Source organism: Sciurus vulgaris (assembly GCF_902686455.1).
Source record: "Sciurus vulgaris genome assembly, contig: HiC_scaffold_181_arrow_ctg1, whole genome shotgun sequence".
Lineage (NCBI taxonomy): Eukaryota > Metazoa > Chordata > Mammalia > Rodentia > Sciuridae > Sciurus > Sciurus vulgaris.
The window spans coordinates 1,867,026-1,926,873 of record NW_027632872.1 but is presented as its reverse complement, the minus strand read 5'-3'; the positions used below and the strand labels follow the sequence as shown (position 1 = coordinate 1,926,873).

General features: G+C 45.3%; 3 protein-coding genes across 3 annotated transcripts; 2 read left to right on the top strand and 1 right to left on the bottom strand.

Moving 5' to 3' along the window:
• Positions 1-4,358: 4,358 nt before the first annotated feature.
• Positions 4,359-6,393, bottom strand: LOC306652366 (spindlin interactor and repressor of chromatin-binding protein-like). Its single transcript, XM_079125304.1, has one exon. The coding sequence runs from the start codon at positions 6,228-6,230 to the stop codon at positions 5,169-5,171; it is 1,062 nt and encodes a 353-aa protein (XP_078981430.1). The 5' UTR covers positions 6,231-6,393; the 3' UTR covers positions 4,359-5,168.
• A 21,178-nt stretch (positions 6,394-27,571) lies between these two features.
• On the top strand, positions 27,572-30,661 carry LOC306652370 (dual specificity protein phosphatase 7-like). The gene has a single exon (XM_079125305.1). The coding sequence runs from the start codon at positions 27,699-27,701 to the stop codon at positions 28,956-28,958; it is 1,260 nt and encodes a 419-aa protein (XP_078981431.1). The 5' UTR covers positions 27,572-27,698; the 3' UTR covers positions 28,959-30,661.
• Positions 30,662-42,444: 11,783 nt separating this feature from the next.
• Positions 42,445-43,100, top strand: LOC306652385 (polyubiquitin-like; the record flags this gene model as incomplete). The annotated part of the gene is made up of 4 exons (XM_079125309.1): positions 42,445-42,583; positions 42,630-42,751; positions 42,850-42,966; positions 43,032-43,100. The coding sequence occupies 4 exons, from the start codon at positions 42,445-42,447 to the stop codon at positions 43,098-43,100; spliced, it is 447 nt and encodes a 148-aa protein (XP_078981435.1).
• Positions 43,101-59,848: the final 16,748 nt, after the last annotated feature.

The following is a 59,848-nucleotide window of genomic DNA, read 5'->3' as shown; positions in this document are numbered from 1 at the left end:
CCACTTGGCCACTAATAAGCTGTAAGTCTTAGGAAACTTTCAGAACTTTCTGTTACAGATCTAATTTATAATGGTTGAACTCACAATGTTTCTACTTAACAGTGATGTGAGAGCAACGTGTATTCAGTAGAAAACATACTTGGGATTATGAATTTTGAACTTTCTGGGTCATAATTTGTGGTGCGATATTCCTGTGATGCTGAGCAGCAGTGGCGAGGGGTAACTCCCAGTCAGCTATTCCATGGGGGGGAAGCCAACACACCGTACCATGTGTTGTGTTGCCAGTGGTTTTGACATTGTGTTATTGTGTTCTGTGTGTTTGCATCTCATCATGTCCACAAAATGCCCACCCATGTGTGTATAAATAAGGTATTCAACACTTGATTATAAAATAGGCTTTGTGTTGGTTGATTTTGCCCAATAGTAGCTAATCTCAGTGTTCTGAGCATGTTTGAGGTAGACTAGGCTGAGCTGTGATGTTCAGTAGATTAGTCATGTTAAAAAATTGCCAACTTAAAATTTTCAACTTATGATGACTTTATTATTTATTACTCTTTCTGTTCCCCTGCTAGTTCCCACTATTGTGAGTAGTGGAACACCAGTATTCTTTTAATCATCTAAGTGCTAAAGGTTCCCCACCAAGGACTCATTCTGACTGACATGGACACCAGTCCACAGGTAAAAGTCTCTGTAGATTTATGTGATATTCCTAACTATGTAAAGCCAAAGAAATGTAAGCCTCTGGCAGCAATCTCTATCAAATCTGTGCATGCATCTACAAATCCACTCCAGGAAATTTATCATACAAACAAACCTGCTCCCATAACCAAAGTTATTCATTACAACATGAATTTGTTTGTTATGTCCAGAGACTGGAAACAACTTGAAAGTTTGTTAATAGGAGTCTAGTTAAATATAATGTGTTACTGTGAGGCTATACAAAAGAATGAAGTGGCTTTTTAAGTATCCATATAGAAAGCTATCCAATATTACATAATTAAGAAAAAGAGTGAAGAGTAGTATGTAGCACATGCTGTCTTCTTTGCAAGGAAGAAGAAAACATGAAAACACATCAATATTTGCCTGTCTTTGCACAAATAAATTCTAAGAAACATGAACAAGGAATTGGAGTTTGGGGGGTCATGTGATGGGAAGGGGATAGGAAGAGGGCAGGTTCAAAGCTGAGGAAGGGAAAGACTTTATTTTTTCCTTACCACATAATTCATTGTTCATCTTTTGAATACTATGAATGTACTACCTGCTCAGGATTAAGGAATTCATGTAAAACTGCAGCCACCAAAACAAGGATAATGATGATGGTGGAGAACTGGCTCTTGGGGAAACTCTTACATGAGACAACCTCTCATGGTCTTGTTGGCTAAATACCTCCCCATTCCAATGTCACATCTTGGATATCTTCCAACACACACACACATACACACACATATACATACATACACACATGCACAGATGCACACATATACACAGACTCAAAGACACACACAAGCACACATATACACATACATACACATATACACATACACAGAGACACATACATATACGCACATGCACACACATTCACACTTCCATATACCCACACATACACACACATACACACACATGCACGCACATACACATACACAGAGAGATGCAGATGCACACATGTACACACATACACACACAAATACCCACACACATACACATACACACATACATGCACAGACATATACACACATACACACATGCACACACATACACACTTACATATACACATATACACATACATATACCTACAAACATACACATACACAGACACATATATACAGACACACTTACATATACATGTGTTCACACATACATATACCCACACACATACACATGCATGCACACATGCACGTGCACACACACACACACACACATGCACACATAGGTAACCATGCCCATCTACTTCTGGTTTCCTGATCACTCTTGTTCTCTCTGGTCCCCTTGCTTCTCTTTCCGAAATGTCCATCTGTCCCTCCCCACCCAACCCTGCAGATGTCACTCCCTCCAGGGTGTCTCCCAGATCATGAGGATGATGAGTGCTATTTGTGACTCTAATAGAGCCCTAAGCTCTGTGTTTATTTCTATCTCTCACACAGAACCAAGACCTAGTAGGGGACAGATTCTGAATTCTGTTCATCTCTGTGTCTGTTGTCAGCACCTAGCCTATAACTTGAGATAGAGAAATATTTGTTGAATGAACAAGGAAGACTCAACTGGCATGTGTGCTTTTTATGTTGTCCATTTCACTTGAAATTTCTACACCACCAGACTGCATAGCCACTGACTACATGCAAGATCCTACACAAAGTGTTTACTTCTCTGAAGGGCAGTATTTTCAAAGAGGAGCATAATATTGACAGCTCCATTGCCAAAAATATGTTGGCAAATGTTTAGCCCTCTTTACTATGTATTAATTTTGTGGGAGTTATAATTACAAGAACTGGAAGAAGACAACTGAATTTTAGACCCTCAATATAATACTGCATCAAAAGCTTGAGCTTCTCTTAGAGAATTTGATTCTGCATAGAACTGAATTCTACATGGTGGAGAAGCGAGTTTGAATCCATCCATTTCCCTGACACCTACATCTATTTCCCTATCTCTTCAAAGATCTCCACCCAAAAATCTGTTCTTGGAAATTATTGCAACCTTCTCCAGACATACATGCTAAAGACATCTCTCTCTCTCTTCAAAAACTTTAAGGTTATAATATGTAGTAATATATTTTTAATAAATGATTTAGGTCACCAAATTCACCATTAGCATTAACATGGTTTTATTTCCCAAAGATGAACAAAAAATAGAATAAAGGCAGGACTTTGCTCTTCAGTCTTCATTACAGATAGCCACAACTGCTGTTCTGAGTTTGCATTAGCATGTAATTCAAAGCCAGGCAAGTAGTTCTGTAGAAATATTTATCAGTTGAGCAATGTTTTGTCCCTACAGAAATGCTCATTAAATACTAAAAAAAAAAAAAAAAAAAAAAAAAAAAAAAACTTGGTCCAAAGTTAAAAATGATTTTCATTTTCTTTTGGAAGGATGCCAAGAGAATCCAGTGGTGGCCTACTTTCTGGACTTTAACCTGGGCTCACAGAAGACTTGGACTAGTGCAAAGCATTTGCTAATGCATGGAATAAGTTAAACAATCAATTCTACCTGCCTCCTGGCCCAGTATTGATTCCCCACCCAGTACTTTCTTTGGCTCCAGGGCATGAAGATTGAGAAGACAAAAAAAACCTCAAAGTGATCAACAGGGAGAGCTTTCAAACTGAAGTTCTGCCAGATGCATTTCAGACAGATGTTGGGGGATCTCCAGGGAGTTTGCTCTGAAAGCCACAGGTGTGTCTTTGAGAGGGTTTTGGCTAAAGCAGGCTGCTGTTAGTTTTGTGACCAATGCCAAGATACATAGATAGATATGGTATTTGTTGAAACCAGGACGGGACAGCTCAGCATCCTTGGGTCCTTCAGGCAGCACTGACAGGCTTACTTCCTGGCAGGGAGGAAGCTACTTCTCTATGCAGCACATGCCACAGGTTCAGATTGCACAGGTATAGACTCACTGAGCAAAATATGCATCTTTCCTTTTACTACTTCTCACGGGTATCCCCAGGCTGTGTTCCCAGTCCCTGGGAGAACAAGCTTAACTCTTGCCAGCTCATGGAAACCATTAGTATGGAATTTTTTTTTTTTTCATTACCCTATGTAAATGTATGATTACACATATGGTATGCTGTTACTCCATGTACAAACAAACAACATGTATCCCATTTGTTTACAATAAAAAAACAAACAAACAAAAAAATAGGACTGGAGATACAGTTCAGTGGTTGAGTGCCCCAAGTTCAATTCACAGTACCCTCCCGCCCCATGCCCCTGCAAAAAAAGATTGTTCTGGATGACCTTGGGGTAGGGCCTACATAATCATAAGGGTCCTTAAACAGGGAAGAGAGGCAGATGATTCAGAACCAAGACCTGTGCTGGGAGCCTCTATGGACTACTGCTAGCTTTGAGGCTGTTTTGAGGCCAAAAGCCAAGCAATGTTTGTGAGTAGCTTTCAGAAGCCATGCAAGGATTTCCCCTAGGGCTTCCGGAAAAGAACACAGCCCTGCCAACACCTTGAATTTAGCTCAGGGAGACCCATTTGGGACCTCTGACTTCTAGAACTGTAAAATAATAAACCACAACGTTTGTGGCAATTTGTTACAGGAGCAAATAGGAAATTCATATAAGGACTGAGAAGAAGGAATCATCTCTTTGAGACTCAGTTTCTTCATCTGAAAAAAGGGGATGGGTACCTGCCCTTTAACTATGACATACTTTTGTAAGCTTTAATGAACTGTATAAAGTTGTTTTTTTTTTTCCTTTCTTTTTTTGGTACTGGCAATTGAACCAAGGGGTGATCTACCACTAAGCTATAGCCCCAGCCATTTAATTTTGTATTTTATTTTTATTTTTTTGGTACCAGGGAGTAAACTCAGGGGCACTCGGCCACTGAGCCACATCCCAGCCCTATTTTGTAATTCATTTAGAGGCAGGGTCTCACTGAGTTGCTTATTAGCCCTTCGCTTTTGCTGAGGCTGGCTTTGAACTTGAAATCTTCCTATCTCAGCCTCCCTAGCTGCTAGGATTACAGCACCACCACAGGCATATGCAACACCACGCCTAAGCAGCTTTTCTTTTAAGACAAGGCCTTGCTAAATTGTCTAGCCTGGCCTTGAACTTGTGATCAGCCTGCCTCAGGCTCCCAAGTAGCTGGGATTATTGGTGTGTACCACCACGCCCGGCTATAAGTTTCTTAAAATCAGTGGGACATAATACAAACATGAGCACTTACTCACTTGCTGCCATTATCAAGAATTTACTGAGCTGGTGTCCCCATGGAGGTGTCTGTTCGCGGCTCATCGCCTGCCTATTCTCTTGACCCCTGTTCGAACTGATAGCCCCCATCTGGGCTCCTCCTCTGTCAGGGAAAGGTGGGTACCTCAGGTTCCAGCTCAAGTCAGTTTCGTGTGGAGATGGGTGAGGCTTTTGGAGAACACTGGCGTAGCCCAACCTGATGACCAATTCCAGGAATTTCCTAAGGAGCACTCAGGAGTGCTCAGCTTTCTGACCGGTCTCCCTGGTCATTCAAATCCTGTTGCCCTTATCCTGTCTCCTAGGCACCCGAGCACCAGCCTCTTTTCTGGGCTCCAGGGCCGCACAGCCTCAGAGACCAGATGACCAACTTCCCCGTCCCTCCCACAGGAGGGCTCACCTGGAGTGGGGCTTTCTGGCTGGAGAAGGCCTTCTGCTGCTCTGCCCTCCTTGGGCGAGTCCTTACTGTCGGTGGCCCTGAGCTGGGTATGGGAGAAGAGCTGGAGGACAAAGCCAGGGGGAAAGCTGCCATCGGTGAAGTGTCGGACTTCAGCTGGTGCTGCAAAGGTCTCTGTGGGCGAGTCAGGGGATGGCGGGTCTGGGTCAGGGTCCAAGTTTTTGGTCATAGGTCTGCCTCTCTTCTTCCTGACAGGCTCTTCCCCAGGGGGCTCCTTCCATCTCTGACCCCGGGGCTTCTTACTTCCAGGTTCTGGGGCAGGGGGAACAGGCAGCTCGAGGGGGCGGAGTCCCCTGGGCCGGCTCCTTTTCGGGAGGGACGCGTTGTCCTCAGAGTCTAGGAGGACCACAATCTCTGCTGGCATCCCGGCAGAGTCTGCATTGGCGTTGGGGTCTGGTTTGGCATCCCGGCTTGACTCTGAGCTGGGTGGGGATGGTTGCTCAGCATGAACATCTTGCAAAAGGGCCACCCCTTCGCTCCAGGCCTCCAGGATGTTGCTCTTCTCAGAGGGGCTCAGGTCCAGGGTATGAGGATGCTGTTCCAGGATGTGCGTTCGAGCTGTCTCGGCTGAGGGGGAGCGGATCTCGGCTCCACACACCATGCACAGGGCCCGTCCGCTGCCTCCCGGGCTATTCCCCACCAGGAACTCCTGCTCCCAAGACACTTGCTGCTTGGGCTCCTCGCAGCCATCACCTCCTGCCTCCAGTAGGCTGGGCGGAGGTGGTGGGGTCTTCTCCTGTTGGGCCACTCTGAGCATCGGCTCCAGCCACGGGACTTCCGCCACCACCACAGCCTCATCGTCGTCCTCCCCTTCCTCGCACATGAGCGTCACCTCGAAGCAGTCCAGCGCGGCGCCCTCGGCCTTCAGAGCCATGGTGCGGCCGGGGGCGACTGCGGTGACCGGACGCCGGAGGACTGGCGCGCAGGCCTCGGCGCGCCACCCGCGGCCGCCTCCGCCCGGGCCCGCGCGGGGCCCACTGCCGGCCCCGCGCACCCGCCGGCGCAGCCCCCTCCCCGCCGCCCGGGGCTCGCCCGCCCCGCCTGCGACACACCTCAGCGCGAGGGGAGCGCGGGCGGGTAGGTCTCAATCCCAGTATGGAATTTTTTAAAAGCCAAATTATTGTTTCTTAATCAATTTAGGATTATTTGCCTTCCCATCTGTTGAATCGGCTCTAAATTCTTTGATGCCATTAGGTAATGGTGCAGCGAGGGGAGGAATGGTCTTTTCCTACTATGTCTGATATTCTCCAGCAGCTGTGTGCATTTGCATGTGTGTAAGTATGTTTGTGTGTGTGTGTTTGCATTTGTATGTATGCATTTACCTGGTTGTGTATGTGCTTGTATATATGTTTATATTTGTGTATGTGTGTGCATATCTGTGGGGTGTGTGTGTGTGTGTGTGTGTGTGTGTGTGTGTGTGTGTGGTCATTTTCTACCTTCTCTCTACCATAACTACTAGTTTCACTTTTGATCTGTCTTATTCAAAATAGGCAATAAAGTTATTACTTCTAGGTTTCCTCTATCAATTAGGCACAAGGAGGAGACTGTCAATCTTTGAGATCCTACCATAGTTATTGCTCAGCTCTGCCACTGATTATATAATTTGCCTTGTAATAGGGTTTCTCTATTTTTCTTAAACATTGTCAGTATTTTACCACCATTTCAATAGGAATGTTGGTACATATCTCCTTTCAATCAAGAGGCTTTCTAAAATAACTTATAAGCACAAAAGTGAAAAACAGCTTGTCTCCATATGATCACCTGTCAATACTGTGCTAAGTGTTTTACAAGCATGTCTTATTCAGTCCTAAAGATAATTTGGACAGAAGAGATAAAAATATGGCTTCTGAGAAGTTTGGGACCTTCTCCCAGGAGACAATTGTAAACAAAGGACCTAGGATTTAATAAATTTGTGAATATCTGACCCTAAAAATAACTCTGTAACTTTTATTTCCTCATAAGGCTGATGTTCTCTTTTTGAATATTAGGTCTATTATAATTTATTTCAAATCTTTAGTGTCTCTGGATTCCTGAAAATCACTTTATACATCATACAAAATGACACTGATTTTGTAATTTAAATTTAAAATGGAAATTTCTAAAATTTCATTTTGCCGTGGTTTTACCAACTTTTAAATAGGAACAACACTGTATGTCCCTGTTATATCAAGATTCTTGAGTGGCCAGGGCTACATGTGTGAGGTCCTGGGTTCAATTCCCAGCACCAAAACAAAGTCTTGCAAACATAATTTTTAATCAATAGGAAATACAATTTTCTATGATATGTTTCTCTTATATATAAATGATGTGCTTATTAGTGCCAGAAGATCCAGGACATCATGGGCATTTGCCCCCTATTGTGGACATAATGACCCACAAACCTAGCAGCTTCAAGCAGCAAAAACTCACCACCTCACAGTGCTGAGGTCTGAAAGCTACTCAGGTCAGCACTGTTGGCTCCTTCAGGAGGCTCTGGGACAGGATCCTTTCCTTGCCTACCCAGCTTCTGGAGGCCAGCTGTGTTCTTGGCTCTCGCCCCATCTCTCCAGCCTCTGCTTCCACCATTGCACCTCCTCTTGTCCCCTTCTGCCCTCTCTCTTTCTCATAGGGTCCCTTGTGATGACATTGGGTCACCCAGGTAACCCAGGACATTTATCTAAAGATCCTTGACTTCATCATATCTGCAAATTCCCTTTGACCAGTTAAAGTAGCATCCTCACAGGACCCAGCATCAACTGTCTCATGGGCATGTTCCAGGTGCTAGACACTGCCCCCGATGCTGGGGACATAACAGGATGACACAAATGTAGTTGCCTTTTCTCATGGCATTCAGAGAGATAACAATCAAATTAACAATAAAACAAGGAATAACTAATTCCTGAAGACAAGAATAAGTATGAAGAAAGTAAAATATTGATATGAAAGAAAAGATGGGGTGAGGGCTGGCAGTGACTGAGCTAGGAAAATCTGAAGGATGTCAAAGAACCAGCCATGGAAGAACAAGCAGGTGAGCCTGCGAGAGGTACAGCATGTGCCATTGCTCTGAAGTGGAATGAGGCTTGCAGATCTGGGGAGTAAAGAGCATGCCAGGGTTGTGGACTCGTGCAGGTCCTAGGAGGGTTTTGAACTACTTTCCAGGGGGCTATCCAGGCTGGTCTCCACACTCACATGCTCTTGATCGGCTGCTCCAGGTCCTGGACTTTGCAGCTCAGCTTCTAAGCTGGCAGAAAGCTCTTGCCCACCTTCATGAAGAGATCCACAATCTTGTTGCTGTACAGGAAGCCAGCCACCTGCCACCACAGACTGTGAAGAATGCAGGCCTCCACTGTAGCTGTTGGGACATGATGGGTAGTAGCACTGACTCTCCCATTCCTATTCCCAGCACCCAGCATGGCTCTGAGCCTCAGTCAGACACAGATTCCTTGAACAGTCAGAAACCCCAACATCACCTGCCTCTGGTCAGCATTATGGGAAAAACACATATGCCTCTCACCCTGGCTGGCATCAACCTCTAATGAAGCAAGGGAGCTTAGTGGATAACCCACAGTCATGGCTAAGGCTGGTCCACCTCTACACAGGTCCTCTGCCAGCCACTAACCAGCTGTGTGACTCGGCAACAACTTCCCCTTGGTGTCTCGGCTTCCTCACCTGGAAAGGGCAGTAATGTGAGCATTAGCCTCAGAGATGCTGTTAGAAGAGGTGAAAAGAATGCATGGGAAGTACATAGTAGAGCCAGGGACACAGTGGGTGCTTTATGAATGCCAGCTTCTACCCCTTTCAGAAGGAGAGAGATGGACTACAGGTCCGCTCACCACTACCTGGGACAAAGAATAACAATATCATCGCCATCATCGTCATCATCATCATCGATACTGTGGCTGTAGTATAGCTAACATTTATGGGTCTCCTTTAATCTCTGCCATGGTCAGGGAAGAAAGAAAAACTACCTCTACTTCTCAGATGTGGACACTGAGAATCAGAGAGGTGAACTGAATTGCTCAAGGGCACCCAATAAGTGAAGAATAGTCAGGATTCAAACCCAGTCTGAGTTCAAGTGCCATAAAATCACAATGATGAGGATTTTGTAGCAATCTTCCCACTTCTGGCTCTGCATACCTCTCCTTAGAACAAGACATCTGGGTTATATAGCTTGGCCTCTACTATTAGCTCACTGTGTGTCCTCAGGCAAACTACCTTCCCTCTCTGGGTTGAATTGAGCCATTCTGGGAAACTTTTGTGCACACCATGCTGATAGCCTCTATCTTACTCCTGGTGCTTCTGGAAGTCCTGCATCTTCTCACCTTCTCCTCATGCACAGGTATGCAACAGGTACAACATTAATGCTTTCTGAAAAAGTGAGCATATAACAGCAGCTACTTCTTATTGGGCACCTGGGGGGTGTCAGATAACTGTTAAGTTTTACCTTACCTAACTATTGAGACAAAACCTATGAAGTAAGAGCCATACCAGGTGGAAAGCTTGGCCAAGGTTCCGTGCAATCACAGACAGGGAAATGTTTGAGGTTAATGACTTGTCTCTGTTTGAGTAAGCAATTACATGTGTGAATGAATGTCCACATCATATTGCCTATTCTGCTTATGCATTTAAAATATTTTGGGTGAAACTCTTTTTACATTCTGAATTTTAACTTATAATATTTTCCATGTGTTTATTTTTATTTATTTATTTATTTATTTGCAGTGCTGGGGATTGAACCCAGGGCTTTGTGCTTGAGAGGCAAACACTCTACCAACTGAGCTATCTCCCCAGCCCTTCCATGTGTTTATAATGAAATAAGTTAATCATCTCTTCAGGCTCTCTGTACAGTGTTCGATTCTTTCTGACAAATGCTCCTGAGGAGACTAGATTAACAACAACAAAAAACCTCAATGTGACTCTTCAGGCCTCAGTTACTGCCATCTGTTTTCTCTAAGACAGAAACTTCAGTCAGAGTTAGAGAACTATTACATTTCTTTTTATCACTTTCTATTTCTCTAAGGCTTTAATTGATAGATATGTTGGCAAGTCTTGATGTGGACATGTATGTATGATGCCTTCACCTGAAGATGCTCCCATTGTTAAAGACAAAGCTCTCAGGGAGGAAGAGAAACACTTCTACTGTTTGTGCACACCAACTATGAACTGAGTGCTGACTTCAGACTCACACAGAACGCCTATCCCTCGCCACCATCAAAGCACAGCATGAACCTGGCAGTGTCATTATTTCTGAAACCTTTCAAACAGAGCTGGTTTAGGGAGAGAAGTCTGAGTCATGCTCTGAGCCCAGGCCTGCCTCCTTTGCTGAGCTGGCTGGCCATGGTCTCTTTGGATGTGTCAGCAGTGGCTCTTCATTCCTTATCTTTAAAAAGTCCCCATCCACTCTATCCCTCTACCTTGCAAGTTCATGGGCAGAGGGAGCAACTGGAACAGAGACTGCTGCTCAGGTGCATGGGTCTATGTAAGCCATGTCCTACATTGAGGCAAAGTGATCCCTCAGCATGAGCCACAATGACCTCCCCACGAGGTAGAAAAAAACACTGTCAACTGATTTTCTCACTATTCTGTATTTTCAGGTTCTCCAATTTAGTCCCTTAAGGATCCAAAATTAACTTTGGAGTCACAAAACATGATGTGAAAAGTTTGACTGAAAGAAGCACCTTTCCTGAGGCCACTCCTAGAAAAAGAAAACAATTTCCAGGCCACAGGAAGGTCACTGACTTACCACAGAAGGAGATGATATGGCTGCTGTCTTCATGGACAAACTTGCACATGACGTCCTCTTCAATGATCTTCTAGTTGGAGAGAGATCAGTGCCATTGGAGTACAGCTCCCCAGAGGGTTAGGCTGCTCCTTGGAAGCATTTCCAGGCCATTTTGGGGGCACTCTGGCAATTGGTTTCCTTCCACATCCTCATCACCTGTCTTTAGCAGGTTTGTTAGTAGCTGCCTGCTTCTCACTTTAATTATTTGCATGGACTTTTGCATGATGGGCTGCTGCTTCTCTCAGATGACACCTCAAATGTCCTCTTCTTCCCTGACCACAACCTGGCCCTTACCATGGCCCCTTCAGCATACTTACCACCCTTCCTATTCTTTTTCTCTTTTGGCTTACTCTCTGCATCCTCCTTCCAAAATCTAAGCTCTGTGAGGGCAGAAATCTCCTCTCCTGTTTTCAGTGAGGTATAACCAGAACACAGTAGGTGCTCAATAAAGATCTCCAAGAGTGAATGGTTTTAATGACTCAGGTAGGTGCATGAATTAGGAGGACAATTGGCCCTGGAATCCAGTAAATCTGGCCTCAAATCCCTTCTTGGGCACCTACCATATGGGTTTGTGAGTCCATTTTGGGAAATAGAGGCTCAGCAAGGGAAAGTAAATGCTCAGGGAGGTGGGGCTGGCTCAGAGATGGGACAGAAGTCCCCCTCTGGTCCCATATCCCAGGCTGAGGGCTTTTCTTACTGTACCTGCTTGCTGAACAAGTATTTCCTGATTTCCCCAATGTGCCAAGCACAGGGGACAGTGTGAAAGGGCAAACAGGACTTGGCTTGTGGTGTTGATCCTCTGGTGGCTTCACTGGATTCTAGATCCCAATGTACTCAGAGTCACTCTGGGACTTAAGCAAAGTCCCTCTCCTCTATGGGTCCTTGAGATTGAGGATGTTGAAAGAAGACCACAAAGATCTGCCCAGGTCTGAATTACTGGGCTGTGAGGTCAGGGTAGGGGAAGCAAAGTCCAGAATGACCCCAGCCAATGGGTCCCTTCCCTGTGGTCCCTACACTCACTCTACAGCACATCTGGGTACCTGTCTGAGAGCAGTTCAGGCCCCACTGCCCGCTCTCCCTTCCATCTGCATGTCTCCTGGGGATAAAGGCAGAGCTCAGGACACCCCTGACTGTGTACTAAGGAGGAACACAGGGCCCACTGAGAGCTGGCCCACTGGACCACCCCCCTCCATCCTATCAGCACCATCCCTGTGAAGAGCTCCTCATCTTCAAGCTCAGTGAGCTTGTACTGGCCATCGCCTACAGCATTTCTAAGTGTGAAAATCTAGCAAGACTCTGGGGAGCTGGCCTCTTTTACAGATGTGAAAACTGAGGCTCAGGGAGGTAAAGTGGCCCACCCTGTGTCACAGAGCTAGGAAGGGGCAGAGCTGGCATTCAAGCTTAAAAGGGTTTTTTCATTATGGCTCCAGATGTCATATCCTGGTCCTTGTAGTTATTGGCTATATTACCTCAGGCAAATCACATCACCTCTCTGAACCCTGGCTATTTGATATTGGGAGAATGGAACAAGATGCAGAACATCATGGACTGAGTGTATAGCTTGGCACATAGTAAGCCTGTGACAAATGTCACCTATTCCTGGAGCCTTGCCTGCCTCCTTTTACCACTGTTTTAGCCCTGGTTTGATGTCACCTGTTCAAGACATTAAATTCCTTTGCTAGCATTCCCACAGTGGCTGTGTTTCCAACACTTATCAGACTTAAATGCTTTGGTCAGCACCTACTCCCCTGCCAGGTTCTGAACCCCATCAGGACAAGCACTCTGTGGCTCACAGCTTTATCACTATGGCAACATCCACCCTGAGTTCTGGCACACAGTAGGTAATCAATAATTGATAAATGACAATACAAAAAATTGACAAAATAAATAGTTGGTTCTTCGAAAAAATAAACAAAATTGATAAACCTTTAGCTACACTAACAAAGAGAAGACGAGAGAAAACCCAAATCACTAAAATTCGGAATGAACAAGGAAATATCACAACAGACAGGATTGAAATACAAAACATAATTAGAAGCTATTTTGAAAATCTATACTCCAAGAAAATAGAAAATTTCGAAGACATCAACAGGTTTCTAGAGACATATGAATTGCCTAAACTGAACGAGGAGGACATAAACAATTTAAATAGACCTATTTCAAGTACTGAAATAGAAGAAGTCATCAAAAACCTACCAACAAAGAAAAGTCCGGGACCAGATGGGTTCTCAGCTGAGTTCTACAAAACCTTTAAAGAAGAACTCATTCCAATACTTCTCAAAGTATTCCATAAAATAGAAGAGGAGGGAACCCTCCCAAACTCATTCTATGAAGCCAATATCACACTGATACCTAAACCAGACAGAGACTCATTAAGGAAAGAAAATTTCAGACCAATATCCTTAATGAACATCGATGCAAAAATTCTCAACAAAATTTTAGCAAATCGCATACAAAAACATATTAAAAAGATAGTGCACCATGATCAAGTGGGTTTCATCCCAGGGATGCAAGGTTGGTTCAACATCAGGAAATCAATAAATGTAATTCACCACATTAATAGACTTAAAGTCAAGAATCACATGATTATTTCAATAGATGCAGAAAAAGCATTTGATAAAATACAGCACTCCTTCATGCTCAAAACACTAGAAAAAATAGGGATAGTGGGAACATTTCTTAACATTGTAAAGGCCATTTATGCTAAGCCCATGGCTAATATCATTCTAAATAGTGAAAAACTGAAAGCATTCCCCCTAAAAACGGGAACAAGGCAGGGATGCCCTCTTTCACCACTTCTATTCAACATCGTTCTTGAGACTCTGGCCAGAGCAATTAGACAAAGAGATTAAAGGGATACGAATTGGAAAAGAAGAACTCAAACTATCCCTGTTCGCTGATGACATGATTATATATTTAGAAGAACCTGGAAATTCCACCAGAAAACTCTTAGAACTCATAAGTGATTTCAGTAAAGTAGCAGGTTACAAGATCAATGCCCATAAATCCAACACATTTTTATACATAAGTGATGAATCTTCAGAAAGAGAAATTAGGAAAACTACCCCATTCAAAATAGCCTCGAAAAAAATAAAATACTTGGGAATCAATCTCACAAAAGAGGTGAAAGACCTCTACAATGAGAACTATACAACACTAAAGAAAGAAATTAAAGAACACCTTAGAAGATGGAAAGATGTTCCATGTTCTTGGATAGGAAGAATTAATATTGTCAAAATGGCCATACTACCTAAAGTGCTATACAAATTCAACACAATTCCAATTAAAATCCCAATGACGTACCTTACAGAAATAGAGCAAGCAATTATGAAATTCATCTGGAAGAATAAGAAACCCAGAATAGCTAAAGCAATCCTTAGCAGGAAGAGTGAAACAGGGGGTATTGCAATACCAGATCTTCAACTCTACTACAAAGCAATAGTAACAAAAAAGGCATGGTATTGGTACCAAAATAGAAAGGTAGATCAATGGTACAGAATAGAGGACACGGACACAAACCCAGATAAATACAATTTTCTCATTAATTTTCTCATACTAGACAAAGGGGCCAAAAATATGCAATGGAGACAAGATAGCCTGTTCAACAAATGGTGCTGGGAGAATTGGAAATCCATATGCAACAGAATGAAACTAAACCCATATCTCTCACCATGCATGAAAATAAACTCAAAATGGATTAAGGACCTTGGAATCAGACCAGAGACCCTGCAGATTATAGAAGAAAAAGTAGGTCCAAATCTTCACCTTGTTGGTCTAGGATCAGACTTCCTTAACAGGACTCCCATAGCACAAGAAATAAAAGCTAGAATCAACCACTGGGATAGATTCAAACTAAAAAGCTTTCTCTCAGCAAAGGAAACTATCAGCAATGCGAAGAAAGAGCCTACAGAGTGGGAGAATATCTTTGCCAATCATACTTCAGATAGAGCACTAATCTCCAGAATCTATAAAGAACTCAAAAAACTCTACTCCAAGAATTCAAATAATCCAGTCGATAAATGGGCTAAGGAAATGAATAGACACTTCACAGAAGAAGATCTACAAGTAATCAACAAATATATGGAAAAATGCTCAACATCTCTAGTAATAAGAGAAATGCAAATCAAAACCACCCTAAGATTCAATCTCACCCCAATTAGAATGGCGATTATCAAGAATACGAGCAACAACAGGTGTTGGCGAGGATGTGGGGAGAAAAGTACACTCATACATTGCTGGTGGGGCTGCAAATTAGTGCAGCCACTCTGGAAAGCAGTGTGGAGATTCCTCAGAAAACTTGGAATGGACCCTCCATTTGACCCAGCTATCCCACTCCTTGGCCTATACCCAAAGGACTTAAAATCAGCATACTACAGAGATACAGCCACATCAATGTTCATAGCTGCTCAATTCACAATAGGCAGACTGTGGAACCAATCTAGATGCCCTTCAATTGATGAGTGGATAAAGAAACTGTGGTATATATATACAATGGAATATTACTCAGCCATAAAGAATGATAAAATTATGGCATTTGCAGGCAAATGGATGAAATTGGAGAATATCATGCTAAGTGAGATAAGCCAATCTCAAAAAGCCAAAGGACGAATGATATCGTTAATAAGTGGAGGATGACACATAATTGGGGGGAGGGAAGTGTTAGTGTTAGGGTTAGAGTTAGGGTTAGGGAGGGGGGCAAGTATGGAGGAAGGAAGTACTGCATAGAGGGTAAAGAGGGGTGGGAGGGGTGGGGGGAAGGGAAAAAATAACAGAATGAATCAAACAACATTACTCTATGTAAATTTATGATTACACAAATGGTATGCCTTTACCCCATGTACAAACAGAGAAACAACATGTATCCCATTTGTTTACAATAAAAAAATTTAAAAAAAAATAATTGATAAATGTACTGGCTCTGCACAAAAATGTTTGGCTGGGCCAGACTGGCCTCCTGTGCCTCACAGTCCAACCTTCCTGCCAAGGTGGTAGTGTCTTGAACGGCTCTCAGGACCTGTACTGATGTGGCTCCTACCCAAAGGTGCAGACTCCAGCTCTTCCCAGTGGCTGACCTTCTCCAGCATGTGGTCACTCTCCCACCAAGGTTCTCCTGTTTTTCAGAGGCAGCCATCTGCCTGTCACTGTCTGTCATCTGCCTGTGTCCTCCCTTTGGTGGGCACAGAGAGCATTGGGTCTCATCTGCTCCATGTCCACAGAAGGAAGCAGTGAGCTTCCCCAGAATACATGGCAAATCCCCAGTTGTCACACAGAGCTCAGGGAGGAGGGAAGGAGCCAGGCTTGGAAAGTTCTAGCTCAGGCACCATCTAGTCAGTGCCCTCAGCCTGCTGCTTACCACTCAGGTTTCACAGATCCACCCAACTCCCATTTTCTAGAATGCCATATAATGCCCTCTCTTTCCCTACCATTCCTCTTCCAACCCCGGGAATCTGATCCTGCAATCTGTCACCTCTCCCCATGATGGGCTGAGTTGCATCTTCCTCCCAAATTCAGATGCTGAAATCTTAACTCCTGGCAGCTCAGAATGTGACTGTATTTGAAGATAAGATCTTTGCAGAGGTGACTGAGGTACAATGAGGTCATTAGGGTGGACTTAATCTGAAATGACTGGTGTCCTCATAAGAAGAGGGCAGCAGGACACAGACACACACAAAGGGGAGACCGGTGCACACACACGGAGAAGGCAGTCATCCACACACTGAGGAGAGAGGTGTGGAGCAGATCCATCTCTACTGGACCTCGGTAGGAAGCAACCCTGCCAAGAGCATGATCTTGGGATTTCTGCCTCTGGAACTGAGACAGGATACACTGTTTGTTGAATGGTGTATTTTATAGTACATCTGCTGTCAGTGTCATTGTCACAGTCCTCATCTCCTTGCTCCTATGGCTGAGCCACTCACTGGAGACACTCAGCTGCAGACCTTGAGGGTCAGGGGTGGCCTCCAGGTCTCTCTCCTTTCTCAGGTGGCCTACATCCAACCATGGACGTGTGCAGTGTATAAAGATCCAGCACCTTCTCCCACCTCAGGACAGCTGTGACAAGAAGTCTTGGCTCCCCTAAGAGGGTCCCATGGGACTTCCCCTGAGCTGGCATCATGGCCCACCGTCCCTGCTGCTTACTTCCCTTTCCTGGTGTTGATCCTGAGTACATCTCATACACCCTGCACTCTGAGCCCCACCTCAGCCAGGACTGCTGAGCTGCAGCATGGACAGGTCATAGCAATGGTCAAGAGAGACCAGGTGCAAGTGCTATGGATGGGGGATGCTATCACCCCTGAACTCAGCTGGGTAGGAGGCAGGAGCTGGCCACCCTCATCAGGCCCCAGGGATGGAGGTCAAGGTGTGGAGAGCTACAGGGATGGAAGCAGACATTCCTGCCCCAGGAGCTTCTGGTCCACTGAGTCCCAGGATCAATGAGGGAGGCAGGACAGTGCTCTGCAGCACACCAGAGGTGCTCAGCTCCTGGTCCTGCTGCATCAGCCTTGCTTGGACCAGGTCAGAAACATGAATTCTTGAGTCCCACCCTAGAACTCCTGAACTGGAAATTCTGGGGCATTTCTCAAACCTTCCAGGTGATTCCCAGGAATGCCCAAACTGGATTAGAGAATTGGAGAGGAAGAGGAAGAGGATAGAGAGGGACGGTGAAGAAGCAAGGGAAGGGAAGAGGCTGAATCTGGAACAAGGAGCAGTCTCCAGCGGAGGAAAGAATCAGCAGCCAGGACTCTTGCAGGGCTGTCCCCACATAGCTGGCCTCCTGTTAACTTCTCCTTCCAACCCCTTTCAATCCCAAGGGTGGTAATGGTTCCTGGGTACCCACTGTCAGAATCCAAACATCCTTCCCCACCTTGTCAACAGTCCTTCCATTAAAGTTGCCATCATGTGCTACATTTGGAGACCATCTGCTTCCTCTTGCACTCAGACTGCATGTGCACACACTGTCTCAAGTCCAGAGCCTGCCAAGTGGAGAAGGCTGTCTGTTTCCAGCTTTGGCTCTTGAAACTCAGGTTTAGCCCCATCCCTGGGTCTCACAGTAGGGAGGAGCCCAGGCTGTCTGGCTCCAAGCATCTCACCTGGGATGGATCATGGGCAGGGTGAGGCACCAGGGTGTGTGCAGGTGAAGACGCCTCCAATCTCCAGATAGGAGCTCTCACCAGAAGTTAATAACCAGCTGACCACCTGAGGCCAGGAGAGGAAATTAAAAAGGTTGGTGACTAGCACCAGGGCCAGATGCCTAGCACAGAAGGTGGCTGAGAGGCTTTCTCCACACAAGAGAAAGAGGCCAGTGCAGGGGCCACAGCCCTAGAGGAGGAAGAGCCAGGATCCAGCTCAACACTCTCTCCCCTAGGCTTGGACTTGGTGCACTTTGGAGGACAATGGATTAGAGGGCCCTGGGATGATCTGGGGGCAGCGAGGGTCACAAGGCATCCTGGTTCACAGAGACCTACTTGATCTTCTAAGCTTCACTCCAGGAATCTCACTGCTGTCAGGGAGCACAGAGCTGGGGGAGGTGGCACTCTGGAGCCGCCCAGACCTGCACCTGTACCCTAGCTTGGCCACTCCAGTCCTGCATAAATGCAGCTGGGACATGCCCTGCTGGCACCTCAGGGGCTCTTTTGTGAAGGGGGACCTATCCCCTTCCAGGGCTGCAGCAAACACTGCATGAGATGTGTTATGGGAAACAACAGGAAGGGCTTACACACAGTAGGGGCTTTATGATGGTGGTGCTCACTACCATTTCAGAGCATTCATTATGTGTCAGGGACACTGTGGAAGCACAGTTCTAATAAGGTTATTTCTAAATTATTTGGGAAACTGAGGCACTTATTTTAAAAGATAACCCATATGTGGTCATAAGGAGGCAGCACAGGACAGAAAAAAGGCCTCATTGTACTGGATATCTTGTCCATAGCTGAAGGCAAAGACCATTTAGAAAAAAATACTTTTATCACTACCCCCAAACTTAGAGTAAGAGAGGAGGATTACTAAGCACCTACTATGTGCCAGGTGCTTTGTAGAGAATACCTTCTTCAGTCCTCTCAAGAGTACTAATTACTATACTCATATTAAAGGTGCATAGATCTGGGGCAGCTCAGTGACAGAGCATGTGTTTAGCACCTTGAGGTCCTGGGTTCCATCCCCAGCATCAAAAGAAGTACAAGATGCAAAAACCAAGGCTCAGAGGTTTATGCAAATTTCCCAGGGTTGCACAACCAGGAAAGGGCACAGGTGGGGCTTGAACCCAGGGCTTGGTGGTGGTCTGACCTACAGCTTCATCTCCAGCCCCCCTTAGTACTGCATCATCTCAAAATCCAAGATGCCTGGCAATCTGTGAAAAGGAACCCTTCAGTCTCTCCAATTTGGGAAGCAAAAGAAACACTGAATTGTAACTTAGGAGACTTGACGTGGGGCTGCCTCCATCTCTGCCAACCACTACCTGTGGGCCTCTTCCATAAGAGTGGACCAAAGGTCAGAGTGGTCAGGAAGATTTACTCTCTTCAGCTTCCTGTCTACAAGGCCCTCCAACATCTGCTTGCTTCCTCCACTAATGGGGAGCTCACTCCATTTGGAACCAGCTCATGAGCATTCAGGACAAGTGTCAGGAAGCAAGTGAGAAAAGCTGAGTCCAGAATGCAGAGTAACTGGTCTGGGAGCAGATCCTTGGCTACTCACTATCTGTGTGACTTTGGGCACATTCCCAGCTCATGTGGAGTGTGTCAAGTGATGTTACTGCAAGCAGCAGCCTGGCCTACGAGAAAATGTGAGACTGGACTTAGACCAGGGAGACAGTTCCTGACACAGGATGGGCCCTACAACTTACACATGACAAACATGTGCTTGAAAAGACACGGACTCCCAGGCTCACCGCCGGCCCATGCGAGGTGCTCTTGTGGTGAATGCTAATTGCAGGGAAACTGCTCAGTGCTACTCCCTCTTGCCTGAGCTTCTGGGCACAGGCCAGCAGGCACAGCTGGCCTCCTCTGGGCACTGCCCTGCCCCTCCACTGCAAGCCTCTGAGCGCCTGTCCCACCCCACCCTGCCTCCATTCAGAAGCCAGGCTGCACTCCTTCCCTCCCTTGCTCCCTCCTTTTGCAAGTATTTAAACAGCATAAAAGGAGAATTAAACTCAGGAGGGAGTTAGGTCAGACAGAGAAACCAGGCCAGTCATGAAGCTGTCCACATGCTGCCCACCTTCAGTCCACTCAGGTTTGCAATCAGCTCACGTCCTCCCTGCCTCTCTGTGCTGGGCCCTGTTTATTCCTCTAAGCTCCTGATGGGACTGTTGGGCCCAGGGTGCAGGGCTGCTGTAAGGCTGATGGAAAACACAGGCTAAGGGCCTCCAGCAGGGCCCAGGACACAGCTGGCCCACATCAAGGGAGGCACTCAAGAGGTGCCAGTAGGAACAAGACCTTAGAAGCTGCCAGGCAGGCCCAGGTGGAGCTCCAGTTCTGTCACTTGTGGGGTGACCTCCCACCTCAACTTCCTGGTGGTGACAGGGATGCTGTGGGAGGGTCTGTGTGACAGGCATGCCCAGCTCAGAACATGGCCAGGCCCATCATAAGTGCTTGGAGTGGGAGCCCCAGACAGCAGTGTCCCCTGCCCCCTCATTCAGCAGTCCATACGTGACTCCTTCTTGGAGAGGCTCCCTGACCACCCTGTCTACAACAGGGCCTTCTGCAAGCCATCTCCACCCGCCCATCCTGCTTCAGCCTTTCCCTGAGGACTTATGGCTTGATGCTCTTCAAAGATCTCTGGGCTTATCTGTTTAACGTTCTTCTCTCCCAGGAAGACCTTGAGTCACAGGCATACAGTAGGCACTCAATGTATGTTGACGACCACTCTGACTATATTCCTAACACTAACACCAACCATGCATGCTCCTGGACCTCTGCTCCATCAAGTGTCCCAAGATCCCTTCATTCCCAATCATACTGAGAAGTTCAAGACCAGGGTCACCAGAGTTTTTCTACAAAGGATCAGACAGCAAATTTTCCAGGATTGTGGTAGGACTTCCAGATAAAATATGGGATGCTCAGATAAATCGAAACTTTGGAGATATGTGGGATCCTTTTTTAACAAAAGTATCTGTCACAGCCCGCATGCAGCATCATGTGGATCATCACTGCTGCCCCACCGCTCATGTCTAACTGGGTATCCTGAAGTTTTATTTGATGACTCGGGCAAATTACTTTTATTAGCTGAATCTGGCAAACCTATTTTCAGCCACCTAGCATCTAAATCGCATGGTCTCCTTTGTGTTTTGTTTACAATTCTTTAAAAAACACTCCCGGCTTAAAGGTGGACACAGAAGACTGGATTTGACCCACAGGGACCAATGCGCCCAGCAAGGACCTAGGTGAAAGTCACCAGAGCTGGGAGAGGCTCCTCAGGGCCAAATGTCTCCACTGGACCCAGATTCCACATGCCCCCCCCCACCACCCACCTGGGCTCAGGTGACTGGCACCTGGCAGGGGAGAGGAATAACTATGAGGGTGGAGTGAGTGAGCTTCAGTCCTCCAGGGACCCTGACTTTTACCTCACCAAGAGAATCACAGAGGACAGGAGGCTAAGTCAGGGTGCCTGGAGGGCTTTGCAGGTGGCTTTAAAAATGCCTGAGTGCGAAAAAAGTGGGGCCAAGAAGGAAAGACTTGAGAGCCCCTCAGCAACCACTGGAGCAAGGGGGGTGAGCAGAGTATGGGTGTTGCCACCCTGCCTGCCTCAAGGGCACTTGGGGTTATGGGCTGGGGACAGAGGCCTTCGCAGGCCCACATTACCAGCTACCTGGAACACTGACCTTTGAACTCAGGTTCCTAAAGGTGGCAGAGGCCAGGTGCTCATCTCCATGACTTTGCTCTTGCAGGGCCTCCCATCAGGTCCCATCCTGTGTACGCCAGCTGCCACCTGCAGGTCACAAGCTCCAGTCAAGGCATCATCTCCTTCTAGAAATTTCATAGACTCTTTCTGCACCCTACTCCATGTTCTGCTAACACCACTTCCTGGAACTTGTCTCAAGAACCCCAACTGTCATTCAATCACTCAGTGTTTCTCTGGTGTATTCCTGCATGCCCAGTGAGATAGGAAGACATGAACTAAACCATGCAGATGGATAAACAGCAACAACCTGAGGCCAGATCTCTACAGCTTGAAACGTGGTTCTCTGGGAACAAATAACCAAAAAACCAGACCTGACAGCACACTGGGGAGGTTGGGTAGGGCTTCCAGGAGGTAGTGATGAGTCAAGATCTAAAGTATAAGAAAAAAATTTGTTGCCTGGGCCTCCGTTTCTCCAACTCTAAAGCAGAGATAGCCTGAGCTGATTTGGAGTTCAAGTTAAGAACAGATGTAAGGTCAGGTGTGGTGTGCACACCTGTGATCCCAGCAGCTGGGGAGGCTAAGGCAGGAGGATCTTGAATTCAAAGACAGTCTCAGCAAATTAGAAAGGCCATAAGCAACTCATCAAGAACCTGCCTGAAAATAAAAACTAAAAAGGATGGAAGATGTGGCTCAGTATCTAGGTGACTCTGGGTTTAATCCTGTTATCAAAAAACCCACACACACAAAAAACAAGCAAACAAATATAAACATATGTAAGGACATGGTGCAGGGAAAAGAGCTATATGGCAAGAGCTGGCAGCCTTGAGTTTTTTAACTTGTTGTGGGTGAAGCAGGGAGGAGGCGAGCGCTAGGAGGGCCTGGAAGAGGGTCAGAGGTGGTGGTGGGTAGGGAGTGTTTGGGGGAGTTCAAGTCACTGACACAAGCAGATCTGAAGGATGGAGGGGAGAGGGATGGTGCCACCTTGCCAGACCTGGCAGTTCCCATGGTGTGGCCCAATCTTCCTTTCCTGCCAAATCTCATCCCTCTCCCTCCCTGCACCCTGCTCACAGGTGTCATTCCTTCTGCCTGGCCCACAGGATCCCCGACGCCTGGCCTTCCTCATGCAGTCCCCTTCAATTACTCGCCTCCCACTCCTACCTGCCCCCAGCTCTGGGTGAATTCCCCAGCCACACCCATCCCCCCAATCTTCTCTGAGCACCCCAACCCAAGTGGATGGTGTCCCCCCTCTTCCCAGCTCCCAGCATCAGGCCTCTACCACATGGTTATGTGCACTGGACTCTGGAAACAGATGCCCAGAATTCCAAACCCAGCTCTTGCAGGCATGACCTTGGGTAACTCATCATTCATGTCCTTTCCCTGGGCCTTACCTATGCCACCAGTGAAACAGGTGCTATTCATTTTTGAATCTCAGGGATAAGATGATCAGTTGACCCTCTGTATCCAAGAGTTCTATATCTGCAGATTCAATCAACCACAACTGAATGTATATATATATATATATATATATATATATATATATATATATTTAATTCCCATCCTTATTCCCTAAACAACAGAACATAACAATTGTTCACACAGCCCTTGCATTGTGTTAGGTATTATAAGGTACTGTAAGTTATCTAGGGATAGTTTGGGACAGGCCTAGTGTATGTGTAAATGCTCTGCTCTTTTATGGAAGTGACTTGAGTATCCAATGATTTTGGCATTGCAGGGAGCCCTAGAACTTACCTCTCATGATAGGAGAGGTCAGAGTCCCTTTCCAGCATTGAATACAATAGCTGGTGCATAGTAAGTGTCCGTACATTTGCTTTACTAGCACCACCCAGAATGTACCTGTAAAGTATTCACTGTGTTTCTGGCCTCAGACTCAGGGACATGATTTCCTCAACTCTCATGATAGCTCAATGAGATGGGTACAACCCCCTTTTATGGACATGGAAACTGAGTCACAGTCAGATTAAATGACTTGCACAGAATATTCAGGTTCCAGTGGCAGGGTGGGAATTCAAACCTAGGCTCACCTGCCCCACACCAAGCCTGGAACACAGTAGGGTCACTTATTCACTCATTCAACAGACCCCTATGGGTGCTTCCTAGAAGTGGGTGCTTCCCACTTCCATGCAAGCCCAAGGATGGAATCTAGGTGTAACTGTTACCATTCCCAAGTTCCCAACGAGGCTGCTGACCTGGGGAGGCGAAGCCCACCAGGTCTGTGAGGAGACTGCCCTTTGTACCAGTTAGCCTCAGGTGGCTTACATTGCTTTGCCTAGGTGGCCAATGCACATGCTTCCTCAGCTCACTGCAGCTGAACACCATGGTCATGGCCAATCCCCTGGTCCCAGAGCCAGGGGCAGCAGCACCTGCCAGCTCCACTTCTTCTCTGGGCCCCAATTTCACAGTCAAGCTCTCCCATCACATCTGGAACTTCCCACCTCTCTCCAAGTCCAAGGACTTGCTCTCTCAAGCAAGTCCTCCCAGGGGAACTGTCCTAACAAGAACAAATCTCCACCTTTCAATTATTACTAAGTGAAGAGGCTGATCTGCAAAGGCTGCAGACCATATGACCCGAGGTGGCGTTCAGGAAGGGAGAAGGCTAAAGAGGCAGAGAAATGATCAGTGGTCACTAGGAACTGGCAGGGGACAGGATCAACAGGTGGAGCATTGGGAGCGTGTGAGGGAGTGGAAATGCCCTGGGAGAGGACAAAGGTGGGCACAGGTCATTCTACAAGTGAAGATTAAGGTAAGCCACAGACTCCAATGATGTGACAATGATGTGAGTTTCTGAATTGTAACAAAGGTTCCTCTCTGGTGGGCACTGATGGTGGAGGAGACTGTGCATGTGCAGGAATCCAGGCATTGGAGAATCTCTGCCCCTTCTCCTCATTTTTGCTGTGAACCATAAACTGCTCTAAAAAATTGTCTATTTAAAAAGAAAAATAGGAAGACATGTGCGTGCTAGCTCTGCACTGGCAGAGGTGTGGGCAGGCAGCCAGCACTCTGGGCAAACAGACCCAGCACCTCCTTCCAACCTCTCCACATGCTCAGCACAGCCTGGCCTGCAAGGGACTTGAGGTCTTTGCAGAGAAGGGGTCCGATGGTGACAGCTCAGAAGCCCTCCCTGCCACCTCCCAAGGAAGACTTCAAGGAAGACTCAGGGTCAGGAGAGCCCACCTCTCCCTCTGTCCTCAACCTGTCTCCACCTCATTACCTGTGCTTTGCCCAGGCAGTCAGCTGCTTCCTGCCTAAGCACTATTACTCTGCCATTCCTGGTTCTTTGCACCGGAAGCTCCTTTCCATCAATAAGCCATCAGCTCCCATGACACCTCCTCTGAGAAGCCCAACCTGATGGACCCCAAGGCCTACCCTGGCCCCCTCTCTCCCCTTTGCTGTTTCCTCAACCATTTCTGAATTCATCCTATTTCTTTATCTGTTTGCTTGTCCTCTCTGGGTCCCTCCATCTAGACCATGGGCTCCAGAAGGGCTGGGTCTTCCCTGTGCTCACTGTGGTCACCCCATCTCCTCCAGCACTGCAGGAGCTCCACCAGGGCTGGGGAATGAATCACATTGGTTGCAGGGTGGACCTGACCTACCCTCCCCTGTTCCTGCCATACAGCACAGGTAATGAAAGCCGAGCCAGGGCTTGGGGGCACCCTGCAGCCCCAGGAGGGGCAAAACGGAGGGGAGATGGGGGAACAGGGACAGGTCATAGAAGGGGATTTGTGGCTTTTGGGAGAAGGCTCTATAGTACAACCTTATCCTGCCAGTCAAGGGGATTTATTCTAAGAGAAGTGCTTTTGAAGAATGGTTGCCATTGTTATATCTAGCTTGACAAGTTGTTGATTTCTCTGTAGGTTGTAACTTTAAAAATAAGTTATTTAATGGTATGCCACACTAGTATTCCTCAGAGGAGATTGTCCTTAAAGCTAAGAAAGGGAGTAGGCACATGTTGGGTAAGGCTGTTAAATAGAAGCAGTGCAGTCTGTTATGCTCATAGTATAAGTGTTAAGACTGCTCTTTTTATTTTTATGATTATGCATATTTAGAACACTGTATTTTATTTGTCCCATTACAAGAAAATTTAGCATTTCTAAAAGAAAGCAACCTCCCCATTTCATGTTGTCTGTTAGCTATCAGAGCTGTATACTTTAGCCATTTGTATATCTCTTCATTCTGTAGTGGATTATTTTTTATTGAGTGATAAAGCACACTGATTACAAGGTTATTTGGTACTTGCCTTAATACCTTGAGTATAATAAAAACTGCTTTTGAAAAAGAATTCTACGTCAAACTGTCTTCGGTTGGGGACTGCCTGCACCTGTAAATAATGCATTCATGTTTTATTTTTATTTGATATTGCATTAAGTTAATATATTTGTGGTATTGCTATCACTTACCAACAATCCTCAGCTTACCTACTGTGGAGATAACAATGTTTTCTTGCTAGGACCCTGAAGAACCCAGCACTCCATCAAGATGGGAGTCAACAAGAACTAACAACTTCCTCTGGATCCAGATTGGGGTGGATAAGAACCAGATTTATAAAAATAACACTGTCATCAAGCTCATACACTGTTCTGTGTTCTGCACTCAAATCTTTGTGTGTGTGACATTATACAGTGTGTGACATCATTATAACCATTCAGGGCTGGATGTTCTGTTATTATGCCAATACAAGGAAACTGGTACTCAGTAAAATAGTAAAGTGATTTACCTGAAGTCAATCAAGTAGGAGGCTGAAAAGACAGGATGTCAACCAGTTTCTCCTGACTTCCCAACCCTTTCCTCTTGCACTTCCGAGCCTCCTATTGCCAAAAAAAATATTGCTTTGCAAATATAACCTCATACATCTACACTCCATCTTTGTGGAGAAGGTTAATTTACAGTGCCCACTTGGTGGGTGAGAAAACTGAATCTCAGTTAACTGAACCTAATTCTCTAGAATTTCTTAGCTATAAATTTGTAAAGCTAAAATACAAATCTAGTTCCACCAGAATCCAAAATCCATCCTCCTTCCACACTGCTCATGGCTGGTCGTATCTATACTCTTACCAAGGCTCCATCCTGAGAAGGTCCCAGAAGGAACTCTGCTGGCTCTGACCACAGCCCCCTGGATAGAGATCAGCCTCCTCCAGCCTTGCCATCATCTCTCCTCTGATTGTCTGGCTCCTTTCCAGGCTCTTCGAGCTCTCCACTCCTGTGTCAGTTCTTCAGTGACATCACCTGTCATTCATGTTTTTACAGGTGTCTGAGGAAGAGAAAATTCATATTGATTTTTGAATGACTTGAGATGTAAATGACTGGTCATGATTAACTTGGCCACCCTAAAAGGGGATGGTATTGACTTGACCAGGGGTATAAATCTCATGATGGCCCAAAAAACTCAATTACAGAGCAGCCAAATGTCTATGTCGATCCCTAAAGTGGCCACAAGCTACCTGCGAATCTGCGTACTGCTCATCTAGAGCAGTCTATAGCCTCTGTCTGCTTAATCAAAGTTCAGTGACTTCCTTTGAATTGGATTAGGTGTGAAAATAGCTCCTATGCCATTTGGTTATAAAAAATGATTATGAGGAGGGCCGGGCGGGCGGGACTGAGGCCGGGAGGCCTGGGCGGCGGGCACGCAGCTCGGCGGGAGGCGGGCGCCCGGAGACGCGGCTGGGGCCCGCGCGGCCGGGGCGCCGTCCCAGGGCAAGGCTGCCCGGCCCCGGCCCCGGGCCGCCCGCGCTCCCCATGAAAAACCAGCTCCGCGGCCCCCCAGCGCGGGTGCACATGTCGACTTCGGGGGCGGCGGCGACTGGGGGCACCCGGGCGGGGTCGGAACCGGGTGCGGGGTCTGGGTCCGGCGCAGGCACCGCGACGGGCACGGCGACAGGAGCGGGGGCCATGCCCTGCAAGAGCGCCGAGTGGCTGCAGGAAGAGCTGGAGGCGCGCGGCGGCGCGTCTCTTCTGTTGCTGGATTGCCGGCCCCACGAGCTCTTCGAGTCGTCGCACATTGAGACGGCCATCAACCTGGCCATCCCGGGCCTCATGCTGCGCCGCCTGCGCAAGGGCAACCTGCCCATCCGCTCCATCATCCCCAACCACGCCGACAAGGAGCGTTTTGCTACGCGTTGCAAGGCGGCCACCGTGCTGCTCTACGACGAGGCCACGGCCGAGTGGCAACCCGAGCCTGGTGCTCCTGCCTCGGTGCTCGGACTGCTCCTGCAGAAGCTACGCGACGACGGCTGCCAGGCCTACTACCTCCAAGGTGGTTTCAACAAGTTCCAGACAGAGTACTCGGAGCATTGTGAGACCAATGTGGACAGCTCGTCTTCGCCCAGCGGTTCGCCGCCCACCTCGGTGCTGGGCCTGGGGGGCCTGCGCATCAGCTCTGACTGCTCCGATGGCGAGTCAGACCGAGAGCTGCCCAGCAGTGCCACTGAATCGGATGGCAGCCCTGTGCCATCCAGCCAGCCAGCCTTCCCCGTTCAAATCCTGCCCTACCTCTACCTCGGCTGTGCCAAGGACTCCACCAACTTGGATGTGCTCAGCAAATACGGCATCAAATATATCCTCAATGTCACTCCCAACCTACCCAACGCCTTCGAGCATGGTGGTGAGTTCACCTACAAGCAAATCCCCATCTCTGACCACTGGAGCCAGAACCTCTCCCAGTTCTTCCCTGAGGCCATCAGCTTCATTGATGAGGCCCGCTCCAAGAAGTGTGGTGTCCTGGTGCACTGCCTGGCAGGCATCAGCCGCTCAGTGATGGTCACCGTGGCCTACCTAATGCAGAAGATGAACCTGTCACTAAATGATGCCTATGACTTCGTCAAGAGGAAAAAGTCCAACATCTCACCCAACTTCAATTTCATGGGGCAGTTGCTGGACTTTGAGCGGACGCTGGGGCTAAGCAGCCCATGCGACAACCACACGCCCAGTGAGCAGCTGTACTTCTCCACGCCCACCAACCACAACCTGTTTCCACTCAACACCCTTGAGTCCACGTGAGGCCAGGTGCATGAATGGGCATGGTGCCAGGGCCCCCCAGCCCTCCACAGGACCCAATGGAGGGCCCAAGCTTGTTGTCCCTGGCCTGAGGAACCCACGGATGTCTCCTATACCCAGAGGCCGAGGCTGAGTGGTGGCCAGCTCTCTGCCATCCTGTGGGGGCAGGGCCTCCCTCAGCAGGACTTGCTGGAGAGGCCTCAGCTGTCAGACACATGGCTTTTGGGGGCCAGTGGACCCTCATGTTTGTCCCAGGACACTCCTTTCTGCTGATGGCCTGATCAATCTGGCTGTTTTTAAAGACACATCCATGGACCTGAGTTTACTTTTTACTTTTAGCAGGTAAATCTAAGCTCTGCGGAGCAAAGAGTATTCAAGCTCTTCTTGATTTTTCTTTTTTTAATGAAAAGTATTATTTTCAGGCTACATGCAGCAGTGGATTGTATAAACCAGTATTTCATCCCTTTCTTGATCCTGCAAGAGAGAGAAGTGGTCTCCGTTTTGTTTTTCTTCCTATTTCAAAAGCAGTTATCAGTGTGTTTTTGTTTTTGTTTTTAATGGAAAAGACAAACCCCGTGTTGATCTTGACCAAATGCGTTTTGCACATGTGTGGAGCCTCCATTTCTCCAGCAGACACTTCTTATAGGGGTGGCTTGTTGCTTTCCAGGCATTTGGACCCCCAGTTGTGCCATCTCCCACCCGTGGCTCTGCCCAACTTGGCATTGTGTTTGCCTGTGCACACTGCCACAAGTTGTGCTTGGTGGGCTGGACCCAGTCTTTGCATTGTCTGCCCTCCCATCCACCCCACGGTGGTCCTGCACACCTCCTTGCCACTATCCTGCTGGAGGTGGGGCTGCAGGGGACTGCCAAGCCGTAGCATTAGCCCTTTGGTCTCAGCCCCCAGCGAGCCCAGGCCATGAACCCTTCTATATACTTACCTAAGACTTCTGTCTAGTTCCTTCTGTAACTGGGCGTGGAGACCCAGTAGCTGGGGAAAAGAAAGCTTAGGTGGTGGAGCCCAGCCTTGCCTCCCAAGTTCTTCCCTTCATCCTGGCTGTTGCTTTGGTCCAGCTGCAACTCCCAGTCCCCTTCTCTCTGGAAATCTGCCTTGCTTACCTCCTGCCCATTCCTTCTACTACCAGGAAACATGTACCCATTTCAGCCCTAGGGCAGGGGCAGGTAGAGTAAGAATGGACAAGCGGAAGGGGTGTGAGGCTCTGCTCCCCAACCCCCGGCCCTGTACCTGCAGGACAAAGCCACGGATTCCGTTACCCTCCTCCAGTTTTGTTCCTTCTCCAACCTCAGTTCTAACCAGGTGTCAGGACTGCATGGGGGCTTGGGAGGGGTGAGCAGTTGGGCCAGGGTCCCTGATGGAACCAGCACTCAGCATGTGAGCGAGGCCACGGAAACTCTGCCCCCACCACATCTTACCTCACAGGGGTGGTTTTCAGGGATTCTTTAGGGCAGTGGATTCAAATCTTGCCACAGTCGAGAAATTGACAAAAAGCTTCCAAGCTGTACATGGTTCTCTTTCTCTCTCTCTTTTTTTATTTTTAAAAAGAAAACCCCAGAAAGATGTATCAGATTTGTGTAAATGAGGGTATACCAGAGGGTGGCCAGTTTTGCTTTATGATCTTATGAAGGAAAATTTGTGACCCTACGTATATATATATACACACATACATATACACACACACACACACACACACACACACACACACATATATATATATATATATATATATACATATATATATATGTATATATATCCCGAACCAGCAACGGGACTTTGTTTATATTGCAAATAAATATTATTTTTTCTTTAAAAAAAATGATTATGATGATGAAGATGATAATGCAATAGCTAAAATTCATAGACCGCTTTTTATACATCACTTCATTTTGATATTCACAAAGTCTCTTTACTGTCTGTTCTAGTCAGCTGAAGCTGCTACAACAAAATACCTAAACTGGGGAATGTTAAAAAACATTTTTTTTTCTCTCCATTTGGGACAGTGGGAGTTCAAGTTCAAGGTTCTGGCAGATTGAGCTTCTTGCTCACAGCTGGCTGCCTTCTCACTGTATCCTCACTTGGCAGAGAACACATGAGCCCTGGTCTCTTCCTCACCTTCTAAGATTACTCAACTCATCTTGGCAGCCATGCCCCTATATCCTTATCTAAATCTAATTTAACTCCCACAGGCCCCACTTGTCATGGCATTGCACTGGCATTAGAGATTGAAGATATAAAGTAGAGGGAGACACAAACATTCACTAGGGAAGCCATTTTGGGTCCTGGGAATGTTTTGTAGCTTCTGTGTGCTTCTGTTTCCTCATGCAGGCGATATTAACACCTAAGCTAGGTACATGTGTATGTGTGTGTGCGTATCATTACATTCAATTTAAAAACAAATTACTAGATGATATGTTCAAGAAACTCTAGATGTTTTAGAACATGAATATATGACTCTAAGTATCAAAATATAAACTGCACCCAATTCTAAGAAAAATTTTCAGTGTGGGAATAAATAATTCCCACTGAGAGAATAAAAATGGGGTTTTGCCCAATTGATATAAATTTTAAAGGAGATCAAATACATACTCATGAAATTTAACTTGATAATGTGGAAGCAATTATATATTTATATTATACATAATAAAGAACTATGTATTACTATATTGTGCTTCCACTTTTAGAAATCAATTTTTAACTCAATTTTTTCACAGTCGTTCTCAACATCAATGTTTTCTTTTGTCCAAAGCAAAATTTTGAATCTTCAAAGGCAATTTCCAGGACTCCAGATTCTGTTCAATCTAAGAAGAAGGAGAGAAAGGTCTTTGTGAATCAGGACATTGTTGACAACCACAGTGAAGACTTTGTGTGGCTTAGTATATGTGCAAGTTCATCCTCTAGGTATGTATCTGTGGTCACAATGTACATTCCTTTAAATGACTGCACAACACCTGTGTACAACACCATCCATACACTCAAAATGGTAAGGCCACACTTAAGGAATTCTGGTCAAATCTGAGTTCAATTTCTTTAATTTTTTTTTCCTGATTCCACCATGTCACCTCTTAAGTCAATATGTCCCCACCCTAACTGTACATAGCATGTCAAAATGACCTTCTTGAGAAACCCCCACATTAAGCATTCCTAAGGACTCCCTCTTTCTCATGGGAAGGGGAGTCTATCCAGAAGTAAAACATGAAGATGGTACACCCCAATGACAATGATGAGGGTCCCTTAGGTGCTGGGATCCTTCTTTATGGGCTGTTTTAATAATTTTTATAATCGCTGTTTTAAACAAGCAATAAAGACTGTGTTTACCTTTGTTATTAGAAATTAAAGAGCTTGACCAATCTCAGGCTCCAGGACCTCCTGGGTGTGGTCAAGTTCCCTAGGCTCCTTCATCCAGGGAGTCAGCACCCCTGACACCAGAGGCAGGCATGATCTAGGAAGGTGTCCATATTTCTGTCCTATGCAGCAGGAAAAGGAGTCTGAAGTAGGACACTGAGAAATTCCCAGCTTGAGAGCCTGGGGAGAGGCCTACGGTGGGGGACACACCCTAATTCACAGCCATTTTTCCAACAGCACTATGAATTCACTACACTTTGACAAGTAGTGGTCCTGGCCACCCCAGAGGAAGATTCAAGATAAGTGCCAGCTCATCTGTGCTGTCACATAAAGGCCCTGCACACTGAGTCTCAGGCTCACGTTCTTGGCAACCTCACCCCAACTTTTTCACCTACTGGAAGAGGAGTGCTGGTGTGTGGTTCACACGGCTCATCTGGGCTATGGGTGATCCCTCTCCATCCAGGTCCCCACTGCAGGCTGCCAGCAGCACCACCAAAAGGGGTCAGGAGGATGCACCTCTGGGAGTAACAGCACCAAGTACTATAAGCACCAGCGACACCTCCAACCTGCAGGCTGCACCTGAGGGAACCCACAGGCAGTGAGAGGACCCAAGGAGCACCCATCTTGGACAGTGGTCCCAGCTGAGGCTCCCTCCTGCCTGGCTCTTCAGGCACTGCTCACGATATTTTGTCCAGTCCAGAAAACCACCCAGCACTCCACCTGCGATGAAGAGTGGCAGATCTTCACAGCTGAGGGCAGAGGAGCATGCATGGCTGCTCAGTAGGTTATGGGAAGCTTGAGCTCAAAAACTCACACCTAACTCTGGCAGGGTGTCCTTCCATCTGCAGGAAGCCAATATGCTTGACAGCTGGAACCTCCCAACAGTGAATGCTGAGGGGATCTCTAGGTCTGTAAGGTGTCTGTGTTGGATTGAACTGGTCAAACGTGAACAGGTCTTCCGCTGTGGAGTCAGTAGGAGGCTTACTAGTCCCCAGAACAGCTAAGCAAAGACACACTCAAACAATTGGAGAATCTTGATACAAAGATCGAAGAGAGCAGCCCAAACATAAATAAAACCAGACTTTGTGAGCACATGAGCTGGGGTATTCTGGCTTCCCTACGGAGGGAAAGGGTGGTATACCAGGGTACTGGTCCCTCGCATCCTGCCCTGCTGAAGCCCTCGGTAAGAGACTGGGGGGCACTCATGCTCTCTTTTCAGCAGCTGTCCCCTCCAGTGTTCCCAGGGGAAGTGCAGGAAGACAGTTCCTGATCCCAAGCTGCCACCACCAGGAAACTTGCTCCACAGCAGTTCCCCTTCTGTCTAGCCAGGCCCTTGCAGGACCATGGACAGCTCTCTGGCCAAGTGCTTGCAGGACCACGAACAGCTCTCTGACAGCTCTGGGGTGGGGCGTGGGCAGAGGGATTCCTACCATTGCAAGAGCTCCAAACCTAGCTGTCAAACCCACCACCACCTGCACTCACCAGATCAAGACTAGATACAAACGCTGGATCACACCTTCACTGTGACAGTAGAGGACAGTGTCCTGTCCCAGGCCCAGTGAGTTAGATCCTGGTGACACCATCCCCGCTTGCTCACTCACTGTACAACTGCAGGACCAGTCCTGTGCTTGCACACCACCTATCTCATGCTCTTGCTTCCCCTTTCAGAGGCCCATGGCGTCTCCTGATGGCAGCGCTGCTTCAGCTCACCACCCTCCTCCACCCTTGGTGGCATGTGGATTGTGCATATTGGGGCCTGAGCCCACCTTTCCAGAGAAGAGCACCCTCAAGGAGGCACAGGCCAGTCCTTGTACTGAAGGCATAGGTACCACCAGGGAAAATCCCCATGTGTCACCCTAGTATTCACCTACTGCATGCACCAAGAGCCACCCTCTACCTGTCAGTTAGAGTCTGCTCAGCCCTGCTGCTGCCCCCCACCACCTCCACTGGATTCCAGTTCAGATGAGCAGCTATTCTGGACACCTGTGGGGAGGAACAGGAGTGCTGCACCAGCACAAGAGGAGGGATCCCTGCCATTGCCACAACTGCTGACCTTCAACCAGCATCTACAACACTTCCCAGAGGATCAGGAAATGTCAATGGGTCAGCTGGTGGACCAGCAGGCTCTGAATCCAAAACCCTAGTGCCCCCACTCCACAATCCCTCAGGATCAAGGCACACTCCAGGCATGTGGTTTCTGTGACTATCCCTCTTGCATCCGGTACATGCAGACCTTTGCATGCACACCTTGGCACGTGCACCTTTGTGTGTGCATGTCTGTTTCTGGAATGACCCTGCCATGTGCCCTGTGTCAATGGTTTTCTGCACGTGCCCACAGTTCTCTAATCATTACCTTCCCTAGCTGCATCACGGTAACAGGTCTCTTAAAACCAGTTGACCGCAGTAGAAGGACACTTTGCACTCACAGCTGTATTTCTGAATTGTGCCATCTCTAATCGCTGCCATGGGTATGTCCCAGGGCAAGCTTTGTCCCTCACCAGTGGCCACCAAGGACCAGCCAGTGGCATCCCCCTTGAAGCCCTATCACAGCTCCCACAGACTTCCCTACTCTGGTTGGCCACTATGGGCTGCCTGGTCCCACAGGGACACTCACAGGTCATCCTGCCACTGGCACATTGGCGGTTGAGTCGAGTGCCTCCTAGGTGCTTGTCCAGGTTCCTGAAGACTATTCTACACTTCCTGGGAGACAGGGACATGCCCTTCATCTTCTGCATGCCAGGTTTGTTGAGGAAGATGCTGCTGTCTGCTGCACCTTCCACTGACTCCTGCAGCACAGACCATCAAATCATCAAGCACATGCACCTATGGCACAGGTGCAGAAGGGGCTGCTTGCCAGTTTGCAGCACCGAGGCCTGTCCAAGATCACTGTTCATGGAAAACTGTGCACAGAGCCCCTGGAGACAGTCATCAAGGGCAGCCTGAGTAGGCAGAAGGCCCTGAAGGAAGAGAATATAAGAGGGGGAGCTCCCATGTGACTTGGAGGAGCACAATCTGCCTTAAGGCTCCTGGTGTCCCATGGCCCTCTGCCTTCCTTTGTGCCCAGGCCTGGGGCTCTGCAGGTAAACATCTGCACCTAGAGCTCCCAAGACAGAGCTGGCATCTCCAAGGCCACCTGTATGAGCTTCTGCCACAAAAGAAATGCCATCAGTAGTAGATCAGCTCCAGTCAAGGTCTCCCAGGCCTGAAGAGGAGGGCTCCAGGCCCTTCCAACTATACGCTGCCCCTGGGATGCTCTTCATCCCCAGGGATTCCACCAAAGAAGGCCCACACTGAGAAGGTGACAGAAGGGAGGGTGGGACAGCCATTAGCCAAGAAGAAGTGTTCATGTACTGGGGACGCCGGCAGGCCATGGAAATGGAAGTTTCCTTTGCTGCCTTGCCGCCGAGGGGAACCTCTGAGGCTGCCACCACCTCTGGAACTGGCCTGACCTGTCACCGCTGAGGACCTAGACTGGGAGAAGGAGAAATTTCTGCAGTGCATCAACCACCTTCTGATGGGTGAGACCCAGGCCATGTGTGACAGCACTACCATGGCCTCCCAAGCCCATGCATGGGACCCCACTGCATTGAGAGGGGCCAGGCCTGTGGCATCACTGGGTCTTAGCCAGAACTTGCTCCACCATCCCAGTACCACCACTGTGGCAGCCTCCACCCCAATGTGGGTGGGCTGTGCTATCTCATCCCAGAGATACCCTCCCACCTCCCACCTTAGCATCCTCTTCCCCTCCAGCCTGCCAGTTGCTTCTTTGGCCTTTCCTCCCAGGCCCTCTCCCAGTACACCCCAGTACACCAGCAGGTGTGGCTCCACAGCCAGTGGCTCCCTTTGGGGCCACCGTCATGAATACCAGTTTGCTTTCCCAGTCCCTCCATCTGGGGCCTCCATCCAGCTCGTGTGGGAGCTTCCTCCCCTCTCACCAGGGCCCAAAGCCCAACAGTATGCACAGGGCCTCACCTGTGGACAGCACCAGCAGGCCAGCTCCAAGGGTGTGGCAACAGGCTCCGCTTGGGAAGCAGCCTGTCATCCGTGGAGCCACCATTCCACCAATCCCTGAGGTTTCTCATGGGAAAACGCCCATAGCCCTCTCCTTTGCCAGCCCTCAATCTGGACACCTGGCAGCTGCAGGTCAAGGGGCAACCCCAATCCCACCATTGACTGCAGGCCCCCCAGCCTTGGCCAGTCCAAAGCACTCAGCCCTTGGGGCTGACACACATAGAAACCCCACCGTGGGTTCCCATGCCAGCACCCAGGGACATTCTGCTGGCAGCCAGGCTGCAAGGCCTGCTGGGACACCAAATATATTGGCTTCTCCCACTGCAGCTGCCCCCCAGAGGCCAGGGCCTGTGGCCAGAGTTTGTCCTGACAACAGGCAGCCCCTGTCAACCCGTGAGAAACTAAAACTAGTTCCATCCCCTTCCAGGCTGACAGAGCTAGTTCCATTAAAGGCCACTGGAAGGACAGACTTGTCCCCAGGCCTGACTGCTCCCACAACAGCAATGAGCATTTGCTCAGAAAGTAGAGGGACCCCCAAACCCGGAGAGCACCATGGGGCAAGCTTGGGACAGAACAACAACAGTGCCCCTGGCCTGAGCACTACCACTGCACCCAAAAAACACAGAAGCAAGAGCAAATGGGGGCAAGGAAGCACTGGAGCTCCTACCCTGAATACCACCCCCCAACACCTGCCCACCCAGGATCACCTAGTCTCATCTCAGGGGACAAACACCACCCCCAGAAAGGCTACTTCTACTTCATGTGTCCCTTTGACATCAATGGGATCTGGAGCCCAGACTTGCTCCCAGATCTCATATCAGCCTTTGGGAACATGTGTATCTCTTCCCAAAGAGGAGGGACCCCAAAGTACAGAGAGCAATCTGGGGCAAACATGGGGCATATTATCACCAATGTCCATAGGCAGAGCACCACCATGGGGACCAAGGGGCAGAAGGGAAAGTGCAAGTCAGGACAAGCAAACACTGGTGTTCATACACTTACTGCCACCCCCAAAAGCCTGCCCATGCAGAAACCCTTAGGCTCTCCTGGGGGAACAAGGACCACCCCAAGAAAGACCTCCTCTACTTGTAGGTCTGTTCCCATATCACCAATGGGATCTGGGAGCCCAGACTTGGTCCCAGGTCTGACATCTCCCAGAACAGCAATAAACACCTGCTCAATAAGTAGAGGAACCCCCAAAAGTGGAGAGCAAAATGAGGCAAGTTTGGGACAGAACACTAAGAGTGTCCCTGGCCAGAGCACTACCACTGTCCCCAAAACACAAAAGAACAAGAGAAAAAAAAAAAAAAAAACAAGGAAACACTGGAGTTCCTACCCTGAGTGCCACCCCCCAAAACCTGCCCACTCAAGAACACCTAAGCTCATCTCAGGGGACCAATATCACCCCCAGAAAGGCTACCTCTGGTAGTTCGTCTGTTCCTGTGACATCAGGGGAATCTGGGAGCCCAGACTTGCTCCCAGATCTCATATCAGCATTTAATGCCTTGCACATCTCCTCTTAAATAGGACAGACCCCAAGCAACAGACAGCAACCTGGGGCAAGCTGGGGACAGAGCACCTCCAGTGTCCATAGGCAGATGACCACCATGGGGACAAAGGGACAGAAGGTGAAGTGCAAACAATGGCAAGCAACCTTCCTACATTTACTGCCATCCCACAAAGTCTGTCCAAGCAGAAGCCCTTAAGCTCTCCTGGGGGAACCAGCACCACACACAGAAAGACCACCTCTACTCACCTTGTCCTCATGCAATCAAAGGAATCTGGAAGCCCAGACTAGACTCAGATTTCATATCTGCCTTTGGGGCCATGTTTCTCTCCTCCCAAATTGGAGGAACAAGAAGCCCAAGACAGGGCTAATGGGGCAACTTGGGCTTTAACACCTTCAGTCCAACCAACCAGACCATCTGCATAGTGACCACCTTAAAAGGGAGAAAAAACAACTCTGTTCCTGGGGCTGAGGGGGCCACTCTTAAGTCCCCCCCCCCGCAGAAACCCCCAAGTCCACCTTGGGGCACCTACACCTCTGTGAGCAAGGCTGTATATTCCCCATGCCCTGACCTCTGACCCTGGCAGCTCTGCGTCTCTTAGATTACATTTCTTACAAGTTACATGATATTTATCTCTTTTTCTCCTTACTCTTACATTTCCAGGAAATGAAGCATGAGAAGATTGCATATAGCCTGACAGGCCATAGTAGGAGCTCTGCTTGCAGTTCCTGTCCATAAAGTTAGGTATGGGGTCATGAGTAAGATGGAGAAAATCTGAGGCAATACGTAGATGCCAGAGATCTTTTTGCATATTATCCTCTTGATGGTTACAATGTTAGTAATGAAGGCTCTAGGGGTCATAGCATCCTGACCCAATAGACTATGCCCCCAGATATAGTGAATGTGGGAACAGATAGAAGCCTGAAAGAATACATTAAAACACATAAAAACCAAATTATCATCAAATAAGAAATAACTGTTAAAATCCAAATGTGAATTACTGATCTTTCTAATGTAACATCAGTCAGTTTTCTGGGTTTAATTTGGTCTTCATTACATGGTTACTAACAGTACAAAGTAATACCCAAACAATAGGGAATAGTCTGAACCACATGGAGTTTCAAAAGGTCAGAATGATTGTATATCTAATCTTATTTTGAAGTCTGAAAATAGTTCTAGATAACTCAGTTATTTTCCTGGCATCTTAGATCTTCTACTATATTAAATAATTTAAATCAAACATGGTTTTCTATAAACTCTTTTCAAGAAGAAGTAAAAACAAAACACACTTAGTGGCAGTGCTGCCACACTAACCCTTCCTGGCTTTGGACCTTCTGGAGGAAGTGACATTCTGCTGCAACTCTCTTCCATCAGTCTTTGAAGATCAATGCAAAACATATTCATATCTTTTAGAGATTTTATGTTGCACTGGCAAGGAATTTGTACATTCAATCCATTTAAGAAAGGTGAAAAATTCTATTGTAGTCAATTAGGGCAGTAAGATATTGGTGGATGTTCCATGGGAATGACTGGCTTTTTATGAAAAGGTCCCATTTTAATAACTGTCTGGATATAAAATCTTAAGTTTCAAGAATCAGTATGATTGGCTGGTCTAGGTCCTCCCTAAGCTGCCTTTTCCTCAGAAGTTGTCTTTTAATAGCCAGCATACTTATCATATAACATATAGGTAGGTTCCCACTGTAGCCATCATATTTAAATCCAGTTGTATAAATAAGTACAATATGTTTATATATAAATACCCCATGATTTGGGCATCATAAGTAAATGCTGGGATGGATTCCCCAGTTCACATCACTGGGTTCATTAAATGTGGACCTGGGAAATGGGTCCAGTGAATCTCTCCATAGACTCTCCTTACCTGACATCTTGATAAAGCAGGTGTGGCTATAAACACTGTGGTTGTAGTCTTATTACCTTCCTGGTGTTTACTTATCTGTTCAGCCTGATGTGTCAGGTCCTTCAGGGGTATCCAAGATGACAGGTTTGTTTTTCTGGAAATATAAAGCATAGTTTCTATATAATTATTGAATCTGGTTTATTCTATTTTTCCATGTATTGTTCAGAAGAGTTGAGACAGTTAAAACATTTTAAAAACAATTTTGTGAGAATTTGTGAGGTTATTTAGGATTGTGTTTCCCATTTTTAATTCTCTAAAATTAGAAAAAACTGGATATAAGGTGGAGCATCATTAGCCTTCACTGGTAGACAATGGCCTGGCACTGTACAAATATTTCAACAGTAAGAAGTGACCAAAGAAATATTTTTATTTGGCCAGGGAAATTAGTAAATTTGCCTGTTAGGCATGTGAGAATTGTTAAAGTCAATGTTATTGAGCTGAAGAGGGCATTACATTAAAAGAAGGCCTAGTGTTTATCAAATGTATGATTATATTTTGTTTCTAGTAATGGGTGAGCAACAAAATTATAAAATATGGTCAGTATAGATACTGAAAATCAGTTTTACAAATGCTTGTTTATGCATAATGGTATTATCACCTTAAATTAACTTGTTGTTATATTAGAATTGGTAATTTTTAAGGTGTTAACAAACAGTAGACGTAAGGTTAGTAAGGAAAACACAATATAAAATGAATAAGTGTAAAATTATATTTAATTTTTACAATAGCTATTTATTAAGTAATATAATTTTGTATAATTTTAAACAGTTGTATATAGCATTTCTGTTTCTATTAGGCACATAGTAATTTGTATAGCAAAAATTAATCTTTTCAATTTAATTTTAAATGAACTTGAATGATTATTTTAACCTGGAATGAGATGAGAGGCAGTTTTATTTTAAGAGACGATACAGAAGCTATCGAAAGACATTTGGTGAAATAACAAATACATATGTTCAGTGAGCACAGGACAAAAATTTCCACTCATTAATAATAACAAAAAGCAAAAGAATGACTAATCTTACCTAACAAAATAGGAGTAATATTTACTGTCATTAAATGTTGTTCCAATCCATGTGTGGGGAATTAGTTCTTTTAAATATTGTTGGGGAGAATATAAAGGGGTAGTATTGTTCAGAAGAGTGATTTAATAAGTAATTTAAAAGTCTTAGAATTTTATATGCCATTTATCTACCAATTATATTTTAGAAATTTATGTTAAAATAATGTTTATTTGAAAGGTGTGGATTTAAAAAAATAAATAAGGTAATCTCCCAGCAGTAAAAAAAAAAAAAAAAAAAAAAAAAAAAAAAAACCAAAACAAACAAAAAAAAAAAAAACAAAACAAAACAAAACAAAAAAAGAAACACGTTTATTTGTAAAGAGAGCTGTAGGAATATTCCTGATAGCTGTTTTTAAGGTAGCAAGAATAATTTAAATGTCCAATATAGGGTTTTGGATAAATGAACTATATGCTAAAAGATCTAGCATTAAAATAATATTGGGTGCAATTTAAAATAATTTAGAAGTCTTAAAACTATTAAAATCATTTTATATTTATAAAATGCATATATCTATAATTTATGTGTTTAATGTTAATAGTAGTTATATATGAATAGAATTTTAAGATTCTTATGTATACTTCTTAATTTTTCTGAAATGGGTCTCTTGACAAAACTAAGGAAAGATGTTTTAATTTTGAAATGCATCTTAGTTTCTTATCTATTATCTATTATCTATTGCATATTATATATATCCATATTATATATCCATATATCCATTATATACCCATATTATCTATTCCATAGATTTTCACATATAATTTTTTGAAAGAATATAAATTAGTTAACCTAAATTAACATTATATATGAAACATGAAGACACAAGTTAAGAAAGTTTTTAACCCCCCCTTGGGAAGGTGTCAAAACCTTTTTAATCTCACTCCTAGTTAGGGCACCAGGAGAATATGCAGTGAAGGGCAGAGTACACCTCCAGAGCCTGTTCACCATGCATGTCCTAGATCTGTCATGTGTTCAGATGACACTGCTGCACAGTGCTGAGTCCTGTGCCTCTGCTGCTCACTGGGACTCTCCTGCCTCCACCCCAACCCATGCCTTGGAGCCCTGCCCTAGCCCTACTGCCTGCCCTGAGATCAGTACTGGGCACTCACTTTCATAATTCAGCCCAATACTCAGGAATCCTCAGGTCCATGTCTCTCCTCTGTTGAATTTGAGCATTCTCTCTTGGCCACAAACCTCAGTGTGGTGTTTGGATTCTCTCTCTGGACTACAGATAAGTGCTGGGTGCCTCTAATACACCATCCTGCCCCTCTTGTCTGCTTCCAAACAGCTGTAAGACAGACACACCTGTCTCACTACAATATCCTGAAGGAGTCTACTGTTGTCCACCTGTTTGCCAGCAAAGATCAACCTGTGCTGGTCAGGTAGGATGCCTTCCTTGACTTGATTCTTGCCTTGACATTCTCAATGGTGTCCCTGGGTTCCACCTCTAGGATGATGGTCATGCCAGTCAGAGTCTACATGAAATTCTGCATCCCACCTCTGAGGCGCAGCACCAGGTGCAGGGTGGACTCCTCCTGGATATTGGCCTGGGTGTGCCTGTCTTCCAGCTCTGTGCCAGCAAAGATCATCCACTGTTGCTTGGGGGAGATGAATTCCTTGTCTCAGAGATGGGATGGAGTTCTTCAAGAGGATCCTGACCAGCAAGAACATCACCCTAGAGATGGAGACAATTGATACCATTGAGAATGTCAAGGTAACAATCCAAGGCCTGGATGGCATCTTCTGTAACAAGCAGAGGTTGATGTTTGCTGGCAACAACTGGAAGACTGATGAATCATGTCTTACCTGAACATCCAGAAGGAGTCAACCGGCACCTGGTTCTACACCTCAGAGGTGGGATGCAGATCTTCATGAATAATGTGACTGACATGACCATCAGCCTGGAGGTGGAGCTCAGTGACACCAATGAGAGTGTCAAGGCAAGGATCCAAGACAAGAAGGCATTCTTCCGACCAGCAGAGGCTGATCTAGTGAAGAGCTGGAAGACAGCACCCTGTCTGACTACAACATCCAGTAGTCCACACTGCACCTGGTACTGCACCTCAGAGATGAGATGCAGATCTTCATGAAGACCCTGAATGGCATGACCATCACCCTAGAGGTGAAACTCAATGGCACCAATGAGAATGTCAAGGTAAAGATGCCAGTCAAGGAAGGCATCCTCCCTGACCAGCAGATGTTGACATTTGCTGTCCACAGCTAGAAGACTGGTGCACCGTGCCTGACTCCAAATTCCAGAAGGTGTCCACCCTGCACCTGGTGCTGTAACTCAGTGGTGGGATGCAGATCTCCATGAAGATCCTTACTGGCATGGCCATATCCCTGGAGGTGGAGCACAATGACACCATAGAGAATGGCAAGGCAAATATCCACGAAAAGTAAGACAATCTTCCTGACGAGCAGAGATTGTTCTCACAAAGAGCTGGAAGACAATAGTCGGTAGGATTCCAACATCCAGGAGTCCACCCTGCACTTGGTACTGTGACTCAGATGTATGATGAAGATCTTCATAAAGGCCCTGACAGGCACAACCATTACCCTGGATGTGGACCTCAGTGACACCATTAAGAATGTCAAGGCAAATATCCATGACAAGGACAGAATCACTTCCTCTTCTGTCTCACTCTCGACTTCCATTTCCCTGTCCTCCAATGCACAGGACAGCTATCCCAGGTCACTTTGTATTTCCCCGACAAGTTGCTTTGATTCAGGCCTCTGTGTCTTGGCACATGCCAATTTGGCTGTCTGGAGTGCTTCTCCCTTTACTTAGAAAGTCCCTGTCCATGCCTTCAGAACCAGCTCCAGTCTGCCCTATCTTTCCTGGGAGGACAGTGAAGGTGGGAATTGGGGCCCTCCCATGCTCAGCTTACAATGAAACTTACCAGTTTCTTACCTTTTGTTTCTCCTCATATTAATGCTCCTTGCACACTGAGATCAATTCCATGGAGCAGCTGGAGCTGTAATGACAGTCTGGTCCTGGAACCCTGCTTCCAGGCGTGGAGCCACAGATGGTATGTCAAAGCCATGTGTGGTTACCATTGTCCCCAGTGTTCAGATAGGACACTGGAAGAACCTCGGCGACTTGCCTGGTGTCACATATTTAAAAAGTTACAGTTCCAGGATCCAGTTCCCCAATACTGACCATGACACAATTAATTATTCATCGTACTTTATATGTATATATATATTGTTTTCCCCAGAACTTGTAGATTATTTGATATATACTTGGTGCTGTGATCCATGAGTGAATATTTGGATTATAAAGGCATTGGATAAGAAATGTAAAATGATGTACAATACAATCTTTGCAGAATATTGACAGGTTAATCATGATAATACAGAAGATAGTTAACATTTTGTGTATTTTCTCTGTGCCATGTACAGTCCTAATGTTGTCCAAGGGCTTTCTGCAACTCTGCCCTGAGGTTTTATAGATGATGCTCAGGGAAGAATCAAAAGACAAACTGAGGATCCAAAGTAAGCAGGGGTTGGGGTGAATCTTGAACTCCAAGTGACCCCAAAGCTAGTATCCTGGAGAAAGCAGGCAGGTACACTGGAACCAAGATGCCAACATCAATGATTTTTGTTTCATAGTCTGTCTTGTTATAGACAAGGTTCTTGGAGAACAGGGTTCATAGTTCTGGTTCTCACTGAGCCTTGTTACCCATGAGCTGGATGATCCAGGGCAAGTAGTTTTTCCTTCTGAGACTTGGTTTCCTTAGCAGATAACTCTGGTTTGGAGGCTCCACCAGCTTACAGCCATTGTAGGACAGCCTGGGTTTGCTTCAAGACTCCTCTCTGCTTCCCTGTGGCAGCTCAGGGATTTGACAAGTGAGTCAGCCTCTGCCTAGATCCCGCCTCCCTGCTTTTCCACGCTGTCTCACCTCAGGGGTCAGTGCAAATGCCACCTCTCAAAGAGAGCCACCTCTTTCATACTTCATCCCAATTATTTCCTCTTTAGGATTTCCAGAACATGAAGTTACAAAGCTATTTATTGACTTGTGTTTTTCTTTATTCCTCCATCAGAATATAAGACCACATGGGCAGGGCTTTGGCCATCTTGACTACATGGTAAACCCATGTCTCAGAGAGTATTTGGCATTTACTGGTCACTCAGTAAATATTTTTTTATTGTTATTGTTTTTAGCAATTCCAAAGAAAACCACCCAAAACATCAGTGCTTCAAACATCTTTATCAATTTCCATTTTTCATTTGTATGCTCATTTCCAAATGCCTCTAATTACCTTTCCACCCCACCTTATCCCTAACCTTCTATATTCCATTCAAGGGCCAGTGGGGTAATGGCAAATGCCTGGCTGATTAGGCAATCAGCCAGGTTAGCAATTCTTTCTTGATTGAGTGAGTCACAGCAGACTCAGTACCTGCATGTTTTGACTGGAAACCACCCAGGCAATGTGGTGCTTGAGTATTCCTGCCTTGTGGTTTAGTGCAAACCTTTGCATTGCTTTTAATTCCCTTTTCAAGTAATGCATACCATTTAATCAGGGTTCCCTCCCTTCCTACTGTGAGAGCCACGGGCTCTTTTATAAACATGAAGACAAGAAATAGCAGTTGACTCAAGATGGATCGAGGGTTCTTTCTGCTCATGCTGCCGAGTCTCCTTTGTTAGTGAGACTGCATTGTTTTGTTTCCATGATAAATTTAGAACAGAGAGCAAAGAAGGAAAAGCAGGGGGGAAATGAAAGAGTTTACAAATGTGTTAGTGATATAATGAAATGAGCAGAAATACGTTGTGTAAATAAATAGTGATGGGGTAGGGGGCATACCTCACCTGAGAAAGACTTTGGAAACTCAGGACATGCAGGAAGTTCCTAGGAACACTAATGCTGCTTACAACTGAGCATGATGATCTCATGATCCCACACATGATAAGGGTTCAAGCGCATTCCCTAGAAAATAGGAAATCACCTCAAGAGGACCCATTTGGAATTTACTCTCATAATGAGAAAGAAAGAGTTTTCTAAGAATACTCTAACCAAATCTTTTTCTTCAAAAACAATTACACCAAAGGTAATAATTGATGCTTTGAAAAATTAGTAGCTACCATTGATCAAAGACTTGCAAGGTGCAGTTGTTTAGTACTTCCTAAGCATCTCATTTAATTCATGTTGGTATTACTCTAACACTGTCATTATCCTCATTTTTCAAATGAAATAAAAAATGAAGGCACAGTGACGTGAAGAAACTTGCTCAAGGTTAAAGAGATGAAGAGGCAAGCTGTGTGCAGCTGACCCTACCTGGCACCACCTTGCCTCTTCAAAATTCCAGGTCTTTTGGCATTAACCATATGAATTTGCCTCTCTTGAGTCCTCTCTACAAAACCTGGTGATCACATATGTCTCAACCTATGAAGTTCCATAGAGCTAAATGTGGAATTCTTCTTTTCCAATTCCCCTGATAAAAAATGCATGCTTCTAGAACTTTCTTATACACACACCTACATTTATACATGAAAGCAGATGCATATACTTTTACATTGTGTGGTTTGTAAGACTGGGAAGATGTGCCCAAATATGTTTCTTTGACAAGGAATAGGTATCCTGTGTGCTTGTCTTGCAGACTGGACCTCTAGATGCAGAGCGATTAAATCATGAACTTTCCCATAGGGTGTAGAAGTTGCTACACATCTGCACCCATACAAGGCCATCCCAATGCCGAGGTGCTACTGCAGAGAGGGAACATCAGTCAGTTGAGCCAGTGAGGCACAGATGGTGGATCCTGTGTTATAGACCACATATGGGTCTTTTGACAAGTAACTCCGGTACTGACCTTCCCTCTGACTGACCTTCCCTCTGACCACAGCATAAATGTCTCAGATTTACGAATATTGTTTCCTGCCCAAAAGAGGTCAGAGACCACTGGGAAGCCCTGGTTTGTTTCTTTAAGCTCAAGATGACATGCTGAAGCAAGGGGGCTAACCTCATCGGTCTCTGCCACCCTGGGATGAAAGCCTGAGGTTAGCGACCTCTGCTAAGTCAACATTCTACTTGTTTCTCTACCTGGTACCTGGACCTTCAGTGACTTTGTAGGCCAGGGGTCCCCACTCCTTGGGGTGGTCAGATATTGGTTCACACTGCTCAATGTTGCCTTATGTCTTGTCCACCTGGTCTTCTTCACCTGACTGCCTTAGTCTGTCCAAGAGTGCTGCTGACCAGATGGATGCTCCTTTCTGAGACCCAGAGCTCTGGTGACTGGACCTGTGGAGGCTCTTGGGTGCCATGCTCTTGAGTGGAGACTGCCTCTAACCTGGTCACCAGCAATAACCTGCTCCCTGCCACCTTTCCCACTCCAGCAAGAGCAGCCCTGCAACAGACCGACAACTTCTAGAACAGGCACTAGATTTGGACTCCTCATCCTCAATGTCTTTAATGGCTACCATGAACCCTGAATAAAACATCTGCTTCCTCCCGGGACCTGCCTGGATATCGGTCTCCTGCTCCATCCCGGAACCACCTCAGACCATGCCCCAGCTCACACACCTCCAGCCCAGGGGCACTCTTCCTTCAGTGCCTGGTTTGTTTCTTCTCATCACCCAAAGTGGTCAACCTGCTGTCACTTCTTTGGGAAAATTCCCTTAATTTCCCACAGATGGCTTCATCTTTCTATCTCTGAAATTAAAATTCTCTTTTTTTTCTGTTTACTTATCATTTTCTATTTATCCCAATAAACATTTACCCACATAAGCAGAGACCACTTTTCAGGGTAGCATTTAGAACACTGGGCACTCCCTAGAAGCACACGGAACACTTGTTGCAAAAGTAGATGATGGAATAAACAGTCTTTAGGTTTAAATCTCACAGAGCCAGTGGTGATTATTAAGTAAAGGGTTTCCCATGGCTGTGCCTTTGGGTGCTGCTCAGAGGGCTGCTTCCTTACAGAAGGAAGAAGACGAAGTGGATAGTTTTGTTGGGTGAACAGAGCTGTGTGTTCAAAGACGTTCATCATTACTTCATATTAAAGTGAAGGGTTTTACAACAATGTCAATACCATTCCTAGGAAAAGTAACTAATGCTGTGCACAATAACAGAGAATGGAGTGCCAACTCTCTCTCTCTCTATCTATCTATCTATCTATCTATCTATCTATCTATCTATCTATCTCTCTGTACTGGAAGTTGCACCCAGGAACTCATGCATGTGAGGCAAGCACTCCAAAACTGAGCTACAGCCCCAGCTCTTTTTATTTGATTTTGCCACACAAGGTCTTGCTAAATTGCCTGGGCTGGCCTTGAACTTGTGATCCTTCTGCCTCAGTCTCCCAAGTAATTGGGATTGCAGGCATGTACCACCATGCCTGGATGTCAGGTGTCTCTTGACCAGAATGTGATGAACTATAATATGGAACGGTGAACTGGTGAATAAGAGTGTGAAGAGGGGGGCAGGGAGAGTAGGGAGGGAGAGCAAGGGAGATGTATGTTGTGTGCATATACAAATACATCACAATGAAAAGCACTAGTCTATATAAATAAAACACACTGATTTTAGAAGAGAATATGTGTATTATTTCACCCCAGTTAGAATGACTTAAAAAGAACAAAAAAAAAATGTGAAGATAAAAACAGTAAAATTTCAGAGCAACCTATTTGGCATTACATTTGTTATTTGCATTACATATTGTTTTATATATATATATATATATATATATATATATATATATATATATATATATGAGATTGGTGTGTACATTAACACTGGAAAGAATATATGGGGGGAAAGTAGTTATCCCTGAAAGGTGAATATTTGTATTTTCTATTTCATACACTTCTATTTGCTTAAAATAAACATGTGTGACTGTCATTAAATAGGAAAGACACAGAAGGCATGTGTAGGATGCTTAGCTTGTGCTTCTTTGAATGAGCATCTGTGAAGGAACCAGGTCACATGGGAACAAGATTTATTAGGGTTACTCTACACATGCCATTGGCAAAGGGGCACTTAAAGATTGCCAGGGATCTGCCCCAGTGTCAGGGCCTGATTTGTTCAAGCCAGGATTGGCAGCCATGTCCTGCAGTCCAGAGCTGAGCTGGATATCCTCATTCACCTTCCAATTGCTTATGGTTGCTTTCTGGCTACACTGGCTCTTAGTCATCATCCCCAGAGGCTGTCCCACAGTCTAAATACTGACTATCTAGTCCTTTGCCAAAAAATAAAAAAAAAATTAAATTAAATACAATGACGTTGATCCTTGACTTAAGTTTTGAGCCAAGAGTACAAGCTTCTTTCTCTCTCTGGGGTCTTGTTCAAGAGGGCCAGGACTCAACTCATGCTAACTAAAGTCAACAAAATTCAAGTCTGAAATTTGTGTTTATTTTGATAATTGATCCTGAAGTAGATTTTTCACCCCCACTAGATAGGAATAAGCACTCCTGTGAGGGACCACTTAGCTAGTGAGGTGGAAGAGATAGTGGAGGAGTGGAGACAGAGAGAGACTGGGTCTAGAGCAAGTCCACCCTGAGGCCCTGGGGCTGCAGTTATGGGAGGACTGTATTCTTTTTGTCATCATTGTTCATATCTAGTAGGATTGGGTTTCTTTTATGGGCAACCTGAGGTTTCCCATCTGGTTCAGAAAACACTGGCTTCTTTATTCCTTTGACTTGACTTGAGTGTCTTCTATAAAGATCCACTAACCAAGCAGCCTTTCTTGAGCTCTGGAGCCTTCTCACCACTATGAAGATTAATTCAGAAACATGAGGGCACCAGAGGAGTGCTGAGCTCCCAAAAAAACTTCGGCAAGCACAGGAACAAGGGAGAAAAGAAACAAGACCACTCACCTAGGGTCAGCATGAGACTCTTGGCTTTGGAGATGAGCACTCTGGTACAGATGTCGGCAAACACACAGACAGTTCTGTGCCAGATGATGAACATGGGGAGGTTTTTAGAGACTGTAAAACTGATTGCTGGGACCAGATTTTTCTGGGGAGACACCACAGCGTGGGTCTTAGTCACCACAGAACAAATGCTGGAGTGGAAAATGAAGCCTCAGCTTTCCTTCTGCTCCCTGGTAACTTACCTTGTAGGTCCTTCTCCTAGTCGCAGTCAACAATGATCACTCAACTATTATTTATTGAATGTCTATTACAAACATATGCACTATTGTCAGTACTAACCTCAGTCTCTCCAGCTGCAAAATTAGAGAATGCTCTGATTCCTCCAATGTCTTCTCTTTCTTACCTTCTTACCTTTTCAAAAGAATGTATTCCCCTCTAATCTGAGACTCAAATCCTGGCTCTACCACTTACTAATGATGGGACATTTCATCTCTAGATCTTGATTTGTTTCTATGAAATTGGAATAATGACTGTATCTCCCTCACTGAGTTCTTGTGATGTTAAAATTCAATAATGTAAATATTTCCTGTGGTGCCAGGTACCTCATACATGCTATGTAAGTGTCAGTAGCTATCATTGTCATCATCATCATCATCATCATTAACATTAATGATAATTTGGGAAAATAATGAATCATGTTTGAAATGGGGTTCACTTTGTCTATCACAACAACCTCTTCTTTTTGGACTTAGGTTCAAGTTGTTCTTATTCTGCTGAGCCTCTCTTTGGAGATATAATCAATAGCAATTTCTTTAAATACCAGTTATGGCAACTGTGAGCCACCTAGATCTTTCCTCCTGTAAGCTGATCTTCCCAGGTATTTTGTCACAGAGACAAAAAGCTGGCTAACACAACCACAGTGGTGTTTAGTTGATTTGATGGTTTTCCAAATGGGCATCCTGATTTTCAGGGGCATGACCCCTCTGATGCTGTCTGCTCATCATTATAAGTACCAGTTTCCATTTATTTGGTGTCCACCATGGGCCTGGTGCTGTGTTGACAATATGTGCAGTGTGCTGCTCTTCACTGTGACCCTGTGTTGCAGACCAAATTTCTAGACCATGTTATTGAGAAGGAAACTGAGGGTCAGGGAGAACCAATACATAAGAAGTGATGGTGTGGGACTGAGTCCAGGGGTGATTCCAAGGCTCATACAGCTCACTGACCCCATGCCGCTCAAAGTCCAAGATGAATGAAATTAAAAATATCCCTCAACCCAAATGCTTTTTCCTTGATCAAATATATTGTGTATGAAGAGCTAATCTTACCATACACATTCACCCCACTTTAACAAATCACATATTCACCTACAAATTAAGTGCCTATGACTTTTCCTAAATATTTATAAATTTTTTGTTTAGATAGGAGTGTCCCCCATTTGTTAAAACATCAGTTTATGGACTGTTAACTGTTTAACACAAAGGTTGGAATTGGAAGCCACTAATAATTAACTAATCAGAAAGACACAAAGCAACTTCAATAATATAGTGGAGATCAATGGAAAGATGGTTGGCTTTGCTAAGTTGTGATTGACTTGCAACTTTTCACCATATACCTGGCCTAGGGTAAAGTCAGGTCCACCTGGAAAAGATCAAAGTTAACCCAATGTTGCTTCCATTCAATTCAAAGGAGTGAATTCCTTCTTTCACTTAGTACTTCTTGCTCTCCATGTTGGAGAAGGATTTTTCCAAGAGTATCTACATTAGTCAAAAAGTGTACTTTCTTGGAAGCCTGTCTGCCTTCATTAAGTGGCTTTAAGAGAGCACAATGCAACTGAACAATGTGCATTATTCAAATGATTTTCAATGTGCTCCAGGAAAAGGAGGTGCACTTAGATGAGAGTGATTTTAAGTAGCTCATCTGCACCACGGGAAATTCATTTCTCCTTTGATGCTTATGCCATTTCACAGGGGGCATATGGATTTCTAGAGCCTATATAGTTTTGGGGGGGAACTTTCAGCCACCCAAACCAGAGTCTGGTGAATAGTCATCACACTTTTGAAAACACAACCAAATGCCTTGTGACTTTCTTAGGAACAATGTTTATCATATTTCTCCATTCTGACTCAAAGGTATAGTGAGATATTTTTACTAAGTGGGATTATTGTCTCCCACGTGGAGTTTTAGACCTTGAGACAAATGTAATGAAATCTGTCAGTCTTTCCTTCTTGATGCAGAAAACTAGGTTCAGTGTTCCTCTCTTTTTGCCAATATCAGGTGAAAAGGGCGGGGGTGGGGGTACTTTTAAAATGTCTTATAGCTTCAGATCTTGGGTGGAAGACAATAATCTCCAAAGAGATGGATTCAGTAAATGCAAGAGAGAGGAAGGTAGTCTTTGCAAAAAGAGCCCCCAGAATCCACCTTGGCAAGTGTATTGCATGCAGTTAAATAGACAAATGTATTCTGCTGCCAGGATTTTGCAGGAATCTTATTTGATGTCTGTCACCAAAAAGATTCTTGGGCACTGGTGGAGTGACAAATTATTATGCCTTAGAGCAGTGGCTCTTAAACTTGAGTGTGCATCAGAATCACCTGGAGGGCTTGTGAAAACCCTCCTGCAGTCTCTGAGTCAGAAGTTCTGGGTGGGGCCAAGGTTGGGCTGGTATACTTAGTCCTGGGCCACTCTTGAAGAATCACTAGCTTAGGGTAACCCACGGGGGTGAGTTGGACAACAAAGTCCCTGTGCTCTCCTGATTATGATTTATGCTTACAGATGCCTCAAACCAGGAAGCAACAGGGACTCCCCAACTGGCCCCCATAAAAAAAACCTGCTTAGTGAGAAATTAGATTTAAAAAATCTTTTCTCTCATTTCTCACAACTCCTAGCCAGCTCCCTGTACAAGCCTGATCAGCATTGCCCTTTCTGCTTCTTGTTTGGGAAACTCCCCTTTTGGTGCCTCTCCCTCCTTGTTTGGCATCTGATGGAAAGCCAGCAGCCCACAGGAAGTGCTGCACAAGCTGATGCTCTAGGTTGGAGGTACCCAAGGTGACTCAAGACCATGAACAGGGTCTCCATTTATGACACCCATTTACACTCTCAACCCATAAATTCTTGGCACTGGCAACTATTAACATTTTCTCAGCATTTCAGGAATTTACATTTGACCCCCAAAGTGAACCAGCTCTGAGCTCCATGGATCCATAACACACATTTTATACTGTTGCTAATAAACATTTACAACATGGCAGGCACAGGCCTTGCTCCGTAAGGCCCATTTGGGAGAGAGCCTAGTGGCGGAGCCTGTATGTAGGCCAGCATCTTGCACCACATTATATAGATTTGTTTCTTCTTATTACATTTCTTCGTCACTTGCATTTGCATCTCTAACAGTTCCCACACCCCAGCATAATAGTTAGGAATGCTGAGGTGACCACCACTTTTCCCAGTGCATGGGAGCAATACTAGAAAAGGAGAGTATTGAGGCCTGCTCCTCCAACACAGTGAGATTTGTCCCATTCAGCCACACCACCACATTCCTGTCTTGGCCCCTAGAAACAGCTATTTAGATGAAGAGGTAGGTTGAGTCCCATCCAAGTGTGAATGGGTGAAGGACTAGCCCGTGGAATCTTGGCCTTTCCTATTTGCTCTGCCAAGAGCTGGCATTGCTTGTTTTAAATTTTGGCTATTGTGCTTGGTGGTACAGAAAAGTCTCTACATATGTAGAAACAGTGTGCTTATGGATCTCTACCCTCTATGCATTTGTCTATTTTCATACATGAATATTGCATACTAATAGGGAATTTATACATGGAATAAAGCTATTTCCCCCAATTTCACTTGGTTTATCATTTTGCTGAATAATTCAGCTCCTATGTGGACTTCATGGACTTCTGCTTGATAAATTCACTACTCTGAATTTTCCCTTTCATTGGAATTTTTTAATCAGATTAAAACCCATCATGTTGAGATCAAAGCTGGGAATAATGATGTTCCCATTCTATGTTTTAGCCAAAGGATATTTCTTAGAGCACATGTCCTCAAATCGCTTAGTTGCTTGCTAAAGTGTAAGAGAATTTATGATGCTAAATAAAACCAGGGAGAAAAAAAAAGATGTTTTAATAAGATGAAAATCCAAATGTTAAAATAATGAGACAGCTGCATGGGTGGCCCTCTCTTGAGAGAGATGCCAAGAGCTTTACCATTTGTGAAACATTTACCAGCTGTTTCCTTCCTTTTTTTGTGAGAACATAAGAAATCCTTGCAATCAGTGTTCTTAAGTGATACATCACAGGGAAAGAAAACAGGTTTGCCCAACCTCAGAAAGCCTGGACTGCACTGAATTAACCAAATCATACTCTTGGCAACTGTAGAGGTACATACCAGTTTGCCACCCTCCTTCAGATATCTCCTCCTCTTCTGAGCCCCAAAAGAGAGCACAGGTGGATGCAAGGGAAGGGGAGATGCATGACATCCCATGAGGTCATTTAAAACCCAATGTTGTCAGAGAGAGCCTGAGCCTGCTCACTCCACTGCCTGCAAGCTGGCTTCACCTTCTGAGTTTCAAGCAAGGTTTGGGCTAAACTGTAACCTGATGGAAATGTGGAAAGTGTCCAAAGCAGTCCAAATATTTTTGAACATGTTTTTCCTTTTTCTTTCTCTCCTCTGATCACTGTTTTGCGTAGCTGCCAGTCAGCCCTGTATCCCTGATGCTTTTGCCCTGACAAGCACCTTATCTAGGTTGCGTGTGTTTTGCAAGGTCTTGGGATCTGAACAGAGCACCATGCATGAATTTAGCTTTGCAGGCAGCTCTGATCTGAGGCAACATGCACAGCCATAAAACACTCACAGTGTGGGGTGCTGATCTACTGATTCCTCCCCAGGTTCCTGCTTTTTTTTTTTTTTTTTTTTTTTTTTTTTTTTTTTTTTTTTTTTAACCTCTTGGTTCTATCACAAGACTCTGACAGAATTTTATTTTTTTCTCCACTGCCAACTTTTCTACTTCATTTACTGTCAAACGCATTTCTGGGAACATCACCTAACAAGAAGGTTTAGTTAATGAACGTGAAGTCTTTCAGACGCATCCCCTCGGGTGTCATTCCTGAGGACTTTGGGAAATCTTTAGATCATTTTAAAAAATTCAGAGGCCATAAGCAATGAAATAGGAAGGAAAGAAACCTGCAGCTATAGCCATTCCTGGTGCAGGTCCTCAGTGTTCAGTCAAGTCTTAGGAGGAAAAATCCCAACTCGTGCCTTTGTTCTGCAAACCCTGAGAGTTCAACAGCAGGACTGATGGCACTTGCAAGTGGGTGATTTCAACTTTCAGATACAGGGATGTGCATGGGAGAATCACGTTTCACAGAGGGCATAAAGAAAATTTTCTAGGTCACTCAGTGAAGTCAAGTTACCCTCGCTTTCCAAGCCAAGGCAGATTCTAAGGGCTTCAATCTCTTTGCCACTCAGTCACTTATTGGGAGTGCACTGGACTATATGCATGCACCCCCCACCCCATAGGATATTTGGCAATATCCAGAGGCATTTTAAACTGTCACATCTGGGAGGAGAGTTGCTACTGCCTTTGGGTGATAGAGGCTGGGGAAGATGCTGAGCACCCTACAACAGAGCAGTTTTCCAGAGACTATAGTTGCTGAAACTGGAGATAGTACCAAATCCTATGTGTACTTTGTTACTGCTTAAGTAGTGCCTCATTTGAAAATTTGGTATAATAAGGGATTAACAAAAACTACTAATGAAATAGAACAATTATAATAATACACTGTAATAAAGGTTATGTCAATGTACTCTCTGTTTTTGTTTCTGAAATTTTCCATGTAATGTTTTGGACCAGAGTTGACCAAAGGTAACTGAAACTGCCAGCTGGGGGGAGGGGGCCTGCTATATGCAGGATGGTTCTTGCAACAAGATGATTACAGCATTGGCTCAAGGAGTCAACAGGAACACCTTTGAGAAACCCTGTTCAAAGAGGGACAGAAAGAGGTCAGGAAGGATCAGCAGATGTAAAGGCAGGAGGGAAGCTCTGGAATGATCAGAAAACTCTGGGAATTTCCAGGACAACAATGAGATCCGGAGCTTGAAGTGACGAGTGGCTGGAGGTGAGATTCTCAGAGAAGGTATCTCTAACTTGGTCCACCTGTCCAAGTCACACTTTAATAAAAGATGTGTTCCACACTTGCCCTCTACCAGCCTCGGTAGCACACCAGATTCACATTTCCCAACAATCCATGTTGTAGATTTAACTGTGTCCATTTTCCATTTGAGGAAATGACCAGCATGACCTTTCTCCCAAACTATGGAACCTACTGAGCAGAAGGTAGAGGTGAGATTTACACACCCACCTTCATTTCTAGGCATGGACATCTAGATTCATATTTATATATGTTCAGGAAGGTTTGTATAGATTATCTGCTTAGGTGTAACTCTACTCTTTGTATAATACTACAGTTGAGCATGCACGTCTGTTTTATTATGTCTGCTAACTGAAATGAGTGGTAGCAGTAATCTAAAGCTATTTTTGAACCAAAACGTGTTGGTCTTAGACTTGGGAGTGCTTTCCATGGTATTCCTGACCTTTCCCTTTCTTGTTGGGTTTGGATGATCTAGACTTTGCAATGCTAGGGCACACAATCTTTGGGGGGGTCCATCAATGCTAATGATTGTAACAGGAGTCATCAATGACTAAATAAGAAGAACATTCTGGACATTCATGGTCTCGCCATGTTTTCTTCTCTTCCACACTGAGGTCCAGCAGTACATCTTTCAACATATAAGAAGAGAAGAGAATAAAGTTTAGAATAAAGACAGACTTGCAGCACAGCTGTCTTACTAGCTGTGTGGTGTTTGGCAAGATATTTAACCCCTCTGAAAAGTGACATTGACATTAGGAATGTGGATGTAACATATTTCTCCTTTCTGTTTGTGCAGAGTCGGTATAGGACATTGAACCCAGAGCCTGGCATATGTAAAATAAGTGTTCAAAAATGTTGACCACTTTCCATGCATTACCAAGCCTCACCAAAACAATCGAGAGCATGGGACACAGAGAACTAACATCACCCTAGCTTAACTACTCAAGGTGTGTGATCTCTACTCTTGTAATAACTTATGGAAATAGTTTAATTCCATGTTTATAGCTATCATGGAAGATAAGAGGGTGCAGTTAAAGGATTAGTGAGGAGACAGGTGGAATAAAGTGTGATATTCCATTTTGGTGGCCAACTTGATATTTATGTCCGACTGTGCAACTTATATTTGTGAGTCAGTTTCCTTTGCTGTGCATTGATTAACATGATTATTAATCCTTGGGCTTGTGGAGAGGATGTGTAGAGAGGGTCCAGTTGGGTACGTGCACACTCCTGTCTGACTCCATCACATGACTTGCTTTGGGCCAATTGAACCTAAGCAGAAATGGTCAACATCTTTATGGACCTTTTTGTTTCTCCTGGCTTGTCCATCAGCCTGGATCCCAGAGTGAAGGAAGTGTGGGAGAGAGCTACAGCTGTGTTATCATGGATGACAGCATGAGGAGAACTTGACCTTGGTAGTAGCCACCTATCTTTGGCCATTTATTACTGCCTTGTGAAGCAGCACATGCAGCATCCAGGGCTCAGGGCTGCATAGGGATGCAGAAAGAGAAAACCACCTTCTCCAGCTTCTGTTCCTTTTGACCTCCTGCTTTCTCTCTTTGAATGATCTGTACAGTCTTTTGACTTTCACTTCCTTTGCCCCAAAGTCCTCTGGGATTCACTGTCCAGGTTCCCAGGCAAGGGGGACTGTGGTCCTCCACATGCCGTCTTTCTGCCTCACAGTACCGGGTGAAACTCCCTTGGGAGGGTAGATCCATCCCTTCTGCACCTTGCTTCTGCTAACACTTCTGCTGTGCCCAATTGGGAAAGTGGTGTGAAGTCGTGAAGTCCTTAACACTTAAAAAGTTTTGCAGAATCTTTATTGCATTATTGCATCTCGATTTTCTTCCAAACAAGAAGTCTTTTATGCCACAGATGCAGGAAACAAAGTTCCCAGCAGCTCCATAAAACCCACTGGGCTCTTCCATTGCCCAGAATCACACCTAAGTGGGAGAGAAACCACCCCCATGTTGCATCTTGCCTTATTAATCTCCTTTCTTTATTTACACTAGGTCAAAAGCAACAAATTTAGCCAAAAGATATTTTATCAAGGGAACATACTGAAGAGCAGGGTCTTTTTGTGAAAATCCTGATAGGTTTTCACACTTAAGCAACTAATATAAGTACTGTTGAAATGTGCATCACATCAAGATGGAAAAATGGCATTTCTGCAGAAGGTACTGCTTACCTGGACTTCCCACTAAAGGCATCAGATTCCTGAGTACAAGGATCTGCATCTGTGTTCTCTGAAAGGGCCACCCAGTAAACAGTTTACAGGCCACAAAGTCTCTGTTTCAACTACTCAGTTATATCCTTGCAGTATGAAAGCAGTCACAGACAATCTGTAACCAGATGAGCCTGACTGTGTTTTAATAAAACTTTATTTATGTAAAGAGTTTATGAGACAGGTTTGTTTCCTACCCCTGGTCTTTCAGACCCCTATGTGCAGGTACAGTTTGCTACGTTCTGGTTTATTAGATCTGCTGAGGACCGAGACAAATCAAACAATATTTCTGAATGATTGTTTAACTTGAGTCTTCATAAAAATAGCCTTGAAGAATTAGTCAAAATTAAAATCAAAATCATATAGAAATATCTAAATTCTTCACTTACATGTAATTTATTTAATTTGTACATGTACATATACAACAAACTATAAAAAGAAATTGAACATGTTTTTATACCAATATATAGTTCTCTTAAGAAAATGGTGAAGTCCTTGAGAAGATAGTGTATTGTACATATGTTCAAGTGTTTCTAAGCTGCTATAACAGAGACCCCAAATCATAGCAGCTTTATAAGATGGAAACATCCTCCCACTTCTTTCTTTCTGCCTCTTTCTCTTTCACATATGCACAGACACACACACACATTACCACACTTAATACATGGCACCATTTCTGGATTATCCTGGCAGGTGGTATAAATTATCTCTTTGTGTAGTCATTAGGAAATGGGAAAGAGGCAAGGAGGAATGATAGCATATTTCTTTAGGCCCTCTCACTTTGGTGTACATGACATTAACCATAATTTACTCTCGTGATCACAACTCAACTATTTGGAAAGTTGCAAAATGTAGTCTCAAGCTGGACAAACATCTGTTCCATGAAAATCTGGGCATTATGTTGGCAAAACCAAAGAGAAGGTGAAGGAAAAGAGAATGTGAATTGGTAAGCCATTAGAAAGTTGTTGTATAGACCATAACGAAAGAGATCTTGTGCCATGAAGTCAGATTAATCTATTTTCATATCCTGGCTCCATTGCTTGCTAGCTGTGCTTTATTAGGAATTATTTAATCTTCATGAGCCTTAGTTTCCTCATTTGGAAAACGAGATGATAATAACAACCTCTCTGGACTCCTTGTTTTATAAGTTCAGTCTAGATCCTAATCATCCTGATGAGGAAGAGAAATGAAAACAACAAGCTGCATGTGCTGTTCCTCATCTAGGCTATGTTAGCCAGGAGTACCAGGGAGTGAGTGCCCAACCCTGCCTGCTTCTGGGTTCCCATCAGATGCCCCCAGAGAAGTGCCACATGACATGATCTTATGACTGACACTGGTCTAAGTCAGAGTCTGTGAGACTGGCTTTCTTGCACACACAGGGGTCCAAATTCTTCTAAGTAATTTTCTTTCTGAAGTCATCTCTTTTTCTCTTGCACAAAACTTTGCCAAACACCTGTGAGAAACGGCCAGCCCACGTGTGGTTCTTAGTACTATTTATGCCATGGTGTGTTTTTCCTATTGCAGTGTCGTGACACAGGAAGGAGCCCTGAGACAACAGCATTGAAAATGGAGCAACAGAGCACGGCCTTCCTGGAACTAAGTGCTCAACCCACTTTGCAACCTTTGGAATGTCACTATTGCAGTTCCCTCCCCCCTGGTTTAGTATTTCTCTGCTTTCCACTCTTTCTAAGAAGACTTAATACCTTCCCCTTCTCCAGAACAATGGCTTTCCTTCTCTGATCAATACACCTCATTCAACACCCACCTTTGCAAGGTGCTGCAAAGATAAAATGAGGTGGTATATGTAAAAGTCTTGGAACAGATCCTAACGTGTGGCAAATGTGGCAGACAGTTGGCCACAC

What these genes read in the sequence shown, in the direction of transcription:
- LOC306652366 (XM_079125304.1), bottom strand. Translation starts at nt 6,230, where the DNA reads ATGGCTCTGAAGGCCGAGGGCGCCGCGCTGGACTGCTTCGAGGTGACG.
- LOC306652370 (XM_079125305.1), top strand. Translation starts at nt 27,699, where the DNA reads ATGAAAAACCAGCTCCGCGGCCCCCCAGCGCGGGTGCACATGTCGACT.